The sequence below is a fragment of the Mustela putorius genome, unplaced genomic scaffold (assembly GCF_011764305.1).
Source record: "Mustela putorius furo isolate JIRA1106 unplaced genomic scaffold, ASM1176430v1.1 tig00003845_pilon_pilon_pilon, whole genome shotgun sequence".
In the NCBI taxonomy this organism is placed as follows: Eukaryota; Metazoa; Chordata; class Mammalia; order Carnivora; family Mustelidae; genus Mustela; species Mustela putorius.
This window is the reverse complement of record NW_025421998.1, coordinates 57,075,556-57,147,644: the sequence shown is the minus strand read 5'-3', so window position 1 is coordinate 57,147,644 and position 72,089 is coordinate 57,075,556. Positions and strand designations below refer to the sequence as shown.

Genomic DNA, 72,089 nt, shown 5'->3' with positions numbered 1-72,089 from the left:
AAAGCTTCAATAAACAGCATTGTATTGTGACATTTTTACACTCTTGAGTGGTTATCTCTGTGTGTCCTAGGAAAGGAGCTGCCACCTAGAAGGTAGGCATCCTTCAGTTTTGGTGGGGGAGTTCAGCCCTATGGATCCATACCACTCTCTGTTCTAGTCCTTTTTGAAAGTAATGTTAAAACGAGCTCCAAGCCTCCTGAGGCTTATTTTCTAAACTCTTCCTTTTGGAGTATCCAAAGTCGTACCAGGATATTCCTGAGGTTTCTCTCAAGTGGAGTGAGGACCTGGTGATATTTTTCTTTCCTTCTTCATTCAGAATGATGACTCTCTGATGATTCTTTCACACTATAGTTTCTGGGCTCCTTCCTGTTTATTACTTAGAACTGTGTCTGGTGTATCCTCTTTCCTTCTAGTTTCTAAAACGACCTGTACTTGGAAGTTATCATTTAAATCTCTCTCCCACATAGGGCTGGTGGAGCTTCCCCATGGAAGTGACAGGTATAATTTCTCCCCCAAACCTGCTATCTTGCATTCATTTACTAAATACTAAGTGCTTAATATAAACTGAGATGTAGCAATGAACGAGGCAAACAAGATCCTTGCTTACCTAGCTTGCATTCTAGTGGGTGTTTATTGGAAGGTGGAGCATGTGGAAGATGGCTCTGCAAGCCGGGGGCTCTGGATGGTGCACGACGGAAGTGCTAAAAAGGGTGTTGCCACAGAGCATGATTGGGAGGGCTACTTAGATTAGGAGAGGCCTCTGTGAGGAGGTGATATTTAGATTGACACATACATGATGCAAAAAGCTAGCCATATGGCAAGCCCAGGGAAGATCTTTCCTGGGACAGGGGCAGCAAGTGCAAAGGCCCTGGGGCAGGACAACTTTGGACTGTTCAGAGAACTGAAAGGTAAAACAGCGTGACTGGAGTGGAGTAGTTAGCAAGGGCCAGAAAGACAGGAGATGAGATCAGAGAGGTAGTGGGCCAGATCATGTTAGGGCTTTGAGGTCAATAATAAGATGTTTGCATTTTACATCCAGTGCAATGGGAAATCATTAACGGAGAATAACATCTAATTTATGTTTTTAAGAGGCTGTTGTGGCTGTTGTGTAGGTAACAGATTATGAAGGGGCAAGCAAGGAATCAAGGACAAGTGGAAGGACCTTTCCAATCCAACTATAATATTGTGGTGGCTTAGATTAGGAGAGGGAGAGAAATGTATGGGCTTGGGATATATTCTGATGGCAGAGCAGACAGACTTGCTGATGGATTAGATGTAGAGGGTGAATTAGGAGAAGGATCACGAACACCACCTACTGTGGTTTGAGTACCTGAATGATGCTGCATCTTATTTACCAAGATGGAAGTGGAGGAACTGGCTGTGGGGAAAAGATTAAGAGTTTTGTTTAGGTCAGAAGGATCCAGCAGGCTCTGGGTCTGGAACTCAGACTAACTTTATGTCACATGTGCCGGGAGCTGGGCTCGGTCATATAAAGCTGATAGCAGCAACATGATGCTTGAACAAAGAAGAGACTTCCTAAGTGCTTAAGGGGTTAAACTGTCCTCATTAAAATGTAAATATGCTCCCAAAGTGATAACTCATCATGTGTAATGTTAGTCATTCTCACCTTAGTATGAATTTACATGTCTATTTTATAACAATGGTTTGAAAGCTACTGTTTGCAAAGGGCTACTAAAAAGACTTTAGGACCACTAGACTCCTTTGAAGTTATACACTGAGCCCTGTGGGTATCCTCAGAAGGGAGGGGAAGAAGAGTGTGCTAAAAAACAGCAAAACCCACAAATTATAGAAGTGTTAATTTTGCCTAGGGCTGCTATCATCCCTTCATTTTCAGTCGAAGTAGTCTTTTTCAAATATATAATCACAGTCTGCCTTGTTAAAAAGCAACAAACTATTGATTTATGGAATATTTCTAGTTTAGTCTCTTTATTCTAGTAGCCATTCTATTGCATAGTTGCACTATGGTTTTTTTGTAACATAGAATTGGTACCTACAGAGATTCATAAAATGCTTTGCTTGCTTGAGAACACTGTTATATAATACTAAAATTAAAACCAATGAAGTAGCCTTCCCTGAGTTAGTAGTATATGCTACCATCCCATTTTTGGAGGAAATAGTCCTTTATAGACATTTATGAATATACACTCAGTGACAGTTGGTGTACTTAGCCCTCAGTTCTGGGTTTCTTGAGAACAGCAACGGGACTTTGTCTCAAAGATTCTCGGGGACTGGCCCAGTAGAGACCCAATGCTTTGGATGAAAAAGGCAGATGTAAAATAAGACCAATAATAAATAATGAAGCTGTTCTTTGGGAATCAAAACTAAATAAAACAAATTCTCCCAAATTAGGCTTTTGGGTCACCCTCTACTCTTTGGATCCAGCTCCCCTGTGCTGTGGGTATGAATCTGCTCGTCTACACTGGGTGCAAGTATAGTTCCATTTCTTTGATTTTCTAAATGGAATTAATAGAATTATGTCCCTGTGATCCATGGTAAGGAGGAGTTTAATCCTGGGCAGTCTTTGAGGGGCCCTGCCCACTGTTGGAGGACAGTTTTTCAAAAAGGTGAACTCAGGACTCTCAAATAAATAGAAAATGTCAAGGTGAAAGGTTTTCTTTAACTCTTTCATTCCTGAGGAGACAAGATGTGTAACTATGTACTGATTCAAGGGAGAGTTCAAAAATCGCACGTCCTTATAGGTCATCAGGAGTGCTGGAACGATTTTACCTTTAGCCCCAGTGCAGGGCAGTGATTCACAGGACAAGAATGAGGAGTGTCCACTGTGTCCCACTGCAGTTCAGTGGACAAGAATCACTTGCATTACGACCTGGGTTAGCGTCCTTGGACCACTGTAAGAAAGCACAAACTAGGGGGCTTAACACAACAGAAATCTATTCTGTTACCCTTCTGGAGGTTAGAATTCCAAAATCAGGGTATGGGCAGGAACAGCTCCCTCCGACACCTGCAGGGGAGAGCCTGTTCTTGCGGCTCCCTCCCGGCTGCCCATGGGTTCGCCCGCCATCTTGGGCATTCCTCTGCTGCCTGCTGGAGCGTTTCAGTCTCTGCCTCTCTCACCACAGGCCGTTCTCCCTTTGTGGGTCTGCCTCTCTGTGCCTCTTCTCTTCTTCTAACGACACCAGTCGTACTGGATCAAGGGCCCACTGTACTCCAGCATGACCTCATCTTAACTAATTACATTGCAGTGACCCCATTTCCAAGAAAGGTCACATTCTAAGGTACTGGGAGTTAGGACTTCAAAATGTCTTTTGAGGGGCCACAATTCAAGCCCTAACATGAGTCCCGTTTTGCAACTCCAGAGTTGTGAAATAGCCCAAAGACAAGGAAGGACATGACACCTAGTACCCCGGGTTTTCTGCCCATCTCCATTTTTCACAAGTTTTCCTCACCCCCTTCCTAGGGTGGCCCCAGATTGGGGGATCTTGAGTCCACGCTGGTAACCACTGCCATGCCTGCTACAAAGCAAGAAGCATTCCTCTTTCTGGGCAGGCTGGGCCCAGAGGTCTTGGCTGAGGCTGAACTCGGGGGGGGGGGTTCCAAGGTTGCCGGCAAAGTCTTGGGGCACACTGGTGAGCTGTACTTCCTGAGGCGGCTGATTCCACCCCCAATTCCACCTCTGTCTCACGGGCACCGCCTGGCCTCTCTGGCCTCCAAACACTTCAAGCATTTGTCACTGTTCCTTTCCTGGCAAATCTCTCCAGACGCCTGCAGAAACCCTCTCTCTCGTCTTTGGTGACAGTCAGTGGGTGAGTTTCTCCTGCTCACTCACCTCCACCCCATATACTCCCAGGACCGGTGCAGGAAAACTGTGCTGTGCCCTTGCCACGGCAAGATTCCGCACCCCGTAGCTGTGCTGCGTTTGGAGGCTGCAGAGCAGACACGCGAGTGGGAGAAAGCTTGATGGTGGAAGGGCCTTCCCATCATCTGGGGCGAAGAGGGGAGCACTCCATGCCCCGCGCATTCTGAACATTAGGTTTATGCTGTGGCGGCTTAGTGGCTCCCCTCACCTGAAGATGCCGCCTCTTCTTTCTGTCCCGCTTCCTTCTCTGGGAAGCGATGGCATCCAACAGGTGCGCACGGGAGGCCAGTCCCACCACGGGTGATGTCTTTTCTGACTTCTGCAGGGCACCTGGTCCTGGTTGTGCTTCTCAGCCTGTCCTACTTGCGATCCCCAGGGGGCCCATTCCCTTAACCCCAGCTGGCCTGCAGGGTGAGAATGATCTGTGCAGGTTGACACTAATTGTTGAGAAATGCCTAGTCCCTCTTAAGCACATTTAATCTCAGCAGCTTGAAGACTTGTTTTCTAGTCGATAGAGTCCTCATTCATCCAAATAGCTTCCAAAACCCTTCAAAGACCCCTTCCTTATCTTTGCAGTTTAAAATAGTGGATTTATTTAGTTATTTATGCTTATTATTGACATATAACGTATTGGTTCAGGGGTATAGGTCTGTGATTCCTCAGTCTTTACACAACACACAGCACTCACCACAACACATACCCTCCCCAATGTCCATCACCCAGCCACCCCATCCCTCCCACTCCCCTCTCCTCCAGCAACCCTCAGTTTGTTTCCTGAGATTAAGAATCTCTTATGGTTTGTCTTCCTCTCTAGTTTCATGTTGTTCCATTTTTCCCTCTCTTCCCCTATGATCTTCTGCCTTTTTTTCTTAAATTCCACTTATCATTGAGATTATATGATAAATGTTTTTCTCTGGTTGATTTATTTCATTCAGCATAATACCCTCTAGTTCCATCCACGTCATTGCAAGTGCCAAGATTTCATTTTTTGATGTCTGCATAATATTGCATTGTGTGTGTGTGTGTGTGTGTGTGTGTGTGTACCACATCTTTATCCATTCATCTGTTGATGGACATCTAGGCTTTTCCCATAGTTTGTCCTTCTATTGTGGACATTGCTACTATAAACACTGGGGTGCATATGCCCCTTTAGATCACTACCTTTGTATTTTGGGGGTAAATACCCAGTAATGCAATTGCTGGGTGGTAGGGTAGCTCTATTTTTAACTTTTTGAGGAACTTCCGTATTGTTTTCCAGAGTGGCTGTACCAGCTTGCATTCCCACTAACAGTGTAGGAGGGTTCCCCTTTCTCTGCATCCTTGCCAACATCTGTCATTTCCTGACTTGTTAATTTTAGCCCTTCTGACTGGCGTGTGGTGGTATCTCACTGTGGTTTTGATTTGTATTTCCCTGATGCCGAGTGATGTTGAGCACTTCTTCATGTGTCATGTTGGCCTTTTGAATGTCTTTGCAGAAATGTCTGGTTTTGTCTTCTGCCCATTTCTTGATTGGATTATTTGTTCTTTGGGTGTTGAGTTTGATAAGTTATTTATAGATTTTTGGATACTAACCCTTTATCTGATATGTCCTTTGAAAATATCTTCTCCCATTCTGTCAGTTGTCTTTTGGTTTTGTTGACTGTTTCCTTTGCTGTGCAAAACCTTTTTATCTTGATGAAGTCTCAATAGTTCATTTTTGCCCTTGCTTACCACGCCTTTGGAGATGTTTCTAGGAAGAAGTTGCTGTGGCTGAAGTCAAGGATGTTGCTGCTGGTGTTCTCCTCAAGGATTTTGATGGATTCCTTTCTCACATTGAGGTCTTTCATCCATTTTGAGTCTATATTTGTGTATGGTGTAAAGAAATGGCCCAGTTTCATTCTTCTGCATGTGGCTGTCCAACACTGTTGCCCAACAGTATTTGTTGAAGAGACTGTCTTTTTTCTATTGGATAATCTTTCCTGCTTTGTTGAAGACTAGTTGACCATAGAATTGAGGGTCCATTCTGAGTTCTTTATTGTGTTCCATTGATCTATGTGTCTGTTTTTGTGCCAGTACCATACTGTGTTGATGATTACAGCTTTGTAATAGAGCTTGAAGTCCAGAATTGTGATGCCACCAGCTTTGGTTTTCTTTTTCAACATTCCTCTGACTATTTGGGGTCTTTTCTGGTTCCATACACATTTTAGGATTATTTTTTCCATTTCTGTGAAAAAGGTTGATGGTATTTTGAATAGGGATTGCCTTAAATGTGTAGATTGCTCTAGTAGCATAGACATTTAAAAAACATTTGTTCTTCCAATCCATGAACATCGAACGTTTTTCCATTTCTTTGTGTCTTTCTCAATTTCTTTCATGAATATTGTATAGTTTTCTGAGTAGAGATTCTTTCCCTCTTTGGTTAGATTTATTCCTAGATAAATTGGTTAGATTTATTCTTATGGTTTTTGATGCAGTTGTAAATGGTATTGACTCCTTAATTTCTCTCTTCTGTCTTGTTGTTGGTGTATAGAAATGCAGCTGGTTTCTGTGCATTGATTTTATATCCTGCAACTTAATTGAATTCTTGTATGTGTTTGTAGCAGTTTTGGGTTTTCCACATAAAGTATCATATCATCTGCAAAGATGTGAGAATCTGACTTCTTCTTTGCCAATTCAGATGCCTTTGATTTCTTTTTGTTCTCTGATTGCTGAGGTTAGGACCTCTAGTACTATGTTGAACAGCAGTGGTGGTAGGGGACATCCCCGCTGTGTTCCTGACCTTAGGGGAAAAGCTCTCAGTTTTTTGCCTATGGAGAATGATATTCACTATGGGATTTTCACAGATGGCTTTGATGACATTGAGGTATGTACTCTCTGTTCTTATGCTGTGAAGAGTTTTAATCAGGAAAGGATGCTGTATTTCATCAAATGCTTTTCTGCACCTATTGAGAGGATCATATGGTTCTTGTTCTTTCTTTTATTTGTGTATTGTATCACATTGATTGATTTGCAAATGTTGAACCAAACTTGCAGCCCTGGAATAAATCCCACTTGGTCATGTAAAGAATCCTTTTAATGTACTGTTGGATCCTATTGGCTAGTATTTTGGTGAGAATTTTTGCATCCATGTTCATCAGGGATATTGGTCTGTAATTCTACTTTTTGATGGGGTCTTTGTCTGGTTTGGGGATCAAGGTAATGCTGGCCTCATAAGAACAGCTTGGAAGTTTTCCTTCCATTTCTATTTTTTTTGGAACATCTTCAGATGAATAGGTATTAATTCTTCTTTAACTGTTTGATATAATTCCCCTGGGAAGCCATCTGGCCCTGGGTTCTTGTTTGTTGGGAGATTTTTGAGGACTGCTTCAATTTCTGCTGGTTATGGGTCTGTTCAGATCTTCTCTTTCTTCCTGATTCAGTTTCGGTAGTTTATATGTCTCTAGGAATGCATCTATTTCTTCCAGATTATCTGGTTTGTTGGCATATAGTTGCTCATAGTATGTTTTTATAATTGTTTGTATTTCTTCAGTGTTGGTTGTGATCTCCCTTCTTTCATTCATGATTGTATTTATTTGGGTCTTTTCTCTTTTCTTTTTGATAAGTCTGGCCAAGGGTTTACTAATCTTTTAATTCTTTCAAAGAACCAGCTCCTAGCTTTATTGATCTGTTCTATTGTTCTTTTGTTTTCTATTTCATCGATTTCTCCTCTGATCTTTATTATTTCTCTTCTCCTGCTCGGTTTAGGCTTTATCTGCTGACCTTTCTTTAGCTCCTTTAGGTGTAGGTGTAGGTTGTGTATTTGAGAACTTTCTTGTTTCTTGAGAAAGGCTTGTATTGCAATATATTTCCCTCTTAGGACTGCCTTTGCTGCAACCCAAAGGTTTTTTCTTTAATTTCCTGGTTGACCATTTATTCTTTGGTAGGATGCTCTTTAGCCTCCACATATTTGAGTTCATTCCAACTTTCTTCTTGTGATTGAGTTCCAGTTTCAAAGCATTGTGGTCTGAAAATATGCAGGGAATGATCCCAATCTTTTGGTACCAGTTGCTACCTGATCTGTGAATGTGATCTATTATGGAGAATGTTCCATGTGCACTAGAGAAGAAAGTGTATTCTGTTGCTTAGGATGGAATGTTCTGAATATAACTGTGAAGTCCATCTGGTCCAGTGTGCCATGTAAAGCCCTTATTTCTTTGTTGATCTTTTGCTTAAATAATCGGTCCATTTCAGTGAGGAGGATGTTAAAGTGTCCCCTACTATTATTGTATTATTATTGAGTATTTCTTTGATTTTGTTATTAATTGGCTTATATAATTGGCTTATATAATATGCCCTTAACATGGGCATAATATTTACAATTGTTAGATCTTATTGTTGGATAGATCCTTTAATTATGATATAATGTCCTTCCTCATCTCTTATTACAGTCTTTGGCTTAAAATCCAAAGGATTTTATCCAAAGGTCTGATATACCACCCCAGCTTTCTTTTGATGTCCATTGGCATGATAGATAGTTTTCCACCCCCTCACTTTAAATCTGGGGGTGTCTTTGGGTCTAAAATGAGTCTCTTGTGGACAGCATATTGATAGGTCTTGCTGTATCCTATCTGATACATGTGTCTTTGATTGAAGCATTTAGCCCATTTACATTCAGGGTAACTATTGAAATATATGAATTTAGTGCCATAGTATTGCCTGTAAGTGACTTTTACTGTATGCTGTCTCTGTTCCTTTCTTGTCTTTGTTACTTTTGGGCTCTCTCTTTGCTTAGAGAACCCCTTTCAATATTTCTTGCAGGGCTGGCTTGGTCATCACAATTCTTTTAGTTTCTGTTTGTCCTGGAAGCTTTTTATCACTCCTTCTACATTCAATGACAGTCTAGCTAGACAAAGTATTATTGTCTGCATATTTATCTCATTTAGTACCCTGAATATATGACTCCAGTCCCTTCTAGCCTGCCAGGTCTCTCTGTGAATATGTCTGCTGCCCATCTAATGTTTCTACCATTGCAGGTTACAGACCACTTGTCTTGAGCTGCTTTCAGGATTTTTTCTTTGTCTCTGAGATTTGTAAGTTTTAGTATTAGATGTCAGGGTGTTGACCTATTTTTATTGATTTTGAGGGGGATTATCTGTGCCTCCTGGATTTTGATGACTGTTTCCTTCCCTGAATAAATGAGGTTCTCCACTATAATTTGTTCCAATATACTTTCTGCCCTCCTCTCTCTCTCTGGGATCACAATTATTCTAATATTGTTTTGCTTTATGATATCACTTATCTCTTGAAATGTCCCCACGTGATCCAGTATTTGTTTATCTCTCTTTTTCTCAGCTTCTTTATTCTCCATCATTTGGGCTTCTATATCACTAATTCTCTCTTCCACCTCATTTATCCTAGCAGTTAGAGCCTCCATTTTTAAAATTGCATTCTCATTATTAGCCTTTTTGGTTTTGACTTGGTTAGATTTTAATTCTTTGCTTTCTACAAAAAGGGATTCTTTAGTGTCTTCTATGCTTTTTTAAACCCAGCTAGTATCTTTATAATTGCTATTCTGAACTCTAGCTCTGATATCTTACTAATGTCCATACTGATTAGGTCCCTGGTGGTCAGTACTGCCTCTTGTTCTCTTTTCTGAGATGAATTTTTCTGTATTGTCATTCTGTCTAGAGAAGAATAGATGGACAAGAGAACAAAATACTAAATGCAACAATGACCCCAGAGAAATATACACTAAGCAAATCAGAAGAGACCCCAAACTGGAGGCAGGGAGGAAGAGAATATGATCAGGCTGGTGAATAGAATAGAGCCATACACTAAATTTTGGGTGTATTTTGGTCTGTTAGAAGAAACTGCATCCCAAAATTTTAAAGAAAAAAAATTATATATATATATAATAAGGATAATATGATGAGGAGATAGAAAACGACTGTAAAAATGAAAATTTAAAAAAGATTTAAAAAAGGAATTTGTAAGATAAGAAGTTGGTTGAAAAAGAAAGCAGAAAAATTAAAAAAAAAACAGAAAAAATAGAAAAAATAAAAAAAACTAACGTTGAAAGACTAAAGGATCATGGGGGAAAAGCCATGAATTCTATGTGCTGTATTCCTCTAGCTCTGGAGTTCCACAGTTCTCATTGATCGGTGAACTCTGTCTTGGCTGGATATTCTTGCTGATCTTCTGGGGGAGGGCCCTGTTGTAGTGATTCTCAAAAGTCTTTGCCTGAGGCAGAATTGCACTTCCCTTGACAGGGGCCAGGCTAAGTAATCTGTTTGGGTTTGCTCTTGGGAGCTTTTGTTCCCTGAATGCTTTCCATAGAGCTCTGGAGGACGGGAATGAAAATGGTGGCCTCCTAATTTCTGGCCCAGAGGAGCCAATAGCTCGGGGCCCCATCCCTCAGTGCACCCTCAGAGATAAGCAGTCATTCCCATCTCCCTGGTCTCTGGTTGGGCTCCGAGCTCACCTGGCCTGTGACCAAGCGTTTCTGTCTCTGGCTCATGGCCCCGTTTGGAGTTTCCAAACCCAGCAGATTCCAAGGGCACACTCCCACACTGCTCCTCCTGGGGGAGGAAGGGAGGGCCTGGATCTGTCACTTGTGGGGTCCCTGCTCGAAGAGCAATGTCCTGACTCTGCCACAGATCATGGTTTAAGGTAATCCTGAGCTAATAGCCCCCACTTCAGCTCCGTCTCTGCAGCTGGCTTCCCCGCTGGGCTACCTGGGAACTCTGCTGCACACAGGCACCCCCAGTCTTTCTGTGACCCTGCAGTCATGAGACCACACTGTCCCCGTGAGGGCTCCACCCCTGCTTAGCCTCTGGAGCCACATCCCTCAGTGGAGCAGACTTTGGAAATTTTCCGATTCTGCGCTCTGCTGCTTTACCGCTTGCCAGGAGCCGGCTGACGGACGCTCTCCCACAACGCCCGCCTTCCTGTATAGGACCTCAGATTCACTTCTCCGCACATCTTACCTTCCAAAAAGTGGTCGCTTTTCTATTCATAGAATTGTTGCTATTCTTTTCTTCAATCTCCTGCTGAGTTTATAGGTGTTCAGAAGGGTTTGATAGCTATCTAGCTGAATTCCAGGGATAAGAAGAAATTTAGGCCTCCTACTCCTCTGCCATCTTGGACTCCTCTGGAAATAGTGGATTTTAAATAAGTGCTTTTGCCTCCGTTCCCCACAGGGGACATGTAGCAATTATCTGGAGACTTTTTTTTTTTAAATCATTGCAGCTGTGGAGTTGTGGCTGGCACCTAGTGGGTAGAGGCCAGGGATGTGGCTAGACATCCTACAGAGGCTCCTAACCCCACCACAGCAATAATCACAGACCAAGTTTTGACAGTGCTAAGGTTGAGAAAACTTGGTTTAAAAAAAAAAAAAAGAAAAAAAGATAACCACTTTTTAAAAAATTACAAAATAATGTATGCCCCATATAGAAAAAATTGAAAATACAGACAAGCTAAAAAGAAAAATAGAAACCTCTTGAAATCCTAGGAAAGTACATTTTCTGCTAAGGTTAAAACATTTTTTTTCTTTAAGCTGTATTAAGAATAATTTGCATTCTTTCTCACTCCCAGTAAAACTTAGTTTTATTCCCATTCCATTTGTAAAACTCAATGGATTGAAGCAAGTTGGCCCAAGTTTGCATGGGCCCAGAGGAGGGGAAAGCAAAGTTATAAATAAGGATCAAAGCTCTTTCTTTAAGGCACTGGACTAATTCCAGATGTATTTCTAGATATGAAATGCCACCAAATGTCCAGAGCAGAGACTGTTGTCATAGGGGTAGGAGACTGCTCAGCCTACCTGTTTCTCAGGGAGCTGCTGAAAAGTAAAGACATTAGCAGTAGATGCTGGGGTTTCATCTGGAGAAGGAGGTTGGCTGCTGGCTATTTTTAAAACAGAAGGCTTCTTAAATAGTAAGATGTTAAAATAATGACCTGTGAAAAGAGAGAGGCCCTTTTGTGGAGTAAAAAGCTGGAGACAATGCGGCATCCACTGGGGAGTGTCTCTGAGTGACATTTTGGCCACGCATGGGTTCAGGAAAGTGGGTGGCTGAGTCTATGCGGGGGCTCCGTGTCTGGCGGCAGCTGAAAATTCTCGATGAGTGTGAGCTGATGAGTGTGGTCCCAGCATGAAGCCGCCCCTGCAAGCTCCCTTCGGCCCCAAAGTATCTTGGAGAATGTGCAGTACTGAGGCAACCAGACACATGTCCTCAACCAGAACTTCCCCAGCCCCCACTCTGTGGCAGCCTTTGTGCAGCGCTGGGTGTGAGGGGCACAGAGATGAATCACGCTTTTGTCTGAGTGGAAGAAGACATAGAGTTCGTTGAGTCTGGGGCCATGTCCACTTTCCTAAATAGGAAGTTGCCTGCTCTTGAAATTTAAGGCTAGTACAGAAACTTTAGAGCTCCTTTTGTTCATGTAGGTTGTATCAACATAATTAATTGAGAGGGAATCTAGGCAGATGCTGTCAGGAGTTTGTCAAGAGGGCTTTTTGCTTGGAAGGGAAGCATGGGGGGAGGGGTCGGTGCTCCTCAGTGAGTCATGTTTCCTCAGCTGGAACAAGGGCTCCAGCCACATGGATGGCCATGGCTGCAGAACGCAAGACAGATGTGAATAAAGGCCAGTCAGCAAAGAAGGGGTGAGAAGCCGAGCTCTGAGATTAAGGGTGGGAGTGGAACCAGAGCAATAGCTTGTTTAAAAATTTAGGTGACATCAGTGTGGTTTGTAATAAGACACTCTATACTTGTCAGCTGCCCAATGGCTATGTAATTAAACAAGCTATTATGGAAAATTTGAAACATAAATAAAAGTAGAAAGCATAGCATAAAGAATCCAGTGTACTCATCACCAAGTCTCACTGATTTTTAATAAACTGCCTATTTTGTTTTAGTTCTCCCCACACCTACTCAATCTCCCAGTAATTTTAGAAGCAAATTCCAGACACCATGTCATCTGTAAATATTTCAGTATGTATCTCTAAAAAAGAAATCGTATATACTTTGAATTTTAGGTCTTTGTGTAGTACAGAGGTATGCTCTAACGTCTGACACTGTTGATCTGAAAATACACTGAAGAGAAGAAAAAGTATCATCTCCTTAGAAAAGCCTTCACCTTCTCCTTCCCAGGTTGAAATGAAGGCCTGTGTGCCTTCTATGTATACCTTGATCACTGTCCTCAACGCATTGTGTAGAAATTATTGTTTCCTTGTCTGTGTCCTTCGTCAGTGTGACACTGACATTTAATGCTCAGTAAATACCCATGTGCTCCCCCACATTTCCCAGCCTCCCTTGCAGGTAAGCTGGGGCCATGTGACTATTTCAGGCTGTTGACCTGTGAGTGGGACTAATTCATCATTTCTGGTCCCAAGTCTAGAAAAAACCATGGTGCTACCTCCACGTTTGTTCTTGTTTTCTCAAGGCTCTGGCCATGTGTGACATGGTGGCATTCCAATATCAAGAGGCCCCACATCCCGTCTGACTGGATGAGTGAGAGTCTTATTGGCCCCTGACAGACTCTGTAGAAGTTAGAAATTAGGTTGTGCCATGCTAACTGACAGTAACTTGTTACCTCAGCATCAGAGAGCCTCTCCTCACGAACACAAACTAGATTCGAGGTTCTTCCTTTTCAGGGGCCATCTGCTCCATCGCTATATCCTTGGTACACTCCTTGTGCTTGGCACAGAGTAGGTTCTCCAGAAATATTTGGGAAAAGGGAAGAGAAAGTAAAAAGAAGGAAGGAAGGAAGAAAAGAAGAAAGAATGGAAAAAAGGGACACAAGGAAGCAAGCATGCTCTGAGGCCCCAAGATTTAATGCACACGTTCACCATGTCTGACCCTTTGGGGATGCCGGTAGTAAAAACAAACAAGCAAACCCAGAAAGCTCTCTTTTAGAAGTTTTCTGAAGACCAGTCCCAGGAAATGTCTCTTACATGACGGCTTTGCTTTCCCTCTGAGACTCGGGCGCAGCTAAGACTGAGGAGTCAGCCTCTCCCTCCGGCGGCCGCCCTCCATGGGGCCGCTCAGCCGACATCCTCTTGGGCCCATTGGCATCGCCTCCTTCAGCTCCTCATTTGCTCTCTGGCACCTCGCTCCCCAGCACACTCTCCAGCACAAAAAGGCCCCGTCTGGTCCCCCTGGTGAGCAGTGGGGCAAGGAGGAGGGCTTTCCAGAGAAAGCCTCTCGGTAGATCCTGGAGTAGAAGCTCCTGGAGGTCCAGGCTGCCTCTTCAGCACCTTTCTCCGGGGTCTCCAGGATCCACGCGGCTCAGGTTTGTGTCTGTGGTGCTTTGAGTACTGGCGACAAAGCTCCCCGTCTAGTGCCCAGTGTTAGCTGCAGCTCTCTGGGAGACGCGCCGGCAGGGGCGGTGCGTGCATATGCGACCCCAAACCTGTGGCAGGCACGCCGGGGGTCTGAGCTCCGCAGCGGTCCCTGTGATCCAGCCTCACGCACCGGACCCCTGTGCAGGCAGAGGGAGTCGCTGGGAGACGGGAAGGAAGTTATCACCATAACCACAGTGTTGTCCTCATTTTTCAACATCTTCGTACATATTTCACCAAACGCCTAGCAATGGTAGAATTTTCTGGTCTTTTTCAGTCCATCTAGAAGAAAGGAGCCCACCACTCCAGAGGGTCTGTTTCCACGGAGCCCTGTAGATACCCTCCTGAAGTTGGTTCCAGCAGTTATCTAGCTAGTGTTGGGGCTGGGAGAGGGTCAGAAGTTTAAGGCCAGTGTGGTTTGTGAAATCCTGGAGATTCCATTTAGCTTTATTTACAGGCTGAGCTCTTCAGCATGCCAGGTTACGCGTGAGCAGCCCACCAGTCATTGGGTTATAGCCCATCCAATGACTTCTTAACTTGATTAGGTCGAGAAATACCCTATTTCCAGATAGGTCACATTCCTTGGTGCTGGGGGTTAGGACTTCAGTATACTGTTTTTTAGGGAGGAGTAGAGGACGCAATTCATCCCATCCGGAACAACTTCTTCTGCCCGACCCCACCCCTTTCTTCAGGGCTTCGCTTTAAGTCAATCCACTCGATGCAGTCGAGTCTGATGGCCTCATTTAATGTCCCAGTCTGCCCCATCCTTCTGCACCAACTTCCCTTACCTTTTCAGTGGCTCTTCCCCCTGCTACAGCACACATGATTATGCTAGATAATTTATCTATCAATTATGCCTATCCTTGACTGTCTGTCTCAACCTGCCACCCTCCCCTGACCTTGAGCAGTGAAGGAGGAAGTCTTTTGCTCCTCAACGGTACATCCCATCTCCTGGCCCAGTGCCTGACCCACAGATGCGATATGACACGAGATATATTTGTAGAGCTAATTGATGGCTTTTGTATTTTTTTAATGAAAAGTAAATCTGAAAAAAAAAAAAGAAAAGAAAAGGTAAATCTGCATGTTAGGCAGTTCATGATTTTGTAGCCGTGAAATTTCAGGCTGGTGCCATGGGAAGCATGGTATGTGATGAAGACCAATGCAAGCCTTTCCTCAGGCCTCTTTTCCATACATTTATTATTTTTTCTGGGTGCTTTAAGAAATAGCAACCCACGTAGTTACATTTCTCAATCCCATACTTAGGACAAAGTATATAATAGTCTTGGGTTGTGGTTTCAATTAACATAGCAAACCCAGTACAGACTTTCTTCCTGGCATCCAAAATGAAGAGGCTGCTTTCACTTTCTAGCCCAGTTTTTCTTTCCTCTTTCTCTTGTTCTCACTAAAAACATCTATGGTATCCACCCTATATTTGGTAGGTTAAAAATGCCAAGTCCTCAGACAGAACCCACATTATTACTCCATTTTTGTAGATTAAAAAGAATAGAGGTATAGAGCACATGTGTTGTTTTATGAAACAGGCAGGGTCTGGAACCAGATGCATCAAACATGCAATGGGGTGAGATTTTATTTATACATTTTTACATTGTTTGAAAAAAAATTTTTTTAACCAACAGGTATTAATTTGGCAATAAGAAGATGAAGAGGCCAATAAAAATTGAAAAAGCCTTCCTTGATAGACTGAGTTTCCCATGGCAGAAGGAACAATGCTGTTGAATTGAACACAACCTGTTCTTCCACGAGGGAAGCTGACGAAGAAACTGTGCTTTTCTTTTTACTGCCCTGGAAACTAGTAACAAGCAGGAATATAGATCTCAGCCGTGGTTTTTAAAAGCACACCGAAAGACCAGAGGGAAACCCAAGTTTCCCAACCAGGGTCATTGCCTTGTGCTGGGATGACAGACGATTTCTGTTGTGTGTTTAAGTTTTGTTTTAATTCTTTTCTTAAATTCTTTTGTTAAAAATGGGCACCTAGTAGATGATGTTGGCCGAGAACAAGAATGTCTTCATGTCCCTCCTCTCCAGGCCCAGAGAGGCTCCTGGGCCAGAGGAAGTCCTCCTCTGCCCTGCGGAGGTGGGGGTCTGTGTTCACGGGCTCTCCATGCAAGGGATTTACCCCTGGGCATTCCTCCAAAGCCCGGCAACCCCGTTAAGGCTCCTGACACAAGTCCATGTGTTAGAGATATGGAAATTCTGCCATGTCAGGGCTGGTGAGGGTTTTCCTAACCCAGAGAGGGCTTGGGAAGGAACTAAACCGAGGGATCCACCCCCCTTCCTGCTTGCTTCCCAGAAGCCACCCACACACACCAACAGAATCAGACAGGAGGGGTCCACGTGGGCTGACCTGACTCAGGGGACTGTTGAAATGGCAGGGCCCAACCCTCTTCAACTCCAGGTAGGCAGTGCCATTGGCAAGCTGGTTCACTGCCAGAGTCTGGAACCTAGTGCCTTGGGCAGGACAAACTCTGGCTTTGATACGGAGGTTGCAAAAGCAGAGGCTGTGATGGGTGCTCTGGAAAGCTGGTGCACTTCCGAATCTCCTGGGGAGCTTCTCTGGCCTCACCCACAGTCCCATTCCCTAGTTCGCACCAGTGGCCTGGGAACTGGAATTTTAATAAATATCCTTGTGCTGCTTATCAGCACGAATTCCCCAACATCTACACGAACTACTGCACTTGGCCGTAGACTCCACAGGTTTAAGGGCCCAGTACCCCCCAGGATGGCCCCCTCTTCAGAAGCCAGTGGCAAGTGCAGGGTCTCTAGGCCCACCAAATTCTCTTTGACTTGGCTACAAATTCAAAGGTTTCTATAGCTCACCCGCACCTCCCCAGTTCTGAACACTCACAAAGTGACTCATAAAACTTAGGAAAAGTCCTACACTGAATGCTTTCTTAGAAAGAACACAACTCAGGAACAGCCTAACGGGATTTATACCTATAGAGTAAAGTAAGGGGTGGGGGCACTTAGCTTCCGTGTCCTTGCTGGGTGCCCCACCCTCCCAGCACATAAATGTGCTCACAAAACTAGAAGCTCCCAGAAGCTCCTCCTTCAGAAGTTTTTTATCCGGACTTGATCAGTAGGCACGACTGATTCAATCACTGGCCATTTGTGATTGGACTGGATCGTGCAGCACTTCCCCCACACCCCGCTCCCCAGCCCCCTGGGCTGCAATCCTTCAATCCTTCAATCACGTGCTTGATCTTTCTGTTGTGTTCAGACCTTCCCTTGAAACTCAGGGGCCACCAACAGTTGCCTTGCTAACATAAACTCAGATATGATTCAGAAGGGGATGTTGTTGTTGGGTTTTTTTTTTTTTTTCGTGAGTAACAAAAGATGCTTCTATCACTCAGAAAATGTCAAGAGTTTTAGGAGCTCTGTGTCGAGAATCAGGGACAAAGACCAAATATAGTTTATTATAGCACAACCCCCCCAATCTGATGCAGTTGCCATACATTGAGAACCACTGTGTAAGAAGATACTGATATTGCTTGAAAACTCCAAGTATCTGGCCACCTGGGTGACTCAGTTCGTTAAGCATCTGCCTTCAGCTCAGGTCATGATCCCGGGGTCCTGAGATGGAGCCCCACATCTGGCTCCCTGCTCAGCGGGAAGTCTGCTTCTCTCTCTCCATCTGTGTGTGAGCTCTCAATCTCTCTCTTTCAGATAAATAAATAAATAAATAAATAAAACTTTAAAAGAAGCAAGAAAACTCTTAAGTATCAACACCATTTTGGTGAGCAGAGAATTCTGTCTTTGACATAGGCTTCTCCCTGCCTTATAATGTCGTTCTCTCCTCTTCCCTCCAGTAACTTTCTTCAAGATACAACTATAACTTATTTCTCAGTCCCCATGGGGCTCCCTCTTCTTGGTGTTAGTGTGGTACTGATTTGTAAAAATCTCTGGCCCTTTGCGCAATGTTTTCAATGCTCCTCTGCTCCTCTCTTATGTGTGTCTGCCTGTCTCATCAGATCAGCTGTCCAGGGACCCTGCTTTATGTTTCTTTAATGACCCCTGATTCAAGATTTAGTATCCTTGGGCATGGTGCTAAGTCAGCTTTCAATAAATAGTCAGTAGGAATAAATGAAGGCATGAATGTTTGACCTAATAAAGGAGGAAGGAGCAAGTGGTCTGCATGTAATTTGGATGTCATACATTTTTGTCGACTACCTGAGTGAATCCAACATTGGATTCTTTACCTGGGGGCGCCAGGTGGCTCAGTGGGTTAAGCCTCTGCCTTCGCTCAGGTCATGATCTCAGGGTCCTGGGATGGAGCCCCGCATTGGGCTCTCTGCTCAGTGGGGAGCCTCCTTCCCCCCTCCCCCGCCTACTTGTGATCCCTGTCTGTCAAATAAATAAATAAAAGCTTTAAAAAAATTAATAAATTCTTTGCCTGGAACCAGATAATTTGTAACGAATGTCGAAGCAGAACTTCTACTTTGGACCGACCACAGTTGACTGTGAGGCAACCCAGCTTGGTGGATTTATTAATAAGTGTGAAAATCATTAGAACTGTCACTAGACTTGAAATCGGAGAATATAGGGTCATGGCCTGGATCTGCCCTTGGGAGTTGTGAGATCCTGGGGGATGTCCTTTGCTTGAATAAGTTTTATTCACTTATGCTTTGTTTCGGCCATCTGTACTGAGAAACCACTGCGTATTGGCACTGCACTATATACTTTAAACGTGATCTCACTTCGTCTTCACACCTCTTTTAAGTAGATCGTTGTCTTCCTGATTTATACCTTTTTTTTTGACATTTTATGGATTTTAAAGCAAGAGTGTGAGTTAGAGTGAGAGTGCCCTGGAGAGTGGAGGGAGGGAACGAGGGGGAGGGAGGGGATCTCAACAGACTGAAGACAGAGCCTGATGTAGAGACTGACCTCTTGACCCTGAGATCATGACCTGAGCTGAATCCAAGAGTTGGATGCTTAGCTGACTGAGCCACCCAGGCGCCCCCATTTATAATTTTATAGTTGAAGAAAAATCACATTTCCATGTCATTCTTGGCAGATGTGCCCTTCAGCCTCTAGACGGCCTTCCCAGGGTTCCTTACCTCTGGACCCCAAAGCACAGCTACTACTATTTATCCTGAATGGCCTCTGAGGCCTTAGAGTCTGTAAAAGGGCATCAATCTTGAATGAAGGAACAAGAGAGATGGTCTAATTCACCTGCATTCAAATGAAGATTTGGAGACCAAGGTCCCAAATTGGGGAGTAAGAGGAGATTCTTCCAGAAAATCCCCTTTGGTACCAGGTCTCTCTCACTTTGGCTTCTCCTCTCTGCCTTCAAGTTGACGACATCATGGCAACCAGACGGCAGCGTTCACAGGAAGTGCCGTCAGATTCACCCTTGTGGAGGCCAGCCGCTCTGAAATTTGCAACCACACATTGAGGCCTAAAGTGGAACCAAACATGATCCTTGCCTGGTGTATTCAGCCAAACTCGACACTCTCCGTTAATTCCCAACTGATTTTCCCATTTCTTTCAGCAGGCTAACCACTGTAAGCCAACCAAACCTATGTGTCCTGGCAGGCTGGGAAAGGAGCGGAAACCGTCGATGCATCAGAAGAAGAAACTCATGATTGTTGCTGAACTGGATGAAAATTGTGAGGTTCCCCCAGCCAAAATGATGGGATTCTTTTCAACACTCACTCCTGGTAAGGTTAGAAACCAGAGCTGAAAAAAGGCAGGATTAAACAATCACCCAGTTAAAAAAATAAAGACGCAGTGTTTAGCTCTCACTTCTCAATGTATGAGCATTTGTTGTTCTGTTAAAAAAACAAATCCTGAGGGAAGTGTAGTTACACGGGGCTCGTTTGGATACACTGCACCTCCCCCTCATCCCCAGAACAAAATGAGCCAACAGCAACAAGAATCCTACAGCTGGAATGCATTCTGGATTTCTGATCTGAATATTTACCCGGGATTATACGTTGTTCCCCGCCCCCCACAGCGTTCCCATACCCATAAGCATACATTTAAAGCCAAGATCCCAAATCCCTTAAATCAAACCTTTTTCATGAGTCACATGCTTTATCCAATTCAAATTTAGGAGCTTGAAGAAAAAAAAAATCACTAACTACAGCTGGATTCACAAGCAAGTTCTCCTGCCCATCGACTCACCACAGTCTTATTTGATGAACCAGAAGGCAGGATCTTGTGTGTGTGTGCTTGCACAGCAATGAGCTCTGAGGACGCAAATGTGTGACTTTGAAAGCCATTGAGTGAACTTCTGGCATGTGGTTGTTGGTATTAGCAGCATATTTGCCCTCCAGATCAGGTGAGACATGAGCTGGTGTTCCCAATCCTTTTGCTCTCCCAGGGTGACCCAGGTCACAAGCAGGAGAGGGGAGGAGGGAACAACGGAAGCAAGCAACCCTCATAGTGAGGACCCCGACAGTACTCGCCGAGCGAGCCTGACACATAGAAGGACTCCGTAGGTTTGGAAAAAGCCCGTTTCTTGGGTTGAACTGATTTTTGCCTGGGGCTTGTCCTGTTGCTAAGAAGAGACTCTATCTGCAACAGGCGCTGGAGAGATACAAACTGTACATTTGCTTCGGGGCTTTTCCTCAACGATCTGTGCCTGGACAAACAGAGAACTGCATTTCTTGGCTTCCTGCCCATCTGGAGTGGGGAAGCATCCTGCTACATTGGCAAGACATCAACCGGACTCTACAGGAGAATGAACAAAAAGAATGGCCTCCTATCCTCGGCTGGAGAAAAACCACTCACAGGATTTCAGGTCCGCCGCGCACCGTGGAGAAAATGCCTTATCGGTAGGTAAGAGAGGCTTCCTTGCCATTCTTGGAGCGTTCCCAAATGTCACCCATGCTTTAGAGCCAAACCAAAGTCTTCACTAAGCGCCCAGAAGGCAGGCAAGCGAGTCTTCGTTTATGGCCAACATGGTGGGACTTCGGAAGAGTCCTGATTGTGTCACACTCTGACCCGTGGGAGTTCTTCACCGCTCGATGGGCACATCTGGATATTCAGTGAAGCGAGGGGTTGCCAGACTTCTCAAGTCTTCAGAGCAAGGTGGGGGAGATAATGTTGAAGCTTCTGGGGGGAGGCGACTGGGGGTGCAGGGCTCAGAGAACAGGTGGGTCCTGCTTCACAACGCTCAAGTTCAATTCAAAACAGCAGCAGCAGCAGCACCAGTGACCCTCCAGGTGTTCTATACCTGACCTCTACTCTCAGTCCAGATGTTAGTGCCTTGCCTGCCACCGAGGCTGGTACCACTGGGGACAGGCACAGCAAGTCTGGTCACTGGAGGATTTTACAGGTTTCATGTCTCAAAACACAGAACCCCATGTTCTGGCCACCCCAACTAGCAGGCAGCCACAGAGGTTGCTCTTTACCAGGCACTACAGTAGAATTGGTAACCGATCTAAAGAGTGTTACCCGAGCATCTATTATGTGCCAGGTCCTGAACAAAGTGGGCAGATTCACTACAGCTTCCCAGCAAGTGCATGGCAAGGCTGCGACTCGAATCAAGCCCGACTGACAGCAGACTTCCTGTTCTGGACCATGGCTGTGAAGGTGAGTTTCCTACTCATTGCATCCTTCACTGAATGTAAGGCAGTGTGCCCCATGTAGCCTGTGCTGGACATTTCCAGGACATAGGGAGCACTGCAGGGAGGGGTCCATGTGTCCAGGGTGGCTCTGTAGTTCCACTTGGGGAGAGAGTCTGCCCCGGAGTGAGGCTGATCTGCTGCAGCATTTCCGAGCCTCTGGATAGTAGATCCTTGAAGGTGGGGTCCAGGCACGCAGCAGTAGTGCGTCATGGTATTCAAACGACAGAGGTGTCTTTCCAGCACACGAATCCTCACTGGCCCCCATGCTCTGCTGCTGGATACCGGGGCTATTGGTGGGCCCATGAGGGAGTCACATTGTGCTCTCTGGAGCCTTCACTGGTAAGTTCCAGCACTGCTCAAAGATGGCTGTGCAGAGCTAGGTTGGCACAGAAGGAGCGAGTTCCCAAACAATGACAGTCACAGTCCCACCCAACAGCAAGCTGGGTACAAAACTAGAGCAGAGGTGATAAAGGTTCCAAAAATCCGTGATTACCCTTCCTTTTCCTCTAAAGCCAAGAGGAAAAAGACTATGGCTCTTTCGCTCCAGAGAAGCAGCCAAAACGAATGAATTCTGGATAATTTATGAATGAGAACTCATCATGGGGCACTTGGGTGGCTCAGTCAGTTAACCATCTGTCTTCGGGTCCGGTCATGATCCCAGGGTCCTGGGATCAGGCTCCGCCTCGGGCTCCCTGCTCAGCAGTGGAGTTGGCTTCTCCCTCTCCCACTCTCCCCTGCTTGTGTTTTCTCTCGCTCACTCCTTCTCTCAAATAAATAAGCAAAATCTTAAAAAAAAAAAAAAAAAATGAAAACTCATCAAGCACACAAACAGGTGGGAAATAAAAAGTGTGTCTTCATGCACACTCTACGTGTTCAGCTTCATAGGCTGCAGGCGTTCTATGTAAGTCAGAACCAACTTTTCTGGACTTTTCTTTTAACCCTAAGAAATATGTTTGCATTGCCAATAATGCTCTTCATTTCGGTCAGTGTTTTAACATAAGGTCTCTTCAATTTCACAAAAGAATCCAGTTTTAAACTGAATAAAATGTTTTGTAACTAAAACACCAGCAGAAAAAATTGCTTAAGGAAATAAGAAAATGCAAAGAAGCATTTGCAATGAATTCTTGGCAAAAAATACAATACAAATGCAAAATAGTTCCCCTGTGGTTTTAGCGAAACTATACCTCAGGTATTTAGTTAAACAACCTGGTTAGAACCAGGAGAATTCCCCCAGAGTAAAATAGTTCTCTGGGAACCAAGACATTTCACACCAAGGGCAGGGACTATCTGGGGAGAGATTGATCAGAGTTTTAATCCCCACAGAAATATTCCAGGACAGTGAAAAGACAAAGCTGATTGCCTACATGGTCTTCAGCAGGGCAAAGAGAAAGAAGTTTCAATAATGCAGGTGTCAGTGCTTTGCTTGCCTGAGCTGCGGTCTGGGTGATGGGGCACTGTTTTTCATAAGTGGGTGGATCTGAGTGTGTGATTCTTCCTTCTGTCGCAATTTGCACAGTGCACAACCACGTGTCATGTCTCCCCAGCATTGGTTTCTCCCATGCTGACTCATCATGAAGAATTTGCTTTGGTTGACTCTTATCCCATCAATTATTTTTGGAACGACGTTGGCCAGGCACTATACTGGGGAAAAAATTACTACCTTCCGCTACCACCATCTCTCTCCTCAATTATTGCCATAATTTACCCTTACCCTATTCTTACGTTGAAGAAAGATCATTTCCCTCCTATGCTTTTTGACCTGGCAGGAGCTCCCCAGTTCACTCAGAGTAAAGGCTTGGAAGGCCCTTCATAACACGCCCTCTCCCCCAACCCTTCCACCTGACCTGTCTCCCACTGCCTCGGGGCTCCATGTTCGCCCCCACTGCAGCCACACTGGTCTCCTTGCTGAGTACGACAGGATCACTCCTTCTTGCCCCAATTCCACTTGGCTCGCTTAGTCCCATTCTTAAGTCTTTGCTCGGATGTTCTCTGATGATCCTGTTCAAGACAAACTCCCCCACTACTCCCCTGCTTTCTTCCTGATCGCTCTTACCTACCTTTATGTCCCATTTTTTCCCCAAAACACATATTACCTTCTAACACCCTGTACAGTTTACTTATTTCTTATGCTTATCATCTGCCTTTCCCTTGGCAGAATAAAACACACACTGTGGTTGGTGAAAACCAATGATCTCTGTGGGTGGTGGCAAGAAGGGGAGGCCTTGGTGTGTTTTATTCATTTGACCATATCTGTTGAGTACCTACTGCAGGGCAGGCACAGTTCCAGGGGACTGGGACACATCGTGGATACAACAAAGATCTCTGCCCTCATAGACCCGGCATCTCCAAGGGAAAGGCAGATGATAAGCATAAGAAATAAGTAAACTGTACAGGGTGTTTCCAGTCCCTGCTGGCGCCGTATTTTACAAGCAGTGGCCACACAATTCCACCATCCAGATGCTCCCAGAGGGTGAGACCAAGTCGAGCTTGTAGAAAGGAGGGGGATAGTACACGCATGTCCCCATCCCCACAACCCCAAGTGGGGTCCAATCTAAGAGAAAGGTGCAGAAGGGATGCCGATGAACAAGGAGAGAAGACGCTTCATATAGAATGGCCTGTGAAGTAATTGTATCTTACACACACCAGCAGTCGTCATCTAGCAAATAGCTCTTAAGCCCTAGCTTTTGCTACAGTATATGCTGAATCTTCCTTCTCGCTAGGCCTAGGCCCCATCCTGCGGGAATGAGTGACTATTACCCAGATTAAGAACATGAGGGAGGGACCCTGATGCATCCGTCTTCTCTTTAGCGGAGGGCTAATAGCTTTCATCACATCACACACCAGGAGCTGGTGTAGCCTGCTGGCAGAGAGCGTGGGTTCCTGAGGCCTGAAGCCTGGATTCACATCCTACCCCTATCACGTGTAGAGTACCTTGAGTACAGTCTCAGGGTTTGAGCTCCTCCAGTGTCTTCAGGGGGAAAGCAGCCTCTCTTGTATGACGTCCTCACTGTAAAGTGCTCAGAGCGGAGCCTGCCTGCGACAACCCCCCATCTGTGTGAACCATCATTGCTGTGCTACTCAGAAATCTACATATAACCTTGAATATCTTTGCCTGACCTTCAAGTTCACCCTCACTCCCAACCTTATTTCTCAGTATCAGCTCTTCATTGCGCCAGACCCAACTCTCCCGCTGAGCCTGGACTAGTCGTTTTACTCCTTCTTGCCTTTTCCTCATTGTACTTACTTACTTTATCAACTCGACCCTAGAGTTTCTTCTTTATTCATTCTCTCAGTCCTTCCAGATTGAACCCAGACTCTGAAGCTGAAGCTCCATCATCTCCTGCGTGGCTCCTCCCACTCCATCTGTCTCCCCCTTCCCTGCAGGCGTGTGGAGCTTATCTCCTGGCATACACATGAGAGCTGTTGCTTGGAAGCCAGCCATACATTTTCCTGCCTCTTTCAAGGACCTTCTGAGAAAGAACACTGGTCCTGCAATTGTCAACTTTCGCTGAACCTTTATCTCCATTCTTGTTTTCCCAGGTGCAGCCTGGCCTTGGAAAAAGCCCTACATAGCCCAAGGGTAGAGGGCAGGGTTTCATTCATTCATTCAACAAATATTTATAGAGCACAAATGAAATGCGTGGTATAGAACCAGGCATATATCATTCCTTCCCCACAGGAGTTTACGGCTTATGGAGTTGGTGCTGAAATATATATTAATTTATAATACAGCACTGCGGACAAAAGGAAATTACAGCCTGGCTTATCAGGACGAATATAGTTTTGGATGCAGCCTCAGTGGGGTTTGAGCACTGGCTTTGCTACTGCTGGTATATGACATTGGGTGGATTGGTTAACCTCTGAGAAACTCAGTTTTCTCATCTACAAAATGGAGTGATAACTCATGCTTCCCAGAATTAATAGTTTCTATATTCTTCTACTTTCTGTTGGTCTTGGGCTTCAGCTCTGCTAGTTAGTCCAGGGGTGGGTGGGTGAGGTGAAAAAGCAAGTTCCTTAAACTTGACAATGATAATGTCTTTGTTTCTTCCTGTGTTTGTGTCTCAGAGTAAAAGAGCTGTTTCTGGGACAGATGTTAAGTTTGTCAGGGTCTCTACCCTCGCCCTCATTTCAAAGTGGCGGCTAGGTCTAGAGCAGTTTCTAATTCAGCAGTGATTTTATTTCCCCCAAATGTTTGACAATATCTGCAGACAGTTTTGAATACCACGAGAGCAGTGGTGGGGGGGAACTACTGCATTAGTGTGTAGAAGTCAGTGAAGCTGCTAATTATCATCCCAAAATGAACAGAATGGACTCCTTCGATAAAAAAAATTATTAGGCCTGGGGGCACCTGGGAGCTTCTGTCAGTTAAATGTCTGACTCTTGAATTTGGCTCAAGTCATGATCTCAGGGTCGTGAGATCAAGCCCCACATTGGGCTCCTTGCTCAGTATGGAGTCTGCTTGAGAGTCTCTCTCTCTCCTTTTTCCTCTATTCCAACCCCAAAAGGCTACACATGCACTCTCCTTTTTACTCTTTCTCTCTCTCTCTCTCTCAATATATATGTGATTATTATATTTAAAATGTTTTTTAAAATTTTTAGACCTGGATGGCAATAGTCAGAGTATCAACATTGGCCCAGTGGAAAGAGTACGATAAGTCATGACAAGGGATGTACTTGCTGATTCTGTGGCTGAAGAGACAATGAGGTTTTGCTAAACCAACACCCTAACCCCAACTCCACCTTTAACTAGAACCCTAACCTCAATGCCAAACTCAATGCTAACAATAACGCTAAATAAACATAACCCTAAACATACGCAAAGCTAACCCCAATCCCAGCACTAATCCAAACTCTAAACTTAATATGAACTCCAACCCCAACAGCAGCCCTAATCCTAACTCTTCTACCCCATTCTAACCCTAATCCCAACCCTAACCCAATCCTAACCCTATTCCTAAGGTCAACACTGACCCCAACCCCAACCCCAACCGAACTCTAACTCCAACCCTAACTCTATCTCCAGCCCAAACTCTAACCCCAACCCTAACCCTAACCACAACCCTAACTGGCTGGGCCTGGTGTTCTTTGAGCTCTCTATCTTGACTTTCACTGGCTCCACAGACCTGAATTTCATCTTTGACCTCTTACGGACCTCTGTCATAGAGTTGACTCATCCCTTAACACCTCAGCTCATTGGCAGGTATGTACCCTCTACTCCCCAACCCCACATAGGAGCCAAGGGAGGTGCAGAAGCATTGGCTCAGGGCCCTTCTCAGTGCAGCTGTGCTGGGCTGCCATTTTTGCTCTGCAGTGTCTGTGCTGTCCTGGCACCATGATGCCAGCAAAGAGAGTCACTTCCTGGAACTCACCATGAAGAGTGGAGTAATAAAGCCTTCCAGACCATTTTCCCTCTAATCTTTCTAAAGCCCAGGTCCACCCCCATGCCAAGATTTCTGTCCAGAGTAGGGGGAGGGCCTGGACCAATGGGTTTGACTATTTGCTCCCTAGACTTCTGTTCCATCAACTTTCTTTCAGAACTAGAAGGCTTTCTTTTACTTCCCCATCTGTCTGGCATATCAAACCTCCCTGTGCTGTATTCTTGTTTTTCCTGGATGGCAATTCATTTCCCTTTTTTTCTGGAGCTATGGAATGTCTGCAGGGAATGTGATGTGGGAGTGGAATAAAAAAGCCACACCATTAATATTTTCAAAATATTATTCTTGTTGGTGGCATGTATTCTAGAGCTTCTAGGATAGGCCTAGACCATCATGTACCCTCCATCCTCCATGAATGTTAGCTTTCCCCAGACTGTGGGAGCAGAACAAAGCGGGTGATAGGACAGCAGCTTCTCGGCACATTTGTCTGGTAACAAATCATTCCTGGATTTCTCCTGGAAACTCATTCTTCACTTCCCTGAGTTAGGAAGGTGCCCTCTACCGAAGTCACCTGCCTTGATCTTAGACTTAGAGCAGGAGTAGGGCAGGTCAACACCTGCGCACTGTTTGCCTGGTTTATCTTGTTTTCTATGGGAGAAGTTGCAGCTTTTCACTCTTAAGAAAGAGTTTTAACTGCAGTCACCTCATGACAGAGGCTGAGACTTTGATCCTGAGCTTTATTTAACAACCGTGCTCTATTTTGCAGATGCCAACTTATCTTTGGGAAACGTGTTCCAAGAAATCAATCATACTAGTCTTACTGTGGACTCCTGAAATCTTAAAATAAGAAAAGATATAAAAATATATATGTAATATAATAATAATATGTCTCTTAAGAAAACACTTTCATTACAATTTCTGATCTCAGTAACTATGATTTGGCAAATTTATTTTTCATTATATAAGTGGCAAAATGCAGTTAAGTAGTATTAAGTATAAGTGAAAAATTACGTTTTCCTCCACTAAATCCTTTAAAGAAAAACTTTAGGACTTTGCATTCTTTTAATGGCTTTTATAATTTAAAACCCCTGCTTATATTGCTTTACCTTTATGAGGGTGATTTAAAAGCATTGCTGGTCATTTTTATACATTGTCATTTTATGATCATCAGAAATACAAACTTGCAAACTTGTGTTCATGTTTATATGTCAACATCCTTAAGGCCAGAAGATGTTCTGTGATCAATAATGCACAATTTATATACATTTTCCTGAAGTGTCCTTGGCTGGAAATGATGGTTGGCAGTATCCAAATTATGGCTGAATATGAATAATGGTGATGAACAAGAAAGGTGGCTTCAGTATGGCCATTGTGGCAAGTTTTATTTCAGCAGGGGAAGTAAAGTAGCTATTGATTTCAATTAAGTTTTGTAAGCCCAAACGTGATTTTCAATAGACTAGTGGATCCATTTGGGAGTTCAATGGTACTCAAATGAACCTTGGTGTTCCTAGGGACATACAATTGCTAACAATCTTGCATTATGTTGCAGAAAGTTTGCTCCTTAAGTAAATTTAGGCCCAATAAAGTGTCTGAAATATATTGTTTGCATTTGCAGTTAGTAAACAAAATATACCAAACTTTTTTTTTCTGATGCCTCATAATCTCAGTCAAGAATAGATGAATGTGATATATTAAATATCTTGAGGTGGGGCTACTGTTTCATCTTAGGGCAATGGTTCCCAGCCCTGACTGGTATTAGAATCACCTAGAGAACATAAACAAAATAAAACAATGTCAAAAATCCACCAGACCAATTGAATCGTCTCTCTGGGGATGGGTTCTGGGCATTAACATTTAAAAAATATATATACAAGGTATTTGGGGGGAGGTGCAGAAGGGGAGGGAGAGAGAGAATCTTAAGTGTTCTCCGAGCTGGGCAGAGGAGGGGTTTGATCTCACGACTCTGTGATCATGACCTGAACCAGAATCAAGAGTCAGATGCTTAACTGACTGCACCACGCAGACACCCCTATACAAGGTATTTTTAATGTGCATCTTGGTATTAGAACTTCTGCCCTATGTGAACTATCTCTGACAAATAATCCTGTTGAGGAAAACTTTAAAGTATTGCAACTAGTTTGCAAACAAATTACCTTCTATAACAGTTTTATTTCAGCTAACATACAAGTGGTGTTTTTTTTTTTTTTAAAGATTTTATTTATTTATTTGACAGACAGAGATCACAAGTAGGCAGAAAGGCAGGCAGAGAGAGAGAGGAAGGGAAGCAGGCTCCCCGCTGAGCAGAGAGCCCGATGTGGGGCTCAATCCCCAGATCCTAGGACACTGGGATCACGACCCGAGCCGAAGGCAGAGGCTTTAACCCACCGAGCCATCCAGGCGCCCCACAAGTGGTGTTTTTAAAAAAATTAATGTGTGTAAGATTAAAATGAGGATATAACTTAGGTTATCCCTGTGTGTCCAGAGCATTCACAAAGACAGGTGAACCTGATTATGGTCTCCTGGGAATATCTGAGTTAATTAATCCATCGAAATGATAAGGATCTGTGTTCTTAGTGGGATTTTCCTTCTTTTGCTCCTTGGGAGGGTAGGGTGATTCCTGTTGGGCTCCTTGAGAGTTAAAAAAACTCTCTTTCATGTGTCTGAAGAGTCAGGTCTGAATCTCAGTGCTGCTGCTTCTTGGTCCTGACCCAGTGCTGTGGTGTGTAGACACCTAGCATTGCTTGAGGACAGGTTAGAGCAGAGTCTCAGGCCCCATCCAGCCCCACCGAATCTGACTTGTGCATTGTGACAGGGTCCCCTGGGGGTTCTGGGCATGTCTAAAGAAGTCAGTGGATTCTTTTGAGCCTTCCTTTCCATGTCTTTGCAGTGAAAGATCCTACTATCGCCTCTACTTCCCCATAGGGCATTTGGACCAAATGGATGATATGTAAGTATTTTTCATAAAGTGTTTTTTATTGTGGTAAAATATGCATAACATAAAGCTGATCATTTTAAGCATTTCTAAGTGTATAGTGGCATTAAGAACATTCATATTGTTATGCAACGATCACCACCATCCATCTCTAGAACGCTTCATCCTCCCAAACTGAAACTCTGTGTCCTTTAGACAGTAACTCCCTGTTCTCTCCTACCCCGGCCCCTGGCAACCACCATCTTATTTTCTGTCTCTATGAGTTTGACTACTTTAGGTACCTCACATGAGTAGAATCGTACAATATTTATCCTTTTGTGACTGACTTCTGCCAGTTAGCATGATGTTCTCAACATTCATCTAGGTTGTAACAGGGTAAGAATTTCACTCCTTTCTAGGGCTCAGCATTATTCCATTGTATGGATATGCCACATTTTGCTTGTTCGTTTTTGTTTTTTTTTTTTGCATTCAACTTTGCATTCTATCTTTGGCTGTTATGAATACTGCTGCTGTGAACAAGGGTGTGCAAATTTCTTTTTAGGTCCCTGCTTTCAATTTTTGGGGGAATAGCCGGATCACATGGTAATTCTGTGTGTGATTTTTTTGGAGGGAGCTGCCATATTGTTTTCCACAGCAACTGCACAATCTTACACTCCCACCAACACTACCCAAGGATTTCAATTTCCCCACATTTTCTCCACAGTTAGACACATGATTTACTAGTTTTTCTTTCTTTCTTTCTTTCTTTTAATACACTAGCCATCCTAACGAGTGTGAAGTGTTATCTCATTATGGGCTTGACTTGCATCGACCCATTGTTAGTGATGGTGAGTAGTTTTTTACAGTACTTGTTAGCTATAGACTATTTTATACCACATATACTGTTGCCATTTTGAGATTATTCTACTGAATTTTGAACATACCGACTACTTTGTTCAAGAAATGCTACAGAATTCCGTTATCTATTTTTAGGATTAAATTAGCCACATTTTCTTCTGGAGACTGAGTGAGCTGTAAACACCATCTGAGAATTGAATCATGCAGTCTGAAATACCTTCATGTTTGGCTTAAATTCCTTCCTCCATAAAGTGGAGGAAATAATCCTACCTTGTAGAGTTGTTTTGAGAATTAAGTGAAGTAATAGATATAAAATGCTTAGTGAGTAAACAAGAGGCATTATTTGCTGTTCTTATACATAGTGGACAGACCGTTGCACCTTTGTTTGGAGAAGGGGAGGGACCCTCTTAGGGTTGGGGGATGCGGAGTGTGCAAGGTGACAGTGGCAGAGGAAGGAGAAGGGAAGATACATCGAGGTCACTAAGTCAGCGATGAGCTGTGTGCAGCGCGCTTGGTGGATTTGTTCATAAGAGTGGGAAGCAGTGGGAGGTAAGATTGGGAGCGTGGGTGGGGACCAGGTGGCAGGAGTATGGAGAGTGAATCTACCAAAAACTGTGGGCTTTTGAAAGCAATGGGGAACCACTGAAGGTTCTGTGTTGGGAGGGACACGATCAAAGCCATCCTGTGTTTATTGTTCTTCCCAGGCAGGTATGACCCTCAAACCGTAATAGCAGCATGTAATAGCTGAGGCTTTGATCTTGACTAATACCATTGTTTGCCTTTTGGGGAGTACCCTGGATATTTACAAAGTGCCATGTAGTCAGTTTCATTAGTTAAGAGATAAGATTAATGAGATTTTTGTGGCAAGCGAAAGACTGAATTTGGCTTTGAAAATCACAGGCACTAAAGGAAGGGCTGCGGGAGGCTTAGGGACTGGTTCTCTCTGCAGATCTGAAGTGTGACTTCCCAGTAACATTTTTGGTGTGCAGAACAGCATACCAAGAGTTTCCCAAAAGGGATAAACCTGGCTTCAAGAAGATTACAATCTTATCCACCAGGAGTGGGAGTGCTGCATTAATATAGAATGGAGTTTTTTCAAATATATACTGTCTAATATTTATGGCAAGGGCTGGGTTGGGAAGGAGGGTGGTTGTCTGAGAGAGGCTGTCTTCTTTCCACTACATTTTGGTAGAATTGACAAAGAATGGCAAAGAAATTGTCCAACTTTCTTCGATATTTAATGAATATACTATAAGAATTACCAGTGAATTTCTGGGACTTTAAGTACAACAACACATTAAACTTAGATGGGAGAGCAATAAATATGTAAGGTATTTACGTTTCCAAAGTGAAAGGTTCTGTCTTACGGAATGGCTATTCGTGGCTCTTAGTAAATAAAACCCTCGTTTGATTTTTAAATATATGTTTTAGGGGCATCTGGGTGCCTCAACCACCTAAGCACCTGCCTTCAGGTGAGGTTATAGGATTGAGCCCCGTGTTAGGCTCCTTGCTCAGCAGGGAGTCTGCTTCTCCCTCTCCCTCTGCTGCTCCCCCTGCTTGTGTGTGTGCTTTCTTTCTCTCTCTGTGTCAAATAGATAAATAAAAACTAAAAAAAATGCTTGAGTTTATAAATTGTACTTTTCTTACCAAGAAACCTTGTTCAGTTTATGTTTTATATAATATGATTCCATAATTAAGGTATTAGAGATGGTTATATTCCCTAAATAAATGATTTTACTTGAAGTGACAATGGGATAACGAACAAATTTTGCAAACTTTTCTTCACTGCCATGGACAACTCTGGTCTTCAGTTTTATGGGCTAGCCCTCAGTAATACGCATGCTAAAAGATGGCCACTGGAGTGATTAATTCAAGGATCATTTCTGCAAAGGCACATTTTGAGCGTGAAACTTACACACTAGTTGGAGATCACTCAGGGTTCAGTTAGTAAAACAGAAACCACCTTAGGTATTTCAAATAGGAAAGGATTCAACAGAAGGAATTTGGTGTTTGTAAAAAGAAATTGAAAAGTCTGAGGTTGCAAATGAGGTCAGTCAGAGGAGGCACCTGCTAGCTTTCAGGTTGGCCACCGCAGTCTCATTATAAAAAGCTGCTGCTACTGCCCATATCAGGAAAATTACAGGAAACTGCTGCCATGGTCACAGCTGGTCAGAGCTGTCCTGCAGCACCCAGGCTGGTAACTACAAAGGGAAAACTTATAAGTTGCTGGGAAACGTCACATTTGCTAAAGCTGGAACTTCCAAATCTCGCCCGAGGCCATATAGATCATTGTCAGAATGGATTTCCTATCAAGAACCATGACAGCAATGATGGAGTCTGGGACATGTAATTAGCAGCCTCCCAGTCCTGGCATATACGGATGAATGTTGAAAGGGGTGAGGGTGAATGCTGGTTGCCAGAGAATAATTGCCCAAAGAAGTATGGAGTGTCATTCCCATTTTATAAATGAGGAAACTGAGGCATGGATGTCAGTACATTACCCAAAGACTCAAAATTCTGGTTTCAGAACCAGAGGTTTTTAGCAATTATATTGGGAATTATCCATCACATGGTGTATAGCTCCAAAGCTTAATTTGCTTCCTTGGCTTTAACGCTCATCAGCTCACATTCCTTTAGGCTATATAATTCAAAACAGACTGTTACGAAACGATTATTTTGGCAACTTATTTGGTGGTATTTCCAAATTGGCTAACCTTTTCAACTCCTTCCAGAAAATGTGATCTGGGTAGCTCTTGCAATTATGGTAAGCTCCCTAGATACAAAATCTTGGGTTGGTGATATTTTAGGGAGTAGGGTGAAGAATGATTTGTGTTACAACTCCTAAGTCCATGCTGAAAGTCAAATTATAGCACAGACAGTATCTATGAAATCTCTAAAACATGTCCAGTTTTCCTTATTGAGTTCCTTATTGACCTTGGCTTAGTATGAAGTTATAAGCAAAGGAACAAAATTGACATTTACTGATTATGAGCCCCCCCAAACATAAGCCCCAGTAGAAAGAATGTATATTCAGTATAATTCTTGTAATTCATTCACGAACAAACAATAATTACTATGTACCTTGCTGGATTCAGTCATTCACTCAACACATATTCATCATGCTATGATCGTTCCCCATTTTTCACCCACCCCTTCCTCCCCATGTTCTACAGATCCATTGTCCTCCCTTCTCTGCCCTGCTCTGTCCCTGGGAAGTTGACTCCTGCATGATCAGGGTGCCTGGGCTTGCTGGCTTCCATTTGGGTTTGATTGATGGGAGGAATCACCAGTCAACCCAAAGGCCCGAGAGGCAAGATGGGGCAGTGTTTCCTCTCTGTTTCCTTTCCACATGAACCTCATTTCTGACCATGGACATGTGCTTCCAGGATTACAGATTCTGTTGGGTGGCCTGATGCCCTACAGTTCCCACCGCCACTGGGGGACACCAGGGACACTGTTGTCTCTCCTGTCCCTTCAGCCCTAGCATGACAATGGCTTCCCACTTTTGCCGGTCCCTGAGTGTCTCATAATCCCTTGTTTATTCCAGTAATTGTGCCCTCACTTCTGTGAAGAGTCCCTTCATTAAATTGCCTTTATTTAAACCATCTAGGTTATCAGCTGCTGACTCTCCTATAAGACCACCAGAATCACCTGCTGATCAAACAAGCAGAGTGAGGGGTTAGTAACATCTCGGGAGAATATTCATAGAGTTCCGGGGCTGAGTTTAGTGGTTTAGGGTGGGTCTTTAAATTCTGGAATCCACTTAGAATTGGGCACAGTATGTGATAACATTGCTTAGTGTCAGTGGATACGGCAGACAGGAGAGTTTCAAAGTGAGACTCGATGAATACATGATTATTTGAGAGGCTAGCAGATTTGCCCCATCGAGGGGACCACTGTCCTGAGAGGTGGGCTGTTTGCCCAGATAAATGACCTACTGTCCTGAGAAGACAACTGGCCAAGCAATCTTCATTCAGATTAATGAGTATTATTGGAAGATCTTGTTGGTTTAAGACCTTATTTTTGTGGGCATAACTCCCCAAACAAACGATAGAGTCATGTTGATAGAAGAGCCGCTGGGCTGCAGGCATCTGCCCAGTCACGCAGTGCCCACTGCGGTCATCCTACAGCCCAAGCTAGAGGGCAGACCTTTGCCTTCCAGGGGGCACCCTCAGTCCAGGTCTCCTCCACCGCTTGAGTTCTGATTGTGCACCAGGTTTCTGGGGGTGCTCATTTCAACCCGTACAGAGGCCAGATGTTCTCGTTCTTATTGCTGGGGGATCCTCTCGTAGCTCATTGAATGAGACAGTGGCCCCAGAGCAGCTGTAAGGTTTCCGGAGATCACACATACGAGCACAGCAACACAGACAAATAGGAAAAGAACAATTATATTCAGAGTTCATAGTATACTTCTGTGCCAGCAGCCAAGAGTGTCCGAATTAAATCAGGAGAACAGACCGACCCTTGTCTGAAGAGTCCTCAGAGCCAGGTATGGGGGTATTAGCCAAATCACCTCATTTTATATTTTTGTTTTATTTTGTTTTGTTGGCTTTCTGGATTTTTTTTTCTTTTTTTTTCTTTAAATAAAAGCAGAGATCCCAGAGGGCTCTGTAGGGATGTAAGGACAACATTTTTCCACTAATAGAGGCCCTATTCCCCTTCGAGAGGCCAAGAGCATATCTAAAGTAGCTCTACTTGGCGATGATGGGAGACAAGTTGTTTGGAGTGAAACGTTTTACTGGCTTAAGTGGGAAACAGAAGGGGCTGCTCATGGTTGTGTGTTTACCTTAAACTCATCTTGTTAAGTCATTTATCACAATGTTCTCTGATTTTCCCATTTTTAAAATGAGGGAGGTTGGGTGTTTTTTATTTTTATTTTTATTTTTTTAGTGTTTTTCAACCTGGGTTGGGACCCATTCATGCGTAGTGAAATCAATAAGATACGTCACAACCAATTTAAAAAAAGAAATAGATTAGAACATAAATATCTCATGGTTTCACATAGTAAGGGTAAGTATTCTCTTGTGAGAGTACGTATGGCAGGCCAGGAGAAACAGGTTTACAAACACTGGATTAAATCATCTTTCACAGCCATTCCTGTGATTCTCAAATTCCCATAATGAACGTGCTTCATGTACTCAGCGCACAGTGTAAACTTCTACATGTTTCTGAACAACGTTTTGTGTGTTATGTGGAAAAGATAAACAGGCCTGGGTTTTGGAAGTTCCAGGTTGTGAGGGATTGAAATGCCTTGCCTCAGCAGAAGGACCTTTCTAGATCGTCACTGGAGATCTTCTATTTTTAAATATTTGGTATGATTAAAACCAACCATTATGAACATGAGCAATTTGATTTTTTTTAAATTTCCAAATTTTAAACGTTTACTTTCTTTTGAATTCTCTTTGAATTCTTTTGAATTCTCTTCCAGTTGTTGTTCATGTGTGTTTACACATCTTACCTGGTTGTTAAAAAGAACGTGTATTTATGTTCAGGGTCACAACACTTTCTTTTTCTAAAGATTTTATTGGCTTATTTGAAAGAGAGAGAGAGTACGTGGGCAGGAGACAAGGGAGGGGAGATCAGAGGGTGAGAGAGAAGCAGACTGCCCCCCCCCACCCCCCGCCAGCACAGAGTGGGATGAGGGACTCGATCGAAGCACCTGAGCCGAAGGCAGCTTCTTAACCCACTGAGCCACCCAGGTGCCCCCTTCACGACACTTTCTTATAAAGATTGCTACTTAGTGAAAACAGACCCAGGTTAGAGCTGTTACGGCTAGAGAGCATTCAGTTGTGTTCATATGTAAACAGTGTGATTTCAAAACACAAAATGGTCTCTACCATCAGAAGTTTTGCGCTGACCATCTCTGACAAACAGTTGGGTGTTTTCCTTGATCAAACCCTGTGCTGATTTTAAAAGCTGGTAATTTCTGATGCTGGCTGAGTCAAGTGTTTAGAAGGACAGGGATCCTCCATCCTGCCGCTAGAACTGTTAAAGCGTCCTTATCAGTAAAGCTGAGTATCAAGCTGGAATGCTGGCTGGGTTAGGGCAGGGAGGAATGCTCAGAGGTGAGCTGTGGCCAAGACAGCTGGTTCTGGAAGGAAGAAAACCCTAGAAGCACAAGGGTCAGAGCCAGAATTATCTTTAGTATCTCCTCATTGAACCCAATCCCCATTTTCCATGTAGGAAACAGGCTCAGATGGTGACTTTCCTTGTTTATATAATGCAGATAACAAAAGTTGGATCTTCTGACAACACCATCGCTGACGCTACTTCTGAAGTTTCAGGAGAGGATGATCCTGCAGACACCAGAAATGCACAAGACACAAGGGAATACAAAACATATGCAATCCAGAAAAGCACAAGTCAGGGAGTGGGCCATTTTCATGGTCAAAGTGGCAAAAGAGGTTGGGACTACAGAGATCCCTCAACCCAGAAAGTGTAAGGCAACCACTTGCAAGTTCAGCGCTTAGGCAAAGTTTGGGGACTGGATGTTCCCCCTGTACTGACAGGAGCTGGGGTCAAGGCATGAACGGCCACAAATCTGCAGGGACGCTGAGAGGCCAAGGAAGGAAAAGTGAATCTTTCTGTTACATGGCTCTGACAGAGACAAAAACAAAGACATTTCCCGGTGGGAAGCAGGGAGCAAATTATCATATGGAGTTGCTAGATAAAATACGGGACACCCATTAAGTTTAAATTTCAGATAGACCACAGATAATTTTTTAGTGTAAGTATGTCTTGTGCAATATTGTCCAGTATTATATAGTACATATATATAAGCAAATAACAATTCTTTGTGGTTTGTCTGAAATTCAAATGTAAGTGGTCATCTCATGTTTTTATTTCCTAAATCTCGCAACTCTACTCTCCCAGCTAGACTAGTAAGAAACATGATTATTCTCAAGGGTGCTAGACGGTCAGACTCGGGGGTTTTGGAGCCACAAAGCTCTCTCCGGCACTGGGACAGCCTAGAAACGTACAAAGAAACGTACAAACCATTGCCAGAGCTTCATCTTCCCTTCCGCATAAATAGGTTGTAGTTTTACGAAGGACTCAGTTATTAACATGATCTTGACGCTGAGTTCTCAGACTTCTCAACCATCTCTGTAAGTTTCCAGAGGCGTGCAAGTTCACTAACCGGTTACAGAGCCAGTGCATGGGTGGGGGGAAATAGTTCCCAGCGTGGAAAGGCCAGGGGATGATGAAAGCCTTGCAGGACAAGCACGTCCTGCCTCCAGCAAAGAGCAACGGCTGTCCCAGCTCTAGACTCAATACTGGCGGACAGTTTGTGGGCACTCCGCTCCGTTGATGTAAAAACATGCATTTGAAAAGGCTATTTCTATGCTCTATTAAGTTATTTCTAATTATTTTAAGGAAAACTGATGTGGAAAAATCTGAACTTGGAAAGGAAGCCCAGGAGTTGCTACTCCTATAGGAAATGTAGCAGGAGAATGTCTCTTGCAGCATTGTTAGTGGTGGTAGGGGGGAAAAAAAAAGACAAGGGAAAAGTGGAATGTCCATCAAAGGGACATGGTTGAGCAAATCATTATGTATTTACATGTGAGAAATTTGTTAACTCTGGCTCTTATCAAACATAATTAGCTAGCACCATAAGCACTTAAATGGGGGGATTACTGTGCTGTATAATTCAGTGGGAAAGAAGAAAGGATAATGTGTACAATAGAATTTGTTTTAATAAGAAGGTTGGGGCACCTGGGTGGCTCAGCGGGTTAAGCCTTTGCCTTCGGCTCAGGTCATGATCCCGGGGTCCTGGGATCGAGCCCCACATCGGGCTCTCTGCTTGGCAGGGAGCCTGCTTCTCCCTCTCTCTCTCTGCCTGCCTCTCTGCCTACTTGTGATCTCTCTCTGCCAAATAAATAAATAAAATCTTTTAAAAATAAAATAAGAAGAGTGAAAACAAGAAGTAAAATTCTGCCACGCTTCAGTAAGCGTAGGTGTGTATTTGTGTATATTTTTATGAGCGGAGCATGGGAAGATCCACATTGGATGGTCAGTATCTGTTATCTGGGGTGAAGTGGGAGTTGGCGGAGAGATTTTTTGCTTTTTGCTTGTAAGTCTCTGGATTATCTGACTTATTGCAACAAGTGTGTATTACTTATGAAACTAAGGAAAAAATTAATGTCAAATAAAACATAAAACATTACATGACATGTAGATAAAAAAGGCTTCACCCAAGGGCTTCTTTAAATAGTAGGATCCCTACAGAACTCCTTCTTCTCCAATTCAATGAACGTATTTAAAATGTATTTCAATTCACAAAATTTTAGCTGACAGTTTTTCAAGGAATGGAACTTGCACTATGGTATATTCATGCCATTTATCCATGGGAGCTAACCAGAAGAAAAGTTTGGAAAATGCTAGGTATTGTGAGAAAATTGAGATGAGTTAATGGTAATAAACAGCTTTATCAGGATCACAAAGCTGGGACTCAGTTATCTGTGAAGTTACAGAACACACACGCTCTGTGTATCTTTCTTGCAATGAAAAAGCAGTACATGTTTGTATATATTTGTAAAGTCTTACTTTAAAAAAAAGATGTTATTTATTTATTTGACAGAGAGAGAGACAGAGAGAGAGGGAACACAGCAGGGGGTGTGGGAGAGGGATAAGCAGGCTTCCTGTTGAGTAGGGAGCCCAATGTGGGGCTCGATCCCACAGCCCTGGGATCATGACCTGAGCCAAAAGCAGAGGCTTAATGACTGAGCCACCCAGGTGCCCCAAAGTCTTACTTTTAAAGATGTGTCCATTCTCTGCTTGTATCATTCAACTAGTGTCTGAAGTCCTGATTTTTGAGGTCCCCATTCTCAATGCTGAGCAGTGTTCTAATCTGACATTTTATAGAGTTACCATCGCCAAGTCTGTACTCTAGAGAGTTTTATGTATTTAGATCCAAGAACAGAAAAGTATTAGGTGCTTTTTTATATCTCTGTATATTTTATATATTTGTATTAAAAAGGTATGTATATATTTCCTTTGTTTTCTACAACGACCACAGATTTTCTTTTTTTTGGAATGGGGTATGTAAATAAAAATAAATATGAAGTGTGTAATGATGTGTTTTTTGTTTTGTTTTTTTTGTAATGATGTTGTTTATGGGGAGAGGGCAGGTGTCAAATATGGTTGATAGGTAAATAGAATGAGGGTCAATCACCTTTGTATTTCCCTCAATTTCCAGCTGAATGGAAGTACTGAATTGGTTTCCATCTACAGGTGGAGGTCGGTGGGGAGGAGAAGGCTTTTTGCTTTGAACTCATGCTAGATCACTAAATTTGTCGGGCATCTGTCCTGTCCATAAAATTGTAAGAAAAGGATACCAAATATCCATACCAAAAGCAAAAATCATTGCAAAGACGATGAGATAAAATGCATGAATTGTTCTGAGGCCCTTGGAACTGGTGGGATCAGTCCATGGAATACCATTGTTAATTTGCTGCCTTGTTGGGCCCCAAACCAAATAGAAACAAAAGAAAGCCCTCACAGGTACGTATTTAACAATATTCTACTTTGTAAATAGATTAGTATAATAAAGTAATAAAGTATAATAAAGTAAAGATATTTTTCAGTTATGTGAGATTTATTGTTAAGACACATAAAAACTCTGGGCTGCCCCCAGATAAAATGTTTACAGCTCCGGGAACGAACTCATGGCATTGTAGCCCTTTGAACAGTGCGAGCATCCCATGTCTTGGTTTCCTCTAACACGTCATCGAGGGACTTGACCCAACCTGTTCCGAATGCCAGAATGGTGCCTGTTCTTCTAACCTGAGGGCATTTCTGCAGTCTCCTGGAGCTCCTGCCACTGGACCACTTCTGATCCATGGGAATTCTCGACATTTTGAAGCCACGGGGGGAAAACTATTCTTTGGACTGGAAATATTGGAGGAGATTGAAATGTATGCAAGTTTTTAAACGTGCTTTCCACATCTGAAACCGTTTTATGGACACAAGAGGATAATACTGGAATGTACATAATTTGGTTTCCTCATAAAGTTTGGTATTTTTGAGACCAAACTGAAAATGTTTTTTTGTGAGAAACGTGAGCTTCTCTTTTAATCACAAAGTCCAAGAAAACATTCGATTTACTTAATGATTCCATGTTTGCAAAAAAAAAAAAAAGAAAGAAAGAAAAAAATCATCTCAGGACTTCTTTCCTCTGTGAGAAGAGAAAGTTCCAGCAAGGCCAGTCGTCCTTCAGGAGAAGGCATGCCTCGGGTTGTGGTGCCCCTGTGAAACAAGCTCCACCTTCCTGTGGCCATATCTGCTCCGTAGCTCTAGTCACTGTTCCCTATTCTGCCCTGTACCCTTTAGGCTCGAAGGGTTTGGTGGTAAATCCATGGTCAAAACCACCTTACTATTAGTCCAACAGCTTGCATGCACACACATAAAGTCCAGAAGAAAGAACAAAACAGCTCTGTACATCCCTTCATGTGGATTACGGCCCATAAGCATCTATCAGGTAGAGATTTGAGAGGGACTGCTTTGCTCTCTTTGGTTCACGTGAGCTCCTCCGTGGCTCTGGTGCAGAGCTGCCACGTATCATAAAGGACGCTGAGTTACACTTGGACTTCACAGAAATGAATGCAGGCAATATTTGGGACATAGATTAATTTGGTATTATGTGCATGCATTGTTTATCTGAAATTCAAATGTCCGTGGGTACTTCGTATTTTATTTGCAAAATCTGGCAACCCCAGTCTGGAGCCTCCATTCTGGGCTTTCGCAGCCACTCCGCATTGCTTCACTCACTCACCTACACACTCATTCAAGAAACCCTTTTGGGTTTGGAGGGGTAGGAGAGGGGCAGAGGCAGAGGGAGAATCTTAAGCAGGTTCCACACCCACTGCAGAGCCTGGCACGGAGCTCAGTCTCACAACCCTGAAATCATGACCTGAGCCAAAATCAAGTTCGAGCTTAATCGACTGAGCCACCCAGGGGCCCCTGACTTGCAGTTTTAAAAGATCACTCTGGCTGCTCCAGGGAGAACGTATTTTAAGAAATAAAGAATAGAGGCTCAGAGGCCATGTAGGAGGCTGTGCCCCTCCTGGACCGGGGCGCTGCAAGGAACACGGGGTGGAGGAGGGGGCGGATGGCCCCGGAACCTGGTTGGAGATCCTTGCTGGAGGACTTGCTGAAGGGCCCTGTTGCGGGTGAGGCACACAGAGAATCCAGATGATACCCTTCAGCTTCTCAAAGAGGCTGTGCCCTTGCCCTTCTCAACCTTCCCGATCTTGCTCTTTGCTGGCGTGGAGGCCAGGTTTTCAGGGAGTTCCAGACCTGCCTTTTGTGGCTGTTTGGGGATAGGGTGGGCTGGGGAGGGGAGGGGGGCCTGGGATTCTAAGGGCAGGGAAGGAGTGGGGGCAAGGGGTCCTCTCCCACAGCCTAGCTGCTTCTTGGCTCATCTTTTAGATATTGGGCCTTCCTTTCCTTCCACTATTCTAACGTCAATCTATCATGCCAGGCTCCAGGAATGGACAAAAGCTGCAAACTGGTCCCATTTTGTAATTGTCCAAAGAACAGTTACATTTGAAATAAAAATTTCAGACAAGAATGAGAAAAGGGTCAGGGTGCCTGGGTGGCTCAGTGAGTAAAGCCTCTGCCTTCAGCTCGGGTCATGACCTTAGGGTCCTGGGATGGAGCCCCACGTTGGGCTCTCTGCTCAGCGGGGAGTCTGTTCCCCCACCCCCGCCCGCCTGCCTGATGCTCTGCCTTCTTGTGATCTCTCTCTCTCTCTGTGTCAAATACATAAATAAAATCTTAAAAAAAAAAAAAAGAATGAGAAAATGGTCAGTGGATGGCCCTTGTCCCTTGAATCTTATGCTTGTGGTAGTTCTGTTTGGATTCATGATTCCAACGGAGATGTTTCTTTGCATTGCCAAGGTTAGGAGGAAGAGTAAAGGTAAAAATGGTAACTAAATCTGCTCAAGGAATAATGTATGTTGGAGGGAAGGAAGCAGGGAAGAAAGGAGAGAGGAGAGAAGAGAGGGAGAAAGAGAGAGAGTAACAGCAAGTTTCCCCAGAATAACACATGAACAAGAAGCTGCAGCTTTATTTTTTTAATCTAATGGTCACCAAACCCCACCAGCACAGACGTAAAGCAGAAGTCATCTGAGAGCCAGTACTGATTCATATCTGGGAGAGAGGGAGGCCGTGACTTAGTGGGAAAGCAAAACAAAGCAAAACAAGAACAAAAACAAAATCGTCCTAACTTGGGTTTGATCTTGACTCCAGCAGCTGGTGCTGGGAGCCCCCGGCAGGCAGGGCTGCCTGCGTCTCCCGTCCCCACAGCCCTGTGTTTCCTGGAGGATGGGCCACGGCCAGCATTCAGTGCGTGTAGAAGGGAGAAGGGAGGCGCCAGGAAGAACTCTCTGGGCCCCATTACCTCATGATTCGGGGAAGGGGTTGAACTGAATGAGCTCAAAGGTCCCTTTCAGCTTCAACGCTACGAGGTTCCCACACCTCTTCTGTTTTCTCGCCACTGCTTCACGCTCACAAATTTCTCTGCAGCCAACCCTGTTTAAAAAAACTTTCTTTCTTTTCCTTGCCTCTCTTCTGAGCCTTGGGCATTGAGCAGAGTTCCCAGCAGTTTCTCTCTTCTGCCGTTGGCTGTTTATTATATCTAGACCTTGAGGAGGACAGATAAAGAGATGGATTGGTGGGTCGCAGTCATGTACACTAAAATCTTCATATTACTGTAGAGTTAAGTGCCAGAGAAAAAAATCTGGGAAATTCAGATTTTAAATACTGGTTTCCAAAATGCAGCAACTGTGATGATCACAACAAGCCCCCTTCTTATAAGCCCCAGAAAGCAACTTCTAGAGACACTAACTACCAAGTTCTCTGCAAGGTTTGGAGCCCGGCAGCTGGCCAGAAAAATGGCTTCCTCCCCACCATGTACTCAAGGTAACTGCCTCTGAGTTAATACAGAAACAAATCAATTTTGTATTGCCTGACCTGGGCCTACTCCTTAGTTACATATTGAAGAAAAAAAAGAAAAAAGGAAAAGAAAAAAGAAAGTGGAGTCTTACTCAGAAAAGGTGTTATCAAAACCAATTTAGTTAGCCACTGAGGATTTTTTTTTTCATCATCTTTTCACAATAGATGATGGTATATTGGAATGGATCACAAAAGAATTATCCAAATAATTGCCTGATTTTCTCCTTATGTTTCAGAGAAAAACTTGAATATAAGTGAAGAAGAAGGATAGCTTACCCAGAGATCAGCCTCTAACACTGTTGTCTCTAGATGGAATGTTTTTGTCAGCAAGTAATAGGAAACCCATTTAAATTTGACTGTAATAACATATTATTTATTTAATGTAATACCCATGATTTTAACGTAAAAATTCTGTGGATTCAGAGGCTCTGTTGTGTTATCAAGGACACAATTTTTCTCTCTCTTTCTATTCTGATGCATTTTCTTAAGTCAGCTCTTCTTACGGTCCCAAAATGGCTGCTTTTATCCAGACAGCACACTGTGATGTCAGCAGCCATGGCAGAAAAAGGAATTTCTCTTGTTTTCTGTATGTTCCGTCTGAAGAGAGAGGAAAACCTTCTAGAAGCCTTACCATCAACCTGCCCCGATTTTCACTGGTCATAATGGCATTACATGCTCATACCAACCTACATCCTATATCCTTCACCTGGTATGGGAATAAGACCACCGTGATTGGCTTGAACACACACTATCTCCTAGAAATACAATGTGAGTCATATTTATTATTTTAAACTTTCTAGTAATCACATTAACAACAATAAGAAGACATAGGTGGTATTAATTTTAATAGTATATTTTACTGACCCCAAATATATATAAAATACTATTTTATCATATATCCAACAAATGATTAATGTTATATTTTACATTAAAAAAAAATACCAAGTCTTGGGGAGCCTGGGTGGCTCAGTGGGTTAAAGCCTCTGCCTTCAGCTCGGGTCATGATCCCAGGGTCCTGGGATCGAGCCCCGCATCGGGCTCTCTGCTCAGCAGGGAGCCTGCTTCCTCCTCTCTCGCTCTGCCTGCCTCTCTGCCTTCTTGTGATCTGTCTGTCAAATAAATATATAAAATCTTTTAAAAAATAAAAAAAAATACTAAGTCTTTCAAATCTAATGTATATTTACATTAACAGAACATCCCACTTTGGATTAGTCACACTCTGAGTGAGCAAGAGCCACATGTTTCCAGTGGTACTTTCTCGGACAGTGCGGGTCTAGAGCTAACAGGATTTAGCCGTGTACTGGAAAGGGGTCCAGCCTCCCCTGAATTCATGGCCCCTCAGAGGAGGGAGAACAAAATTGGGGTTCTCCCAGCAAAGAAAAGGTGAATGGCCACAGGGGTGGCAACTCTAACCTGTACCTCTTCTCATACTCCCTGGTTAGAGGAAATTACCACCACCTACTTAGTCAGCAAGAGAAATAGGGAATCATTCTGGACTCCTTTCTGTTCTTCATTTCTCGCACACAACCAATCCTAAATGTTTCTCAAATGTGTCTTCTCCTCCTTATCCCATCTGCCATGGCTATGACTCAGAGCTTTCTATCACAATCCCACCTGAATCTGATCACGTCACTGACTTCTGTAAGGCTCCTCAGGGCTCCCCAAATTTTCAGGACACAATTCATATCCTTTAGCACAGCATGTAACATTACACTTGGCTTTGTGCCCACGGGCACTCTCCAGTCTGGCCATGAGGAGCTGTGCTTGGAATATCTTTGCTCTTTTATGCCTTCTTCATTCTTCTGTATTAATCCTTGTCTTTAGGTTACCCTCTTTTTCTTTTTCCTTTCCTTCTTCCATGTTCTTCTAGCAAGCCTTCCTTACCTTTCTTTCCAGGTAGGATCAAGCACCATAGAGCTATATGCATCCTCTGCTCTAGGACATGTCAAACTGAATTGTGCTTGCTGTACCGTTTCCATTAGATGGTGAGCTTCCTGAGGGTAGGAGCTGTGCTTTGATCGCTCTAACCCCACTGCATAGCACATATGGACTGCTTGTCACAATACCTGGTGAAGTAGAGGCTTCATGTCTATTGGATGGATGGATGGATGGATGGATGGACGGATAGATGGATGGGTGGATGGGTGGATGGATGGATGGACAGATGGATGGATGAATTCTATTCTCCTATCTAGTTTTTTTCCATCTATGATCGGAAAGCAGCCCTTTCCATCTTCCTGCCTTTGAAAACTGTTATTTTCCTATGGCTGTCATAACAAAGTACCATGAACTGAGTGGCTTAAAGAACAGGAATTTTTTGTTTTTCAGTTCTGCTGGATAGAAGGTAGGGTTGGTTGGTTCCTTTTGAGGATTGTGAAGGATAATCTGTCCCAGGTCACTCTCCTAGCTTCTGGCACTCAGGCATTCCTTGGCTTGTAGATGGCAGCCTTCTCACTGTGGCTTCCACCTGTAGATATCTGTGTTTCCACTCCTTATGAGGACACCAGTCAAATTGGATTGGAGCCCATTCCAGTGACATTATTTTAACTTGGTAATCTGCAAAGACCCTATTTTTTTTTAATATTTAATTTATTTATTTGAGAGAGAGAGATTGAGAAAGAGCATGAGAGGGGAGAAGGTCAGAGGGAGAAGCAGACTCCCATGGAACTGGGAGCCCGATGCGGGACTCAATCTTAGGACTCCAGGATTATGGACCTGAGCCGAAGGCAGTTGCTTAACCAGCCGAGCCAACCAGGTGCCCAAAGACCCTCTTTTCAAGTAAGGTAACACTCGCAGGAGTTAGGGTTTCAACATCTTTTGTGGGAGACAATTTAACCTATATCAGGTGTATTTATTTTCTATTGCTGGGTGACAAAGCACCACGAATGTAGTAACTTAAAACAACACACACTTAATATCTCATTTCCATAGGTCAGGAGTCCAAGCACTGCTTAGCTGGAATCCCTGCTCATTCTCACAAGGCCCCAGTCAAGGTGTTGACCAGAATGTGTTCCCATTTGGAGGCTTGGAGAGGGTCTGCTTCAAGCTCATTCAGGTTGTCCTGGTCCTACCCTTGTCCTACAGGACAGAGTGCTCTGGAGTCTGCCTGCCGTTCCCTGCCCCACGGTCCTCTCTGTAGGCAGTTCACAGAGGGGGTTTTGCTTCATCATGTCTTGTAGGGAAGAGTCTCTCTCTGTGGCTAAAGATGGAGTTGCTCCCTTTTTATGCTTTCTCTCTCTCCTTCTTTCTCCAGTTATGGGAGCAGCATATTCTACTGCCGTATTCTAGTGATCATAAGCAAGTCACAGGAGATTATATGGGGAGGTGACCCCTGGTCATAGTGGGTGTGTTTCTTTTTGGGTCTCCCAACTTGCCCATCGCACTTTGTTCTGCTGCCATCTCACAGATTCAACAAAATCTGCCAAGGATTGTGGGGAGGAAGAAGGAATGGGGGTCATGCTCAAGAGATTCTGGTGGCCTCAAAAGAGCATAATTTTAAAAATTAAGCACAAATTAAATTGATTTTCATCTAATATTAAATCAAATTAAAGATTTAAGTTAAATTACTATTGAGTAAATAGTAATTACATTAATATTATTAAATATTGACAATATTAAATATCAATTATTAAATCAGATGGAGTATTTATATGCAACATTTAAATAACATTTATGAAAAAGCAATATTTAATATTGAAATAGTCATACATTCATCATCATCATCATCATAGCCGATAGCAAGGGCTGACCACGTGTCAAGCATCATTCCAATGCAGTGAGAATATGGTATTTCATTTCATCCCTACCACTGACCTATACAATGGAAACTATTACTATTCCCATTTTACAGATGATGATACTGATGTACAGAGGAGCCTGTGAAAATGTCCTTAAGTCACACTGAAGGTAGAGCTAAGAAATGAGTTTCAAATTTCTGAACCCCACAAGATTGCTTGATGGCAAAACCCACATACTTAACTGTTGAGCTTGACTGGCTGCCCTTGGAGTGGTGCTTCTCCAAGGATTAATGTGGACACTGCTAGCATTTCTCTGTGATTCTCTTTTCCAGTCTTTCCTTAGGACTGATCTATTTTTCATGAATGATTAACCCATTCAAATCACAGAAAAAGGTATAAACAATTTACAAGGCAAAAGGGATTCGTTTGTAATTAGGTATTTCTTAGCTGGTATTGCTGACATTCAGATGGTTCTCTACAGTGGGACATTTTTTAAAGAGATTTACTTCTTTGAGAGAGAGAGAGAGAAGATAACTAGTCCCAGAGTTTCTGATTCAGCAGGTCTGAGATGGGAACTGAGGTTCTGGATTTCTATAACACTGAATGATAGCTCCAAATGATATGGAAGAACATAAAAGAGATGGTTATATCAATAAAGACAAATCCTGTTTAGTGTATGTTCTTGATATACTCATGGGGCAGACACTGGGTTACATGTAAGGCAGCAACAGTGCCCAATTGAGAAACCAAATTGCACGGGTCACCTTGCAGCTGGTCCTGTCACTGCAGTCATGTGACACAGTTTGGGCCAATGAAATATGAAGCAGAAGTGTTTGTGAGTATAGCCTTTTGGAAATACTATCATCTTCCTGGCTAGGGGGGAAAAAAAAAAGATTCAACTTGCCTTTGCCTTTTGTACATGGCTGTTCCCTCTTCATCCTGCCTGGAGCTTAGATGTAAGCCCTGGAAGGATGGTGGCCATCTTGTGACCACACATGGAGGATAGTGGTCTGGGAAGCTAGCAGGTGGTTGGTTTGTTGAGCAACTACACCAGTTCTGCACTGCCTACCTTTTTTAGTTGAAAACAAACAAACAAAAAATACTTTCCATGTCAAGTTTTAGACACTTTCTACATTTGTTTTAGTATCTACATAGTATTCCATTTTTTGGATATACTGTAACTGAATTTTGTGATTCAATCCTTCATTGATGAACATTCAAGTTCTATTTTTTTTTCTTTTTTGTACATATGAAAAAGAACACAAGTCCTGAGGTTTGTTCTGGGAAAGGGAAGACTTGGCCATCTTCAGCGTTTCTGCTCACAAAGACTGAAGTATGCTTGTTTCCTGTCCCAGGATAATCAATGTAGGAACAGGAATATAGACGTGTAGTATATATCTGTTTTTTCTGGCTTGAATAAGGAAATTCCAATAATTGATTATAGAGTTCCCCAAATCTGTGTCATTTTAAGAAATACTGTATGTTTAGTCCCTTCTTATAGTTTGGCATAAAAAGAAGGTCAGAAGGTTTCTGGCCTCCCAGAAAAGTCCAGACTTCTCTCTCATAGGTGTAAAAACTTGGACAAAAAGACACACATTTACTGCTAAAACTAATGTTCAGAGCTGGTTTAGTCTAAACCATATAGAAAGAAATCAAAATTTAAAAGTTTTCCAATGACATGATCTTATTCAAAATGAACCCAATTCTCTTTTTAACTCTTCTTAACTGAATGCAGTTTAACTTAACTGCATTCAGAGTTGACAACGCCTTCACAGGGTTGTCTAAAATAATGGTGGATATTGCTTTACATTTGTATTAATAGACGGATCATTTCAAAAATTTTTGTCCAAACAAAAGAAGCTGACTACAAAGGCAAATTGATCTCCTCTTTTTCTTGGATAAAAAAATTTGCCAGGCATTAAAAATGAAATGAAACTTCCTCAGTTTCAAGTATTTGAAGCCCCACCACGTCCCCCAATAAATAAACGTATAACCAGTTTCCCTTTTTGCTTTTGCTTCTCTAACTAAGTCTGGATCCCACTATTGAATAATCACAAAGACTTTATGGCACAAGATTCCAGAAGTTAGTGAGCCCTTAACTACAAGCAAGGAAAATTACTGAGCCTTTGAAATGAGAAAAAGCAATGATCAAACATCTTTTCAAAGGAATGTTAAAGACTCTGGGATTATGTGATGTTCTAGGAATGCGCATCCTTGTTTATCTTTGAGTGGACCTACAACTGCTTAAAACATTTACAGAAAGCTGACAGTAATGCAAATAACCCTTGCCTATAAAGATACAATTAGTTTGTCTGCAGAACCGTAATTGATTAACGCTCCATTGGTGGACTGTGTTTTACAAATGCATCTCAACATTTCTTCACTGTATTTTCCTTTGTGCTCTATTTGTAATCTGTATTTATAATTTGTTCATTCTTTTCTGCAGGTCAGCTACCGCTCCTCTCTCCGCTAACCATCCTCCATCCATCTCCTGTTGTCATTTCTGGAGCCTCTTTCTGCTTGCGGCCTAATAACTTGGTATTACCACTTGAGTCATTTGCTGAGACTTCAGGAAGGTGAGTGGATGGATGTGTGTATTCTGTCTTCTGGAAAGTCTTCCACGCTTTCTTCTTTTACATTTTCTGTGATAGGTTGGATCGAATCCCTTCCAAATTACTGTGCTGAAGTCCTAACCCCCAGGACCTCAGAATGTGATCCTATTTGGAAATAGGGTCCTTGCTGATGAACTTAGGTAAGATGAAATCACAGCAAGCCCCACGTCCAATAAGACGGGTGTCCTGAAAAGGGGGAAATTTGGATGCTGACGCACACACGGCAAGAATGCCATGTGAAGACTATAGTTATGTTATGAAAAGCCAAGAGACCCCCAGAAAAAAGGAGAAGGCCTGGAAGAGATCCTTCCCCAGCTCTTCCAGAAGGAACCCACCTTGCCCAAACCTGATTTGGTACTTCCAGCCTTCAGAACTGAGACGATACATTCCTGTTGTTGAAGCCCTGCATCTTGCGGTGGTTTGGGATGGCAGCCCTGGGAAACCAAAACGCTTTCAAACTCTCCTTTTGAAGTGTGTATTCTTGTAGTTCACCTCAAATCTTTTAGGGCAGAAGGTGGAATATAAATAAATAAAAGTAATATCGAGGCTTTGGTTACACCCAGCAGTGGTGTCCTGATTGCTGGTCGGTGTGCTGGGTTGGGCAGGGACTGTTTTGTCACTCAGTGAGGATCCTGGAGCTTCGCTTATATTCAGTACGTTGTTAGTATAACTGAATGTATCTGGTATTCTTCACTTTCTTTCAAAATTTAATTTGGAGAATTTTTATAGCGTCTCTGATGGGACTTTTCCACCTAAATTTCTGAGTCTGCGTCAAGCAGGCTCTGGGCTCTATTCCTGCCTTGGGGGCAGGAAAACTCTAAACAAACATGAATCGGGTGTGGCTCCTTCTCTCAAAAGCCAATTAAAAAAAAAAAAAAGCCAATAATCAGCACCATCTTCTGGGTTTTATTAGGCGCCCCCCCCCCACGCTCCTCCACCCCCTCTCCGGTCCTGGTGAGAGGTTTTAAGGAAGCAACACACATCCAGGAGTGATCTCACATCGCTGGTGTCCCGTTAAACCACCTCTCTAAAGGAGAAAGTTGGCTACCCTTGGAGATGGAGGGTCACGCTCAAAATCCCTGCATGAAAGATGCTGCATGTTCATGATGTGGCCACTTGACATATCGGTCATTTCTTAATGGTATTTTAATTTCTTCTTGAAACCAGCTCTGTGCTTGGGATGCTTTCCCAGTCAGGTAATATGGGAAGGCCAGGCTCTTCAAGGCAAACTCCCCTGGAGCAGCCCTCTGAAGCCTCGGGAGGGCAGTGGCAGTCCTGTGCCCACTCAGCGGATCTCGGCTCTGGACGGCAGCCCCTGGGCGTCTGGAGCTGAGGCTAGAGCTGGGAAGACCCGGGTGGGCACGAGTGTGTTCTGTGCCCAGCACGCCCTCCATCCCTTGCTGTGCAGCTGGGGCCATTTGCATCAGCCTGTGCTATTTCTGACACTTCATACTCGCTCAGAAAGAACCGTCTCATTTTCTGCCTGCAGCTGCCCACACGGATCTGGCTGCCGCCGGGGGTTTCCGGCGGGCCACCACGCTGCCACATCACCTCGGATCATCTTCCACGCATTCTCGGTGGTTCAGCCACCCCAGCTGAGTGGGGATTCATGTCAGCACAGTCATTCATTCAACCACTGCACAAGCAGCACCTACAGTGCGCCACACACACTGCTTGAAGCCTGGGGAATGCTAAGACAGATGAAGTGCAAATCCCCCCCCATCCCCCCACCCTGAGCAGCTTGCAGACTACCAGGGAGCCTGGCAGGAGACTGATTGTGTGGATTCTCTGCCCTGGGTGTTAGACTCGACTCGCTCTTCTTTCTGTTTTCCAATGAGATCCTTTGCGGAAAGCTGCCACCCAGCAAGCTCGTCTTTCCATTCATTGTCAAACTTTACAACCGGACTGCACCTGGTCATTGAAGCTCCGCAGCGCGCCTTCTCGTCTACACACCTGCCCTTCCGGTAAGAGCCTGGGTCACACCTGCCCCTCCCCACTGAGGAGTCCACTGCCTTTCCTCGGGTTTCATTTATCTTTTGACCCAGTACAACACCTGTCTGTCTCTGCAGATGGTGCCTGTTCTGTCCTGGAAGCCTCGATTTCATCCTGACCTCCCTTCTTTCTGAACCAGAACCCAGTCAATTCAAACATGGTCTCCCCCAGCTCATGAGAGGTGTCACGGTTTCTCGTGCAGCATCTTTCATACTGATGCCTGGCAGTGTTATTTGAGTTGTATTGTGACTTGACTTTTCATGTAGATCACACATGGTCCTTGTTCTCAGAGCTAATAAGTAACCTCTTCCTGTTGAATTTGCTGGAACTGAGGTTAGAGTCCACCCCCACCCCCTTTTTTTCCGTTAGTTGGCTAGTGTGCCTGGCCTGGTCTGTGAGCCCTCAGATCCATTTCTTACCCTTCCCTGCTCTGCTCTATATTGCAGGAGACTGACCCCTGCAGGCTGAGTTTCCTAGGATCCTGTGTCAACTGGTTTCTCGCTGAGTTTGGTCAATGGAAGGCACCAATGGGAATTGGATGGTGGGAGGAAGGGAGAAGCCAGGATATTTCTCCTTGTCCTTCCTTGAATCCATACATGATCCCTGATGGCTTCCATGGCCTCTCCTTCGTGGACGCAGCACCCCACTTCCTCCCCTAGTCTAGCACACTGTAATTCCTGCTTCCAGAGGGTGAGCTGGCTTCTGGATTCTGGTAGCACCATCTACTCCTTTTGTCCCTCTACCCTAGTGGTGGTAGCAAGTTCTTGCCACTGCTAATTTCTGGGTTGCCTTGTCACCTTCTAGCAGCTGCTCAGAAACCAAAATACTCAAAATGGTTTCTGCTTCTTGGCTGGGTCATGGCTGGTTTAATTATTCCTTCCTTCCTCCTTCTCTCCCTCCCTTCCTGAAAATAGCAGAAATTATAAGGGGATTATTTTTGGATTTTGTGCCACAGATTGTCTTCCCAAGGCAGAGTACTACTCTTTGAATCCTTCATACTTCTTTGATCTCCCAACATCATCACCATAACCCAAGAATGAGATGTCTGTGGCCGGTCTGGGACCCTCTTATCCCTTCCATACTGCATATATGGGCACCTATAGAGGACACTCTCTATTCCAAAGATACAAATGAAAAATTTGGAGATGATCTATTTGTAAATGGTCAACTTGCTGGAATAACAATAATACAGGCCTGGTCTTTTGAGAACTACTGATTATTAAAGACCAGAGAGGTTGCCATGTTCTTCCTGGCTGGTTTCACTTCACCTGGGACTGACATTAAAGCAAGTGTATTGTTTTGAGTATGGATACAGGTTCTTCCTCACATCTGTCTGTTGGGGACAAACTGGAGCATGAATGTCAGAGAAAAGGCAATATTATTTCTTCAAAAGTACGTATCCCTTTTGGAAACAATACTTGACGACCTTCTTCTTCATGTCACGGAATTGCTGGTGTCATTAGCAGCAAATCTGGCTTGTGGAGCCTTCTATCTGCCATGCTAGGAGTCGTTCTGTGAAACGCCGCCTCCTTGGTAATACTGAATCGCACTGTTAGATGGCGTCACTCGAAGAGATAATGAGAAGTGAAGCAAACGTTATATACGCCATCCTTCCACTCAGCTGTAAGAGCTGTTCTTCTATTTTCTTCTGAGGACTGATTATTCTCCATCTCGTGGCAATTTCCATGTCATTCTTTGAAAAGAAGTAAAGCAATATAATGAGAAGGAAACAAGAACTTGTCACTGCTGATCCCTTCACAGACACAGGGATGGATTACGTTCTGACATATGTGCTACAAATACGGATATGGACGGAAGCTGCCCATTGCAAGAGTCAACATGTGTCTGCCAAAGCAAACACAGTGACGTTCTATTAAAGATGTCTGTCTTTAGAAAGCACTGAAGTGTACCACTTTTTAAAAACTGATTTTTAAAGGTTATTGTCAAATCTTTTGATTTATTCTCCCTGTTCCCTCAGAAAGGAATAATTTCTTACTCAGTTGTCCCAGCAGGTACGCTTGGCTAGTGTACGCTTGCCTTGGAATAGGCATGACATTTACCATGCTGTGGCAAGGTATGGTAGACCAAGGGAAGAGGGGATAATGTTGCCGAGGGTTTTATGAAAGGAATTGGATAGTGTGGAAGGTGAGCCAGAAACCCACACTCCAGGGCAATTTCATAACGATCACAGCAGGAATTTCTGTGGTAATTTTGCGTATATATAACTTTCATACCTAATCTTCAGTGCTCTGCACAAGTGGCCCATATGTTTACCCCTGAAGCATTTTTTTGCCTCCAACTGGAACATGTTCAGAAACAACCTATGACATTTTCACATTCATAAGCTAAAAGCACCCATATCTATTCCCCAGCATAGCCACACATGTCCGTTTACTTCTGGTTCATTTTCTGTTCCATTGCCATTTCACAGGAATAGGTTGAAAGGTGCCCTAAAGGTGATCTTCATGGCTCCCAGTCAAGTGCAGAAAGCCAACATAAAGACAGAGGCCAATTGTTGGAAAAGGTCATTGCTGCTTTCATCAGCTGACACATGAACCGGTGAATGGGTGCCTTATCAATGGGGAAAAAAAAATGCCACAGGCAAATTCAACATGCCGCATCCTCAGTTTTGTATTCTGGGCAGGTTGGAGATCAGCCTTGTTTCTGGTGAGAGAAAGACAGAGAGGGAGAAGGAGAGAAGAAGAGAGAGGATTTGCTTTGGCTGAGCAGATGTTTTGTGGGTTGTATTGTGTGTGTGTGTGTGTGTGTGTGTGTGTGTATGTGTGTTTTTGAAACAGGATAAAACTGGGTGGAACAGGAAGACACACAAGCTTTTATTGAAGGAAAATATGCTGGTTGCTAAAATTTAGGGCTTCATTTTTAATGATTAAATTATCTCAATGGAAATACTACTTTTGGTGAGGTAATAAGGTCAGAGCCAACGGCAGTTACTATAGGTGAAACCCGCGTTGGGGAACCCTCCAGGAAGGATGGGCTGCGAGGTGGCTGAGCTTTGCTGAGGCTGTGCCAGTCTCTCACTATTGCTGGATGGCTCTTTGTCTCAGAGGGACCACACCCTCACGTTTGCACCTCAGTAGAGTCCCCTAGTGTCTTACTGAGAGGCCCCTTTTCACCACAGAGATGCCCACCAGCCCTTATTTGACTAGGCTTACCTAAACATCATTGGAAGGACTCCTTGCTCAGGCTTTTTGTTTTTGCATTGTAGATGTCCGTGCAGGGAAGCTTACATGAGCCAGCAAACTGGAGTCTAGTTGCAGCTGTAATTTCAAACATTCATAAAACAAACATACCATATATATATATATGTGTATATACATATAATTTATACAAATATATAATTATATATAATTTATATTTTTAAGACTTGTAATAAATATATAGTATATATATAATGAATACAATATTTATATTTCTCTCTATATTTATATACACAGAAAGACAGCCCTCTAGACACCGAAGTTTCAACCGAAAACGAATTGTGTATGAGGATTTGGGCACTCTATTTATTTATTCGTTTGTTTTTAAGGATGGATTTATTTATTTGACAGAAAGAGAGAGAACACATGGGGCAGAGAGCAGAGGGAGAGAGCATCTTAAGCAGACTCCCCACTGAGCTCGGAGTCCAAGCTGGGCTGGATCCCACGACCCTGAGATCTCAACTTGAGCAGAAGCCAGCTGAGCCACCTTGGTGCCCGGACGGATGACATTCTTTTGCAGTTTTCCCTTGAGTAACTTCGATTTTCTGCCATGAACACAAAATCTATGTGTTTCTGTAATAGGGCACCCTTCAGAGGACTAGCACAGCATCTGCTCATTGTCTTGCAAGGACAGTGTTTATTATTAACAATTAGCTGAGTTCGATGGTTTCACCACCTGATTTTCATCCTGGTTCTGCCATCAAGCAGTAGCTGTGTAACCTTGTCCAGATCACTTAATGTTTTTTGACTTGGGTTTCCTGTTCTATGACCTAAGAGGATTAAAATAGATCAGTGAGTCCCAACCTGTAGGCTTCAGCCTCTTAGTGAATTATGAAATCCATTTACTGAGTTGTGATCAGCATTTTTTTAAACCTTACACAGGCTCCACACTCAGCATGGAGCCCGGCGTGGGACTTGATCCGAGGACCCTGAGATCATGACCTGAGTTGAAATCAAGAGTCCAATGCTTAACCGACTGAGCTACCCAGGTGCCCTGGTCAGCATTTTTTTTTTTTTAAGACTAGTATAAATAGTATTAGAGCGCATTCCTTGTTGTGGGACTAAATGTTATTTCCAAAAATTTTTGTTTCGGTTAAATCTAGGTTTACATAGTCATGTGTGTACAGCACTGCAATGCAAAAGTTTTTCTTACCATGAGGTGATGTCAGAGAGGCTTGAAAATACTGAAATAAATGAGGTCTAGGGTTAAGAACTACGACTCCCTGAAATGGGGCCCCGTAGTCACGCTGTTATGTGGAGCAGCGCATGTCATCTAAGGACCCAGAGCATGGCTGGGAGAAAGGGAGTGGAGAGGCCTATGTATCTCCCCCCATCGGGATGAGCCTCTAGCTCACTGAGAGAAGGACTCTCCAGAGAGTGCCCCCTGTTGGCCCAGACCGAGGAGAGGAGCGTCCAGGGCACCAGTTCACCCAGAAGGTTCTCCAGGACACTGTGAAGATTCCTATAATACTACCTTCTCACACTTTGGTCCCTTCCCTTCTCCCCTGTAGTCTCCCGACTTCCCCCAAAGAGCTCCCAGGAGGGAGAAATGATCAGGTTATTTTTGGAATGGTCTCAGGCCCGAGAAGAAAGCACCATTGCATTTTTTCTCATGTTCTCTTTGAAAAGCCAAAGCACAAGACCGTCGCTAACAAAGTGAAAGATCCCTGTATGGCTGACGACTCGCAACGCATGCACTTGAAAATCAACAGCCTTGTCTCTTAAAAAAAAAAAAAAAAAAAAAAAAAAATTCTCACACAAAATGCTGCCCTGGTTTCATTTATTCGGGAAGAGATTTGGTCTTTACATGAAAAGACCCCACTCCTGTTAACAAGATATATCTCACAACTGAACTTAACAAAAAAATGTTGTCGACCGATCCCTCTCCTGTTTCGTGGTGGAGGTGCCGGCTGAAGAGGAAGGAAGATGAATGTCCTCCTTGCCCTGTTATTCTCCCTCAACTTGACGAAAATACATGGTTGGTAATATCCCACCCTTCTCTGACTCCTCCAGAGGAAGGGGGTGTCTGTGTCTAATTTACACAAAGGTGCCAAATGAGCTATATGGGTGTCAACTTTTTTTAAGATTTTATTTTATTTATTTTACGGAGAGAGAGAGCACAAGCAGAGGGAGCGGCAGGCAGAGAGGGAGAGAAACAGGCTCCCTCCTGAGCAAGGAGCCCAATGTGGGGCTCGATCCGAGGACCCTGGGATCATGACCTGAGCCAAAGGCAGATGCTTAACTGACTGAGCCACACAGATGCCCCTTGAGTGTCAATTCTTGATGGCAAAACTCTGTTAGATGCTGTAGGAAGATTGGTTGGAAGTGTTACTGAAGCGTAAAGGGGAAAGCGACTGAGTGGTGCCTGGTCAGCCAAAAGGAGGGCAGAACTCCAAGCGAGAGGAGCAGAACACTGGATCCCGAGGTATTGTGCGTCCTGCAAAAGGCTCTCCTGTGCTGGTGTCCCTGAGTCTTGCAGTCCCAATGCCATTGGTGAGTAGAAGTAAGCCTGAGCGTCAGTACCAACTCTGACAGCCCAACTCATATGAAAGAAACAAAACCTAATCTGGAGCAGAGCTATCTGGGCTGTATAGGTTGATTAATTTCAATGGAGCTGTGTTTACAATACACTCATCAGCTTTTGCTTTAACAACAGAGTCCCTGATCCTGGAGAAATCCAACACTATCTTGTGACATTGACAACATAAGGAGAAATAAAATTATAAAAAGTGAATCATGGGGCACCTGGGTGGCTCAGTGGGTTAAAGCCTCTGCCTTCGGCTCAGGTCATGATCCCAGGGTCCTGGGATCCAGCCCCGCATCGGGCTCTCTGCTCAGCAGGGAGCCTGCTTCTCCCTCTCTCTCTGCCTGCTTCTCTGCCTACTTGTGATCTCTGTCTGTCAAATCAATAAATAAAATCTTTAAAAAAAAAAAGTGAATCAACCTAGAAGATTAAATGAGTTCCACCATAGTCTCCTCTCTTTCCCCTTTTTTTCATTTTCTTGGAGAAATGAACTTTCTGACTCGCTTGGAGGCTTTTAGAAAGTACCATATGATTCTGTAGTCAAAATAATATTTTTTAAAGATTTATTTATTTATGTATTTTTGCGAGAAAGAGGGAGAAAGAATGAGAGAGAGAGAGAATGGATGGGGGGGGGCAGAGGGAGAAGCAGGCTCCCCGCTGAACAGGCAAACCAGGGCAGGACTTGATCCTAGGACCTAGGGATCATGACCTGAGCCAAAGGTGGCTGCTTAACTGACTGAGCCAACCAGGAGTCCCTCTGTAGTTAATATTTTAAAAGAAATTGCTTAAAAAGGCATAGGAGCCATTTACATGGTCTTTGGTGAAGGTGACTTTTCTCCAGAAATAATAAAAGTATTATTATTTAGAGCCATATCAGGTTGGTGGAGATTGAGACACACAAAGAAAGAAAAATTCATTGAATTTGATGATAGGAAAAGTGTATTTTATACACTTTAAATAAAAAGGTTTCACATATTTTGACTAACAGATTATTTCTTTAAAAAATAAAAAATTCTCACAAAGAATGTATTTCTGAAAGCAGAAGCCATCTTTTTTCCTACTGTATTTAGGGGCAGGTTTAGAATGTTCTTGACAGTTTTAGTGCCTGCTGGGTAACTCTTTGCTAGATATTCAACACACTGTCACATGAAAAAGTATTAGAAAATTTCTTTTATGCAAGTTTGTCCTTCTCTGTCTTTCTTTATTTCATCTAATCTCAGCTCATTTATTGACTCATTTAACAAATATTTAGAGAATGCTGACAACATGTGTGTGTGCTGGTTCTCTGGAGACCCTCTGGGGTGAAGGACAAAGTTTCTGTCCTCAGGGAGCTTATAGTTACCAGGAGAAAGGGGAGACAAATCACGGAGTAAGCAGGTCAGATGGTCAGAGGAAGACTAAGGGAGGGTGGGAAGCTCTGAGTGTGGGGTGGAGGAATTATTTCATCTAGTTCAGGGCAGGGCTCCTGCAGAGTGAGTGGCTATGCCCTTATTTTATCACTAAAAAAAAGCCGGAAAATGCCATAGAGTGGAGAGAAGCAAGAGGGGAGGGAGGCCATAAAAGCCAGGAAAACAAATATGTCCAGACCCTTTAGCCTCCATGGGAATGAGGTATTAAGTAGATGGAAAATCGGGGGGAAAGGTTCTGAGAATTTAATACTAGCCTCTCTTTTGAGAAGTCTGTGCTATATGATTTTCCTGAGTCCTTGGGCTTTTTGATGTCTCCTGGCAAGAGGGGCTTCTGGAAAAACAAGCTCTTCCTCATGTTAGAGCAGGGGAGCAAAACAGGGGGGCAGAGAACAACACAAGAGCAAGCACCTGGGGGGCTGATCAGGGCCCTCCATTCTTTGTAGGATGGCAATCAAGACCCTGTAGGACATCCCAGCTTGGAGAACTGATTCCTCAAATCTCTCCTCCCTCGTAAAGAAAACTGAAAACCTGGAGAAAAAGAAGAGCGATTCTACTAGAAATGTACTGTTACTTTCATGGAACACAAAACTGAGGGATTTCAAGAGAGGTCAAGGGTACTTAACGGTGTGGTTCTTCGATGCGGGCATAGTGGGAAGGTTGATTTTCAAAAGGTTCTAAAGGTTCAAAAGGGGGCTTGTACATCTTCAGCAGAGTATTAGCAAGCTATGTGATAGGTTTCCCTTTTTAAGATCAGCATCTGAAGGACAAAATCAGCGCTGATTCTTAAGTTTAATGATTAGAAGCTGGGGGGGTTTCTGACTATGGTGTTAGAGAAGTTAAATAGCTTGAAATTTGTAACAGAACTGCCTGGTGATTTGTAAATGGGAGATACACCTGATGCCATTTGATCAGTATAGATAGATTTTTTAATGGGGGGGGGGTATTTGCACTTCAATTTGGCCTTACCTTCAGATGCTCTAAGCGAGCACCTTTGTGTGCAAATGAAAATCAGATGATCACCTATGTGACCCAGCTTCCCTACTTCTTTGGCTTGGAAATCACGATCTCTATTAATGTTTGTTTGGCAGAGAATCTTTAGGAAAAACCTTTCCCACCAGTGGGTTTGTTTCAGGAAAATCAGCAAGCAACAAGCAGGTCTGACCCGCTTCTGGGAATAAATCGCCTCCTACAGTCTCCCCATTCAATTAAACTAAACAAACACACTGAATAAAGACAGACTAGCTGGACAGGATTTTGAGTCGGGTTTCTACTTTAATTCTACTTTAGATCTATTGTAATTCCCCTTTTCCTTGAATTGTGATTCTCAGATAGGTACAAACTTCCTCCCTAGAAGGCTGGGGTGCCTGCAGATTCGGGGTGCTCCAGGCTTGACTCGCACCGTCTGAGTCATTGTTCGCCCCTGTCGTTAAGGTGCACAGATGGCGGCCCTCCTTGGGGGTTTATCCTGGATGCCCAACCCCCCGCAGAAACAGCCAGGAGCTCAGTGAGAGGGTCTGGAGGTGGGCAGGTCTCTACTGCTTTAGGAAGACCACTGGCATCAGCTCATCTTTCTTTGATGGATGGCATCATCTCCCATGGGACATCTACCTAATTTTTACAATTTCATAACTTCTTGGTTGAAGACAGCTCTTCAACCTCTTTGTGACCCTTGAGAAAGACTCCTCTCTGAAACACTGTATCTGACATCAACTATGAGATAAAGTTTATTCAGTTTTCTTGTTTCTCCTTCTCCCTCTTCATTTTTGATCTATTGTACTGAGCTTTACCTCATGTTTATAAACAGGATCTGAAGGACGTTCCCCTTCTGATTTGACACCAAGATCAGATTGCATGGACACAGTTCTTGTAAAAATAACCTACGGATAGGCCTTCGTGTGTGTGCCTCTCTCACTATGTATATACACAATGCATATATTCCATGACATGCTAATATATGTATATTATTTATACATATAGATACAATATATATCTATATATATACACTACACTACAATATTCATTTATATGTATATATACAAATATATACACATATATATACCACACACACATATATATACATATATATATTCTAGTTTAAATTCTGTACAACATTGTTTGTAATCAAACAATAGTCCCTTACAAAGTTTCTAACGCCTACTTTAAGCCTTTAGCAGTAATGTGCTTGAATTTTAACACCGGTCAGTCTTTGTGAATAACTGTAATGCAATGTCTTAAAATAATTTGAAACCATAATGAATTGCCATTCTTGTAGGTTGAAATGGGTCAACTATCAGCAACTTGATATGGTATAACCTAGTATAATATCCACTTGCTCAGCAAACACTCGCATGCCTATGGTGTACATTAGGCCAGCTGCCAGGAAAGATTAAAAATTGAGAACGAAAGGTTCTCCTTTGGAGCCTCTAGTCTATGTATCACAACTAGGGTATCAGCTAGAAAGTGATCTGTTCTTTAGGAGGGAAGAACAGCCTCCTGGTTTGGAGGAGCAGACCATGCTTTCGATGGTAATTCCCTAAATGATTACAGTACCTAGAAGTCTAGAGAATCTCATGACAAAGCCCCATCCTTAACAAGCTTTGGTGTTCCCCTCCCCAAAAATGGGGCACCTGGGTAGCTCAGTCGGTTAGTGTCTGCCTTCGGCTCAGGTCAAGCCCCTCGTCAGGCTCCCTGCTCAGTGGGAAGCCTGCTGTCCCTCTCCCTCTGTAGCTCCCTGTTTCTGCCTACTCTCTTTCTCTTTGTCAAATACAGAAATAAAATCTAAACAAACACAACCTTTGGTGTCCCAATGCCTCCTGAGTCAAGTTCAGAGCCCTTACTTTGGCATTCAAAGTACCTATCCAACATTATTCCTTTTCCTTTATGTCTTTACCACTGTCTTCCCATCTGTTTCCACTCTTCCTTCCTCCTGCAATGTTCTTTCCTCTGACTTGAATGGCAGTCAAGAGTAGTTGTTAAACGTGTGGTTGCCGGACTCATACTGTTTGTGTTCAAATCTCAGCTCTCCGCTTATTAGCTCTGCAACCTCTGGCAAGGTGTTCGATCTCTGGGTGCCTCAATGTACTCTGCTGTACAAGAGAGATAATACAAATGCAACCTCATAGGACTGTGTGTGTTAAATAATTCATTATATATAAGGCTCTAGAACAAAGCTTGATTCAGAGTAAGCACTCAAGGAATGTTTATTAAAATTTCTGGAAGTCCAAATCTCACTCATCTTTCTAGGCAAGGGCGATCTTTTCCCCAACACCTCCTCCAGTTTCCCTAGTTCTGAGTTCTTTTTCTGGTCTCTTGTTTCTTGAAGCACATCTGTAACTCTTGCATAACTAGGCGGGTTTTGAACTCATGGCCCTGAGATGAGGACTTGAGCTGAGAACCAGAGTGGAACACTTAGCCGACTGAGTCACTCAGGCCCCCCCACCACTGCATGATGCTTTTAATTTTATTCACATCTATATCTTACCTTCTCTACTAATCTGTGAATTTCTGAAGGCATGAGCTACTTAACACCGCAGTGCAGTTCTGAGCTCCTGCAGACTCCACAAGTGAAAAGCACAGTCCTCAACAAAACTATTCTCACTTTAGGTTCAAACACCAGCTCCCCCATAGGAGATCCCCAGGCCACCTGCTCTTCTGATCCACCAGCTACTCAGGGTCTCATGAGCTCCTGAAGTTTGAGAATTCACTAGAAGGACTCATAGAACTTAGGAAAGTGGTCTGCTTATGATTACAGTTTTAAAAAAGATTGTCAATCAGGACTAGCCAAACGAAGGGACACATAGGGTAAGGGTCCCAAACACAGCTTTCGTGTCTTCTTAGTGTGGGCTTAGGATGCATCATCCTCTGGGCACACCGATGTGTTCACCAGCCAGGACTCATCTGAGCTTTGGGTGTCCAAAATTTTTGGTGCGGTTTCATTATTTGGATCTGATTGATTGAATCATTAAATCTCAAATTCTTCTTTCTTGCATGGAGATCAGGTTGGTACCATCTGGATCAAAGACCCAACCCTCTAATTACATAGTTGGTCTTTCCCTCATGACCAGCCAACCCCCTGAGTCATCTTATCGTCATAAACTCAGGTATTTGTCTTCCTGAGGTCCACCATGAATAACAAAGGTACCCCTATCACTCAGAAAATTCCAAGGACTTAGAAACCCCTCCCAGGAGCCAAAGACAAAGACCAAATTCTTCATTACAGAACAAAAGCCACATCTGATTTGTCTTTGAATTCCCTCCTGTGTCTAGTAATTTGCACATAATAGACACCTATATTTACTAAAAGGATAGGCAAAGGTGGAGTTTAGAAAGATAACTTTAGGTAGCATGGATTATAGAGACCAGCTAAGATTAATGTAATAGACTTCAGGTTATTTTGTTGACTTTTTAAATACTCTTTTGGTGAGACTGAAGAAATAGAAATCTGAACCAAGTTAAATCATTCTATCTCTCCCCACTACCCAAATACAAAGTCCTGCATTGCTTTGCCATATCTTGAATTTATTCAAAAGCTTTTGCAGGGAAGTTAAAGGTGGTCTTGAGTGTGAAGAACTTTGACCTCTCATTATTTAACTGCTAAAAATAAATAGCTTGTAAATCATGTTGCAAAGAGAAATTGTGCTCAGTATTACCATTCATAATACTCTCTTGGGATCTTTGAGCTTGCTTATTGTGATGATGCATTCCCAACATCTATACCCCGTGATACTGGGAATTTGTTTCAAAATAATCCTGAAGGGGGTGTGGGGAGCAAAATAACAAGGCCATTCATGAGTTAATAATTACTGAAACTGGTGATGGGTAACAGATTTCATTACACTCTTTATATAATTTTTAGAAAGATTTTATAGAGTATACTTATATGTATTCTTTTTCCATTTTTGTATTTTAGGGAATTTTTCATGATAAAAAAGTCAACAAAAAAAATAACTTCGCCTCCCAAACTGAAGACCTCACACAAAGTAGTGAATGAGTCAGGGGCCATTTCACAGAAGGTAGTGAGTCTTAAACAGCAGTACTCCACCCAGCTGATGTGTCTCTAGTGTCCAATGTCCAAAGATGGATGTAAGTGCTGATGTTCAGATGCCAGGTGTCAGTGCTGCCCCGAAGACCCCTCAGCCATCCTCCCACACACACCTGGCACCAGCTTCACTTGGCAAACCCAATGCAAGCCAGTCCTCCCATTGGAAACTGCTGGTATTTAAGGCAGCCCTGAGTCCTGATAAGTGCTCTTTACTGAAGGAAGGAGAAAACCAAATCAACACAGCTGCCTTGTTCTTTGGAGACTGCGGCATCGTGGCTTCAAAGATGGAAGTCAAAAGTAACACGATGTCAAAAGTAACACAAATGCCAGGGCTCTGCAGGACTTCGAGACCAAGCCCCTGGGGACCATGACCAGATGGACGAACCATATGAAGTGACTGAGGGCAAGTCAAGGGAACGGGGAATGGGATTCTTCAACACTGAAATCAGAACTGTAACGAAGCATGGGGGGGTAACCAATTCACCTGGGCTGGAGAGGAAATTTATGGACCATGTATCTCGGTCCCTCCTGCAGAAGGTGTGCAAAATACGGCTGGGTCTGGGGGGCCCACAGAAGACAAGCTACAAGAAACTTCTGGAGGTCCTGCTTCTGCGGGCATAAAACCCCCCTCGGGGTAGGGATCTCAGAGAATAGGAGGTTCATTGGGAGCATAAACTGAAAACAACTGTTGCACAAGCCCACGTGGAGGTGGCTGTTAAGCAGTCTGTTTAACCAGGAGGATTACAACTAGCAAATTGGCAACAGAGTTCGATTTTATTAGTCTGGAAGGAATCTAAGCTAAACTGTAGCATCAACTATGAGCAATAAAGCACCCTGGACCAGAATACAGAAGCCCCTGTGCACTATTTTTTTATATATATTTTTATTTATTTATTTGACAGAGACAGACCCAGCGAGAGAGGGAACACAAGCAAGGGGAGTGGTAGCGGGGAGAAACAGGCTACCCGCTGAGCAGAAGAAACCCCATGTGGGGTTGGATCCCATCAGGACCTGAGCCAAAGGCAGCCGCTTAACGTCTGAGCCACCCAGGTGTCCCAGCACTATTCTTTTTTAAAAAATTTAATCAAATGTTTGTACATACAAAAAATACATCTCACAGATATGCAAGTTATGAAGCATAATGAAATGAACACTTACGAGCCTGACCAATTTAAGAACTGGAGCACGACCAGTTACACGCCCCTACCTTCCTTCCCTCTACTCCCTCAGCAGTAGTCCCTATCCTGAATTCTCCACTTACCATTTCTTTGTTTGTTTGTTTTTTTAAATCACTTATTAAGAATCCCTTAAAAAAATACATTGTTTGATTTTGCTTGTGTTTGACTTAAAAATGGTATCATATTTGTACTCTCCTGGAATTTGTTTTTTTCCTACTTTTTTTGTTTTAAAGATTTTATTTGACAGACAGAGATCACAAGTAGGCAGAGAGGCAGGCAGAGAAAGAAACAGGAGGAAGGAGGCTCCCCGCTTGATCCCAAGACCCTGAGATCATGACCTGAGTGGAAGGCAGAGGCTTAACCCACTGAGCCACCCAGGTGTCCCTATTTTTTTCCCTACTTAACATGTTTCTAAACCGTATCCATAGCCATGTCAGGAGCTGTAGTTCATTCATTTTCGCGACTACAGAATAATCCATTGTGTGAACAGACCACAAATTTTACATTTTGCTGTGAGCTGTTCTGTTTCAACCTTCTGAGTAGGGCTGCTATCACCATTCTCATACATGTCTCCCGGTGTCTGAGTTTCTCTGGGTAGATACACTGGACACCAGCCTATGGGAAAGTTCACCTTTACGTGATAAACAATACGACATAATGCCAAATTGTTTTCCAAAGTAGTTGTACCAATGCATACTCCCAGCAGCACTGTGCAAACATTCCAATTCATTTATATCATCTCCAATTGCTTTTGTGGTCAGACTTGTGAAATTTTTTTTTTTAAGATTTTATTTATTTATTTGACAGACAGATCACAAGTGGGCAGAGAGGCAGGCAGAGAGAGAGGGGGAAGCAGGCTCCCCGCTGAGCAGAGAGCCCAATGTGGGGCTCGATCCCAGGACCCTAGGATCATGACCTGAGCTGAAGGCAGAGGTTTTAACCCACTGAGCCACCCAGGTGCCCCCAGACTTGTGAATTTTTGCCAGCCTAGTGGGTATAAAATGGTATCTCACTAAACATCTCACTTAAATTGCATTTCCTTGTTACTAAAGAGGCATCACATATTGACCTATGCTTATCTGCTGTTTGTTTTTCTTCTTTTGCTTATGCTTTGTATTCATTTCTTTCCCCTGTAGGGCTGGCTTTTTTTCTTACTGATTTTTCGAGCATTCTTCATACACTGAGAACTGGAAGGACCTTGCAAAATATACAGTTCATCTCCATCATGTGACTGATGAGGAAAACTGAAATGCAGAGAGGTAAGAGAATCTGCACAATAGCACAATTTGTGTTAGCAGCTGTGCTGAGAGGAGCACCTAAATATTTTAACTCCAAATTAAATTATTTCTTCATTATACTACGAAATCCCTCTTTATTCATTTGTCTCATTTTCCTTAAATTTTTTTAAAGTACCCCAAGTGATATGTGTTAATGGTTGAGAAAGGAAAAACAAACTTAAGCAACAAGAAGACTGTAAAAATTTAATCCCACCTTCTAGATGCAGCTACTGTTTACAGCCTGCATTTCTTTCCAGATAGTAACTATAATAAATAATTATTAAGGAACACTTACCATAGGCTGACTAAATTGGAGTGCTTACTATATGTCAGGCACTGTACTAAACACTTGACACGCATTGATTCTTTGATGTTCTTCACAACCTCATGACACAGATTGTCACCATTTTCCTGAGTATGATAGACAGAATGACAGCTTCCCAAAGATGTCCACATCCTTATCCCAGGAACCAAGAATATATGTCATGTTACACGGCAAAGGAGAATCAAGGTATCAGATGGAATTAAAGTGGCTAAGAAGCTGATCTTAAAATAGGGAGAGTGTCCTGGATTACTCAGGCAGGTCCGAGGGAATCACAAGGATTCTTAAATGTAGAAAAGGAGTCAGTATGGGTGTGAGTAATACAGTCTGAGAAGCCTTTGACCTTTGGGTGCCTGGGTGGCTCAGTCAGTTAAGCGTCTGCCTTCAGCTCAGATCATCATCCCAGGGTCGTGGGATCGAATCCCACATCGGGCTCCCTGCTCAGCTGGAGACTGCTTCTCCCTCTCCCTCTGCCTTCTGCTCCCACTGCTTGTTCTCTCTCTCTCTTTCTGTGTCAAATAAATAAAATCTTTAAAAAAGAAAAGAAAAAAGAAGCCATTGACTTACCACTGCTGGCTTTGAAGTTGAAGGAAGGGAGCATGAGCCAAGGAATGCAGGCGGCCTGCAGAAGCTGGAAAGCTGGAAAAGGTGAGAAGACAGTGTCCTGTAGAGTCTTCAGAAAGGAACACAACCCTGCTGACTTCTTGATTTTTACCCAACATGGTAGCTAGAATAACAGCTGCAAAGATGTTCACATCCTACTCTCTTGAACCTACAGTAAGACAGTTAACAGGGTCATAGGAACTTTGCAGATGTGATTAAGAATCTGGAGATGAGATTATCCTGGATTTGCCAGGTTGGCCCAATAAATCGCAAGAATCCTTTTAAAAAGGAGGCAGGTAGGATTCATGGAGGAGATATGACCACAAAAACAGAGGTTGGACTATTGTGCTTTGAACATGGAGGAAGGAGCCACAAGTTAAGGAATGTAGGCGGCCTCCAGAAAAGGTAAGCAAACAAATTCATGCCTTGAACCTCTGTAGGGAGCATAACCCTGTCCACACCTTGATTTTGGCCCAGTGAAACCCATTTTGGAAATCTGATGTTCCAAATTGCAAGATATTAAATTATTAAATTTGTGTTGTTTTAGGTCACTGTGATATTCTGTTATAGCAGCAATAGGAAACAAATATACCTTGTTGACATCTGAACAAAGCCACACAGCTAGTTAATGGTAGAGTTATGAACTCAAGCCATGTGGCTCCAGAACCCATATCCTTTACCACTGTGAGACATTTATAAATACAGATTTAAATATTACATACATGGCAATAAATGCAAATCTTCCACATTATTTTAATACCATTCAGCTCTACCATATTAAATAGTTGTGTTTCACACCATATACCATTACCCTATGATATTTACTAAGTTCCCTATTATTGGATACTTAGGTTGTTTCTAATGTCTCAGTATTTTAAAATCGGCAGTGATAAACATCTTTCTAGTGATATTAGTAATTTCTTTAAGAAAAGCTCTTAGAAATGCTAAGTCAAGAGAAGTGCATTTAAAAAAAAAAAAAAGAAAGAAAGAAAGGCCAAATTATCCTCCATAAGATGGCACTGGAATATAATTTAAAAGAAATAAAACACACACCCAGAGCAGGAAAATACCTACTTCCCATTTCCGCAATACATCCTATAGTAATCCACTTTTCTTATCCACGCTATATGCGTGACTTAATCGCATTTTTTTGAAGGTTTTATCTATATTATTTTTTTCTGTACAATCAGAGATGTTAGGCCATAGATGAGTTTATAGAAATATTAGGTTTAATCTTTTAATTTATAGACAAAGCTCCTGGACTAGAGAAGCTTCCTTTGGTGGGGTGTGTGTGGTCAGCACCTCCTGGCCTGGCCTCAATTCCAAGGTCTTTCCACGTGGGCACACGAAGAGCCCTGAAGTGGTACCATTACCAATTTTTTTCGCTTCAAATCATGCCAGAAATCTCTTGTCCTCACTAATCAGAAGCATATTTTAGGGTCTGCCGATTAATAATGATCTGTAACCCAGTAAAAAAAAAAAAAAAACACCTAGCTAGCCCTTTCCTGGAGGAAGCCTCTTTGTTATTTCCTCATTGTGAAATCTGGTAGGACTGATGGCTTACAATAACTTCCTCCTCCCCAGTGTTACACGTAGGAGTTTTGAGAGTGGATAATCAGAGGTTCTCCATCCTTTCCTTTCTCCCTAAGAAGTGGATCGTTCTCTAACACGGCTTGTGTGTTCCCCAACAGCGCTGCGGTTCCTCTGTCGTGGAAGTTGAGGAACACAACCGTCCGCACCGCTCCTTCCTTCTCTGTGAAGCAAACAATGAAATAGGAAGAAAACACGCTGCCATTTTCTGACTGACCTCAATCGCCGAGGGTGGACCCCGCACGTTACATCAGCAGGCCGGCTCCGTTACACTGCCCTGGGCTGTGCTCGAGCTACTGAAATATTGATTTTTACAGAGCCGGCGCGCACACACTGAAAAATCAATATTCCAGTGCACACAACAGAACAGGAGGCAGAGCCGGGACCAACTCCTAGGCCCAGCGAGCACTGCTGGCAGGCCTTGGCCGAGGAGGGGGTGGGGGGCTGGAGGAGACAAAGCCGGGGGAGAGGCCCCCGCAAACCCGGAGGGGTCAGATAAACAACCAAGTGTGCGGAGGGAGGAGAGTGGAGAGAAAGATCCTTGAGGATAAAACAGTTGGAAGGAGCAGTGATTTATCCTTCCATTGGGGGGGGGGGGGGGGGGAGAAGGACAGTAAATTAAGAAGAGAGGATGGGAGGAATTTTACAGGTAAGAATCTTCCCATGAATTTTTTTTTTTTTTTGGCTTTTCTGCATCATTCGGTCAGATTTAGAGGGTTCCCCTTATAAAGATGATACAAGATATTTCCTTACACAAAGGGAAGAACTAGGCCAGCCGAGAGAAGGCTTTATATTTTTAAAAATGCAGCTCCTTTCTTTTTTCTTGGTGACTGGAAGCTGGCAGACATTGCAATAACCATCAAAGAGTCAGTATTTATAATCCGGGCTCTACCTTTGCAATGCTGTTCCTTTCTTTTCCATGGGGAAGGGGGAGGGAGGGAAGGCATCCCAGTCAGGTGGCCATTCATGGATTCCTTTTCTTTCTAGAAAAGCACCTTTGGCGTGCTTGGGGAACCACTTAAAGAACTGGTTCCTTTTACATGCCCCGTGACTTGTCAGGGAATTTGGGGCTCCTCAGAGTCACACCTCTACCCAGATGTGGGGAGGAGAACGTGTCCCAGGTTGCACTCCGGGTGTCCAGTGCTGAGCAGAGGGCGGGGTGGAAAGGGGACCAGCCTTTCGGTTAGTCTATGTAGACGTGTTTAAAGACAAACCCAGAACTGGCACTTTTAGTTTGCATTTTGGCCTCTTTATATTAGGGGTGGTGGTGGTGGTAGGTAGTTAATTAAAAGGGAATACTTTTAGCCCCGATGAATTCTTGATTTTGCTTTGTCCTAGAATTCTCTTACCAGGAATCTTGCTATTAGTTCTAACTCACTGCCAGAGGAGGAAACTGCCCTCTCTCGGAGGCTTCCATTTCGTCCTCTGCCCTGCAAGCAGCGTCGCGGCTTCCTCCTCCCTAGCCCAGGAAAGACCCGGGGCCCAACCTGTGTTTGGGCTCAGGTCTGGTCTGGTGGAAGGGGCTCCAAAGGAAGCGGGCGTTCTGAGGCACCTTGCAAAACGGGGGATCCTTAACCCAGCCGAGGCTGCCGGGGAACTGGGGCGGGTAATCTGCTTCCAGAGGCAAGAGCGCCGGGAGAGCGGAGGTGGGTGGTCAGGGGGGCGGGGCAGGACGCGGAGCCAGGTGGCTACCTGGACGGCCCCGCCCCTCGCATCCCCTCCCCGGACCGTCTCCCGCCTCCGTGCCCCGCCCACTCCCGCCCCCGCCCCCGCCCCCAACGCCGCGCGGCCGCTCTCTTTGCATAAGGAGGTGGCTCCAGGGCCCGCCCGGGGCGCACGTGACCCCGGGGGAGGCGGAGGGAACCTGCTGACAGGACACGAGCCGCTTTGCGGCTCCCCTTGGCGCGGAATAGCGAGAGCAGCCGTGACCTCCGACCCCGCCCGCCGGCAGCCAATAAGAGCGCAGGTCGTCTCCAAACCCAAAATTTCCACGTCGGCAAAAGTCAAGATGGAAGGGAGCGGAGCGGAGCGCGAAGGGGGGAGCCTGCCCGGAATGCCTGGCGGCCGGCGCTGGAGTGCCAAGCTGGGGAGCTTGCGGCGGGCGCGGAAGGTCCACAGGGGAGGGCACCCCGGCCTCCTTCGGACGGAGCGCGACCACCCGCCCCAGCCCCAGGCGCCTCTGGGAGCCCGCACTTTGCCAGCCTCCTGTGCAACCCGGCCCAGGGGACGCAGCCCACTGCACCTCCGGCCTTGGCTCTTGGGGGGACGTAGTGGAAGGGACAGTGGCCGGAGGTTTCGGGGGGGGGGAGGTGGGGAAGACACTTTCCAGACCTGTTGCACGGGTGCAACAGCTGTTCGGTGCGGTACGTAGGGGGAGGGGGCTGTTGGGGTGGGGAAGGAGAGTGGTCTCTACTGCAGGGGCAGGGGGTGCAGGGCTGGGGCTACGAACGGGGGGCTGTGTGCAAGGGGAAAGGTGTGTGCAGACGGGTTCCATGGGAATCTTTCTGCCTAATGGGACAGAGAGAATCCCAAAGAGTGGATGGGTGTAGCGGAGGGGAGAAGACTGCATAGACGCGAATTCTGGGGCTGGGCGCGGGCTACGGGAAGACCGGGAATAAAGTGGGAGGGGAGACGCTGTGGCGGCCCCGCAAACGCTTGCTTTCCTGGACGTGCCATCTGTGGGGCATTTCCCGGGCTTGTATTCGCCCCCCGTTAACTCTTTTCAGCTCCGAGAAATCGTCCTCTTGCGGTCCCCTCCCCCACCAAC

The 72,089-nt window shown here is 43.9% G+C and overlaps 3 long non-coding RNA genes across 3 annotated transcripts; 2 read left to right on the top strand and 1 right to left on the bottom strand.

The window, feature by feature from the left end:
- The first annotated feature begins 20,253 nt into the window (after positions 1-20,253).
- LOC123387020 lies at positions 20,254-50,158 on the top strand. The gene is made up of 5 exons (XR_006601344.1): positions 20,254-21,182; positions 21,571-21,686; positions 29,984-30,043; positions 30,788-30,855; positions 50,003-50,158. It is a non-coding gene; the product is annotated as an uncharacterized LOC123387020 (long non-coding RNA).
- A 1,503-nt stretch (positions 50,159-51,661) lies between these two features.
- Positions 51,662-54,059, top strand: LOC123387021. The gene is made up of 2 exons (XR_006601345.1): positions 51,662-52,132; positions 53,116-54,059. It is a non-coding gene; the product is annotated as an uncharacterized LOC123387021 (long non-coding RNA).
- On the bottom strand, positions 52,087-69,863 carry LOC101691807. Its single transcript, XR_001181146.2, has 4 exons — positions 69,540-69,863; positions 67,697-67,768; positions 55,334-55,438; positions 52,087-53,853 (listed from the first exon to the last, which is right to left on the bottom strand). It is a non-coding gene; the product is annotated as an uncharacterized LOC101691807 (long non-coding RNA).
- Between the last annotated feature and the right edge of the window lie 2,226 nt (positions 69,864-72,089).